Source organism: Cannabis sativa, chromosome 4 (assembly GCF_029168945.1).
Source record: "Cannabis sativa cultivar Pink pepper isolate KNU-18-1 chromosome 4, ASM2916894v1, whole genome shotgun sequence".
NCBI lineage: Eukaryota > Viridiplantae > Streptophyta > Magnoliopsida > Rosales > Cannabaceae > Cannabis > Cannabis sativa.
The window spans coordinates 15,314,109-15,386,197 of NC_083604.1; the positions used below are offsets into that span (position 1 = coordinate 15,314,109).

At 32.8% G+C, this 72,089-nt stretch overlaps 2 protein-coding genes across 4 annotated transcripts; both read right to left on the bottom strand.

The window, feature by feature from the left end:
• Positions 1–34,240: 34,240 nt before the first annotated feature.
• Positions 34,241–39,696, bottom strand: LOC115714366 (uncharacterized). Of its 3 annotated transcripts, none has more exons than XM_030643042.2 (6): positions 38,920–39,696; positions 38,677–38,761; positions 37,911–38,550; positions 36,679–37,083; positions 36,328–36,533; positions 34,241–34,858 (listed from the first exon to the last, which is right to left on the bottom strand). In XM_030643042.2, exons 3-6 carry the CDS (start codon positions 38,362–38,364, stop codon positions 34,613–34,615), a joined length of 1,311 nt encoding a protein of 436 aa, XP_030498902.1. In that variant the 5' UTR covers positions 38,365–38,550; positions 38,677–38,761; positions 38,920–39,696; the 3' UTR covers positions 34,241–34,612. The 3 variants fall into 3 exon arrangements, with proteins under 3 accessions (XP_030498902.1, XP_060969305.1, XP_030498901.1); XM_061113322.1 differs by having other exon boundaries at positions 39,275–39,693; XM_030643041.2 differs by having other exon boundaries at positions 37,911–38,761; positions 38,920–39,693.
• Positions 39,697–64,665: 24,969 nt separating this feature from the next.
• On the bottom strand, positions 64,666–65,958 carry LOC133036807 (uncharacterized). The gene is made up of 2 exons (XM_061113553.1): positions 65,750–65,958; positions 64,666–65,545 (listed from the first exon to the last, which is right to left on the bottom strand). The coding sequence occupies exons 1-2, from the start codon at positions 65,956–65,958 to the stop codon at positions 64,666–64,668; spliced, it is 1,089 nt and encodes a 362-aa protein (XP_060969536.1).
• Between the last annotated feature and the right edge of the window lie 6,131 nt (positions 65,959–72,089).

The window sequence follows — 72,089 nt, forward strand, 5'->3', positions numbered from 1 at the left end:
TAACCCAAGATCTATTTGTATATAACATAGAACACAATAGTAGTATATGATAATTGAGTATGTGTACCTGATTGATCCATAGCAATTATCTCTGATTGATCCACAGCAGTTACTCCAATTTGATAGTGCAATACTATCAACTAAGTCTTCCTCCCTAGATCTCTAAATCAGAAGCAGTTTATTTTCTCTTATTATCAAAAGGTATACAATTGTGATGAGACAATATGTATTTATAGAGTTAGGGAGGGGACTTAGCTACAAAACCCTAGTTGGGCTGGGCCTGCTCATCAAAGGCTTCAGTCAACTAGAAAAGCCCACACTTCTGCTTCACCTAGACTTTACTCACAGATGCTAAGCCCATTAACAATTGATCACCAACAACATGGGCTAACACAGCAAAGAACTATCCAATCAACCCAAGTTTTAATAAAACCAATAAAATTTAATGTAAGCCCAAATAAAAGTCTAACATTCTCCCACTTGGGCTACATTGATTTTAATACATATATATTATATATCAAAATAATTTTGTTTGAAAACGACTCATGGGTTGAACAACAGGAAAACATTTGTGGCCACTTTAAAAAATGATAGTTCTCTGATAGCATCTCAACATACCGGTCCAATTTAACCTTTGATAATGAACTATGACAGTCATATTGTTTTTAGCTCAACAAAAGACATTCATAATCACAAATACCAAAGTATTAAATCGACATGGTCAATAAGTCTAGTAGTGTGGTAAGGAATTATGTTCAACATGTGATCAATTTAAAATAACATAATATCCTTATCAGTCCTCAATTTCACTGATACCGTGATGCTTAATAAATAAGCCAGTGAAATTAAACATACACCACTTAAAATAAGTAAGTGTCACTAAACTTGCTTAAAGAATTAAGCCAACAACATATCATTGTCATTAAGCAAATAAATTTAAAAGACAATGATCACAACAATATGAACCACATGCTTTCAATTCAATCATTCTCGAGAATATAACAAAACATAATTGAAAACATATCCATTCAATAATAAAAAATATTGAAACATAAAATGTAGTTCATAACTTTATTCAGAAAATTATAAATAATAATTTCTAAAAACAAACAGAAAACAAAACTCCCACTAACCCAAAAGATCAAAAGATTATAAAATGCCCATATTAACAACATGTTTATTAAACAGCACGGCACTTAACCCTTTGGTTAGAGGATCAGCTAACATCGACTCGGTCTTGCAATTTTCAATGACAATGTCTCATTTCTTGACCAAGTCTCTGACAGTGAGATACTTTATTTCCATATATTTAGAAGCACTACTAATCTTGTTATTCTTTGAAAAGAAAACAAAGAAAGATTATTATCACAATAGATTAGCATAGGTGTGGAAATAGAATCAACCACTCGTATCTCCGAAATAAAATTCTTCAGCCACAAAGCTTGCAAAGATGCCCCATAACATGCAACAAACTCAGCATACATAGTAGATGACGTGATCAAAGTCTGTTTGACACTCTTCCAAGAAATAGCAGCACCTGCCAAGGTGAAAATATAGCCAGAAGTTGACTTTAAATCATCTACACAACCACCAAAATCTGAATCTGAATAACCAACAACTCGAAGATTGTCAACATGCTTATACACAAGCATAAAACTCTTCGTTCTTTGCAAATATCTCAAAACTTTCTTGGCCGCAACCCAATGATCAAGGCCGGGATCGGATAAATATCTCCCAAGAACATTGACTACGAAAGCTATGTCGGGTCGAGTGCAAACACGAGCATACATCAAACTCCCTACTACACTTGCATAAGGGATGTTCTTCATTGCTCCTCTTTCCAAGTCGTTCTTAGGACATTGCTGCTTAGTGAACTTGTCCCCTTTCAGAATAGGAACAGAACCAGCTTTACATAAATCCATGTTGAACCTTTTGAGCACACGATTAATGTAAGCTTCTTGAGATAAGCCAAGAACTTTTCGATTCTGTCACGATGGATCTCAATCCCCAAAACATAGGATGCCTCTCCAAGATCTTTCATATCAAAATTGGAAGACGAGAAAATTTTTGGTCTCATTTAGTAGTGACAAATCACCGCAGGCAAGTAAAATGTCATCTACATAAAGAACAAGAAAAATATAACGACTCCCACCGATCTTCATATAAATACACTGATCAAACTTGTTCTCTACGAAACCAAACGATGTCACAACCTTGTCAAACTTCAAGTACCACTGGCGAGATGCCTGTTTGAGACCATAAATGGATCGTTTCAACTTGCAAACCAAGTGTTCTTTTCCTTTCTCCTTGTAGCCTTCAGGTTGAGACATATAGACTTCCTCATTCAATTCTCCATTCAGAAAAGCAGTTTTAACATCCATTTGATGCAACTCTAAATCAAAATGCGCAACTAAGGCCATAATAATTCTGAATGAATCTTTAGTGGAAACAGGTGAGAAAGTTTCAGTGTAATCAATACCTTCTCTTTGAGTAAAGCCTTTAGCCACTAAACGCGCTTTAAACCTTTCAATCTGTCCCTTTTTATCCCTTTTAGCCTTTAAAATCCACTTACAACCTATTGGTTTAAAACCATCAGGTAATAAAACTAGCTCCCATACACCATTTTTCTTCATGGAGTCGATCTCATCATCCATAGGCGCTAACCATTTTGAAGATTGTGGACTATTAAGTGCTTCACTAAAAGTGACGGGATCCACAAAATGATCAATATCGCATTCTCCTTCTCCAAGATAAACAAAATTATCATGACACTTTGTTGACTTCTTTTGTCTCTGAGATCTTCTTAGAGGAGGTACTTCTGGAATAACTTCTCTTTGTTGATCATTGTTTTGAATAACATCTTCCACAACTGGAATTTCTTCAATAACCGGATTCTCATTAACAATAGGAGCTTCATCATTAATAGGCCCTTCATCAATAATAGGACCTTCATCATCTTCGATATCGGGAGCAATATATTCATCAACAATGGGAGCATTACCAACTGGAGTAGGATGGAGACTACTATTATCATCTCTTGAAAATGACATAGGAATACAAATTCCTTTAGATGACTCCCCCATTTCAAGAGATGTTGAAGGAATTTTTTCAGCAACATCAAATTCCGAAATTTAGCGATCGAGATTCAACAATTCGCGTACCACGAGTAGGACAGTAAAAGCGATAGCCTTTTGAGCGCATTGGATAACCAATGAAATAACAGCGATTTGTTCTCGGATCTAACTTTTTCAAATTAGGATCATAAATCTTTACTTCGATTTGGACAACCCCATACTCGAAGATGATTCAGACTAGGCTTCCGCCCAGTCCACAACTCAAAAGGGGTCTTGGGAACAGATTTACTGGGAACACGATTTAAAATATAAGTTGCAGTCATAAGTGCTTCACCCCATAAAAACTCTGGAAGATTTGTTCTACTCATCATACTTCTAACCATATCCATGAGAGTGCGATTTCTCCTTTCAGCAACGCCATTTTGCTCTGGTGAACCAGGCATAGTGTATTGAGCAACTATACCATTTTCTTGTAAGTACTTCCGCAAAAACCCCATGTGTTGTCCAGATTCTGTATAACGACCATAATATTCTCCTCCACGATCAGAATGAACTACTTTGATGACTCTTCCTAATTGTTTCTCAACCTCATTTCGAAAAATTTTGAGTTTATCAAGGGCGTCAGATTTTTCTTTAATTAAATAGGTGAATCCATAACGAGAAAAATCATCGATAAAAGTGATAAAATACTTATTTCTGCACAACGTGGTGGAATAAGGACCACTGATGTCTGTGTGGATAATTTCCAATAAAGATTGATTGCGGTTTGCGAGTCTTCTTTCTTGTTTTAGTCGATTTTCCACGAGTACAATCAACACAAGTATCCCAATCGAAGCATCAAGAGGAGGAAGTATTTGATTTAATTAAACGGTCAACCCTTTCTCTGGAAATATGACCCAATCTTTTGTGCCATAACAATAAGGATGTTTCCTTAATATAAGCTCTTTTACCCACAAAATTCACAACATTAAAAGAGGAATCTAAAGGAGCCAATGACAACTTGTAAAGACCATCAGAATAAAAGCAATTTCCAATAATTCGAGAGTCAAGCATAATGTCAACATTATCATTTGCAAAATGAAAAGAATATCCTTGTTTAACCAAAAGCGGAAGCGAAACTAAATTCCTTTTAAAAGTAGGAACATAAAAAGTATTGTTCAGAATAATCTTATCACGAGATTGTAATTCAAGAATAAATGTTCCAACATAGATAACGTCAACTCCAACATCATTGCCCACTTTAAGCTTGGACTCCCTCTCACTTGGCTTCCCGAGATCCCTTAGCCCCCGTAAGGAAGCGAAACATGAACGGTAGCACCACTGTCTAACCACCAAGAATCAATAGGAACATCAACTAGATTAGATTCAAAACAAACACATGCCAATGGATTACCTGATTGTGCTTGCTTCTTTTCTAACCAAGTCTTAAATTTGTGACAGTCTGTTCTCCGATGCCCCAATTTTTCACAAAAGTAACACTTCACATTAGAGTATTTGGACTTTCCATTGTTATTCTTACATTTATTCTTATGCTCCTTACCATTACCATTCTGTTTTGTAGTACCATCATTTTTATTCTTGAATTTTCCTTTTCCTTTGTTGGGCTTGAGGTGAGAAACATAGTTAGCGATTCATTCTTCTCCCTTTTAAGCTTGCTTTCTTCGGCTACACACCGAGAAATTAGGTCGGCGATAGTCCATGTTTGATTGTAAGTGTTGTAGTCGTCTTGATTAGGTGAAAGAGGCAGGAAGAGCATGAAGAGCTCGATGAATAATGAAAGAGTCAGGAAGAGGAATATTATGATCTCTTAACTTGGACTGAACATTCACCAATTTCAGAATAAAATCTCGCACTCCTTTTAATTCATCATACTTAATGGTTGTCATTTCATCCATAAGATGTCCAGCTTCAGCGTTTTCACCAGTGTCGTATAATTTTTCTACAGCATTGAAAAACTCTTTGGCATTTGTAGTGTCTGGCAAACCACTCAATAGATGTTCAGGAATGGATCTTTTCATAGTAAGAAGACTGAGACGACTTGACTTTTCCCATTGTGCATGATGAGTTCTCTCGGCGAGCTCGTATCCGGAGTCGATAAGTTCAGCAGGTTTTTCTTCTCGTAGGCACAAGTCCATATCCATTATGCCTAAAGTAAATTCCACATCTCGTTTCCATGTCTTGTAGTTGGAAGCATTCAAAATATGAATGGAAGCATTATTGTTGTTCACAGAAAAGGAGACTGAAAAAATTCAAAAATTAAAACTTGAATAAGCAATATGAGCAATGTATTAGAAAATATTGTAGAATCAACTGGTCATTATAAACTCCCCTTTGGGGTGAGAATATAACACACACATGATTTACCTTCATGAAGTTAACAACAAAGAAAAAATACATATTATTTAAGAATTTTATTACCTTTGGGCAAATAAATTTCTTAAAAATATGTATTAATTCAAGCAAAAAATAATAATAAATTTATATATTTAAATTATTACCTTTGGGCAAATAATTAAAATATATACATTTAATATTAACTCACTTCATGGAATGTGAACTAATATATGTAAATACTACCTTTGGGCAAGTAATTACACATATAGTCAACCAAAAATATAATATTTTCTTCAACATGTGAAATTTGGTGATAAAACAATCATTGAAAATTAATAATTTTCAACCAAATTTCCAAAAGAGATATATAATTGCTTTTATTATATTGATAATAAAAAAAATAAAGTGTCCACCATAACACATTATTTTTATATCAAATAATCAAGTTTTATAATTTTAGAACAACAATTAATGGAAAAATGTGAAATAAAGAATATTGGTGGAGATTACATAGTCAAGATAAATTAAACAAGAGAGTGACTATGTCATATGGGACGAGAAGAAACTCAAAAAATTTTCTATGATTTACGGATTTTGAAAAATCATCAAAAATTATTTTTAATAATTTTTTAACTGCATAATTATCATTAAAATAATAATAATTATTAAACGGAGTCAAAAAATTAATTAAAAATCACCAAAAAATCAGAAATCAAATTCTAATAATGCTGGAAAAAAAAATCGTCGAAAACGGACATCGGACGAGGCCCCACGCGCCCCACGCGCCACCTGCCGCGAGTGGGCTTCGCTGGCTGGAACCTCCTTCTTCCTCCAGCCGGTTCCTGCAAACGGGTCACGCGACCCGGTTCGGCCCAGTCGGGTCTGTGGTGTTTTCCGGCCAAAAAACACCACGAAAACTCGCGATTCTTGATGGGTTTTGTTCGGGACACGATTTCTCATCAATCTATGGTATTAATTTCGGGTATTAATGATGATAAGGGTCTCGATCGGATTGTGTTCAATCCGAAAACTAAGAACAAAAAAAAATGCCCGATTTTGATTTTTTTGTTGCAGCCGAATTCTAATTAAACTATGTAGAAACATTGTAAATTGGTTGGTAATGAGATTTGCACCATTAATTTTAATGTATAAACAATAGAATCAAAAAACCTAAATTTAATTTCATAAGAAAAAAAAAATATATATATATATATAAACCCTAAAACTTTAAATTTAAAATTCTCATAATATACATAATTGATTTCATGCATATAATATATCAATTGAAAGAGAATTTAACGATAAACAAAACCCCTAAAGTTTTAAGATTTAAAAACAAAAAATTCAACATAAAATAATAACGAAATTAATATGAAATTATGGATAATTAACATAGACAAATTAATTATACTAATTATAGGTTCTAAATCATATACAATAGGCAATCTGATACCACATGTTAGATAAATTAACAATTAACCCAAGATCTATTTGTATATAACATAGAACACAATAGTAGTATATGATAATTGAGTATGTGTACCTGATTGATCCATAGCAATTATCTCTGATTGATCCACAGCAGTTACTCCAATTTGATAGTGCAATACTATCAACTAAGTCTTCCTCCCTAGATCTCTAAATCAGAAGCAGTTTATTTTCTCTTATTATCAAAAGGTATACAATTGTGATGAGACAATATGTATTTATAGAGTTAGGGAGGGGACTTAGCTACAAAACCCTAGTTGGGCTGGGTCTGCTCATCAAAGGCTTCAGTCAACTAGAAAAGCCCACACTTCTGCTTCACCTAGACTTTACTCACAGATGCTAAGCCCATTAACAATTGATTACCAACAACATGGGCTAACACAGCAAAGAACTATCCAATCAACCCAAGTTTTAATAAAACCAATAAAATTTAATGTAAGCCCAAATAAAAGTCTAACAACAAAATCATCCCAATTAAACATGTTAAAACTGATCAAACTAACACAAATTAGAAATCATAACACAGCAAAAATAATGATCTTATAACAATGTAGTATCCATAATAAATTAAAAAATAATAATAAAAAAAAATAGAGTTAGATAATAAGCTTTGACTTTCATAATAAATGAAAAGGAAGCTTTAGCAAATTATTTGTTTTAAGTGCAAAGAAAAAATATTGAGCATATGATTCTTTAATTATATATATAAGTGCAAATATATTATTACATAATAATTTTGAGCCTCAATGGTTAGAAATTGATGTACTAATTACCCTCTATTCGTGTAAAGCCTGTCATTGAGAGACTACGCACTTTGGGTGGAACGGCAAGGTTGGTCTTTGATGTTGAGTAACTATAGTGTTTGATGCGTCTGCTGTAATTCCATGAGATTATTGTACTATAACTGTCTAGTATTGATATACTGTTACGGTGCCTTCGGTTCCTTGTATATTTACATTACTATGTTACTTTGGAAGTTGATCAACATTTATGGCTTTAATCATTAGCCGATCACTTTTTTCAAAGTTATAAACTTTTGCAGAATTTTGAATCAAAACAAATCAAGTAAAAAAAAATTAAAAATATGTAGATATATATATATAAATCTTAAATTTTTTTTTAAAAAAAAAAAAGGAAGAAGAAGTCGTGACAGCAAAAACAAATAAAAAAACAAAGCAAAAAATTGGTGACAAATTTAGAGATAAATAAATTAAAAAAAAATGAGAGAATTAAGGAGAAAATAAATAAAAGGTATATATTTTAGGGTAGTTCTACAATAGACACCCTAATATTGGTCACATTCATGCACTCTTAAAATTTTGAATAGTGATTGGTTATAATATTGAGACACATGCTATTTTAGTGGATTGTTACATATTGAATATTTATTCATTTATTTTTTTTTAAAATTATTTGTTTATTTATTTACAAAATATATGAATATAGACATTTTCGTTTATCCCGATCTCAATTTCAAAAAGTTTCAATTGATTCTAAGCCAGAAGATCGGAATCTCGCCACACCATTTTTCGGTGTTCATCTCGTCGTCGGAATCTCACAAGAAATTCTCAATGAACGGTAAAGTAAATTTCTAGACTACCATAATCTCAAGGAGAATTCAGAGATGGGGAAAAGAAAATGCAATTTCTCAAATTCTAGTCTACTAGATCTGAGGATTCAGACTAGGAATCAATGGAGGATTCTCTCAAGTTCCTCGTTCTTGCGCTTCTAATCTCTTCTTGTGCCATCCACGTTAATTCTGATGGAAAGGGAATCTCCAACTGGACTGGGATTGAGGGAGAGGGAGTGGCCGGTAGTGCTGGAGTTGAAGGAGAAGAGAGGGAACTGTGAACTTTGAGTTACGTGGGCCAATCAAATATAATAGTTTAGAAGTTCTATGGGTGCACCCCAATTTCACTAAGTTTTGATCCCCTAGAGTTAGCCCTACCACAAAAATCCTTCATTTAATACCTGTCACTAATCATATTTCTTAATATCGAACACAGTAATGTACCTCTAAAAGAGGTGTCTATTAAAGAATTTTCCTATATTTTATATTAATTATTATTTAAGAAGCTAATAAAAAATTAAAAAATAAGAGAATTAAGGAGAGAATAGAAAAAGCTATTTAGATTGATTTGAGAGTGTCACATCACCGCCTCATACTTCTCATTTATATATATACTAGTTAACAACCCGCGCTTTACAGCGGGTGTATGAAAAATTTTAACATTACTATAATTTTTATATATTTTTTTTTTTTTGAACAATATGAGAAGTTAGGTGTATAAACAGGTCAGCTTAAGATGTAATTACAATTTTTTTTAAATAATAGAAGTTCGACAATATGGTTCATATAATATCGAAGAGGATCAATGCTGATTTTATTTTAAGTTAGTATAAAAAGATAATGGATGAACAGATATATTTTGGTTTTTTTCCAATCGGAGAAGAAGACGAAGCAGAGTGAAATATGAATAAAATTAGTTTTTATTTTATTAATTTTAATGGATAAATAATTTATATTTAGTTTTTATAATGTTTAAATAATTAAATTTATTTGGACCAATTAATATATGTCACATTTAAATAAGTATACACAGTGGCAATTTTATGTGGCATTTAACAGTTAAAATTAACTTATATTTTAAATTTGCCAAGAGAAATAAATATATAATAGTATTACCACCAAAAAATAACATAAGGGGTTAAGCGTCTACAAATATAAACATAAAGGGTTTAGCTGTAAATTTTTCTATTTATAACTAATAAATTAAAAAAATGTGATAGATTTGGAGTTATTATTTTTTTAAAAATAAAATAAAATGTGGTAGTAGATATTATAATAATAATAATAATAATAATAATAATAATAATAATAATAATAATAATAATAATAATAATATAGATATTTTTATAGAAAATTTATTAAAATAATAGTAAAATATGAATTTGTAGATTTATGCTCTAATAAAATATTAAAAATGAGATAATTAAAGAGAGAAAAAAAAAAATCGTAAAGTTTTGAATTAATTTTTTTACTTTGATTCAAACTCTTTTCCATATTTTTTTTACATATTTATATTGCTATGATGTTTTATTGCTTGATCTCAATGATAATAACAAAAATTTATTAGTAGAATAAATACCAAAACTTACTTTTCATCAATTGTTTAAATATATGTATTAATTAATCTACTAAGGGCTTGTTTGGAACGTCGTATTAGGTCGTATTGTATTGTATTGTATTATATTGAATTGGATTATATATCATATTTTTATATAATACTATGTTAAACTTTAATTTATACTAAAATATTATATATTTAGGTGTCCATAAAAGTTATTACCACACATAGTTTTACATAAAAATATTGCATAAAATACAATTCAATATAATACAATACAATACAATACAATACGACCTAATACGACGTTCCAAACGAGACCTAAATCAAATACAATACAAAATATAGAGTATTAATGAATACCTTAAACTTTGTTTTCTTTGGATGACTTCTTTGGTATTTGCTAAGAATACCTTCTTCAATGGTGCTGATTATAACTTACAATAAGTACATAATTATTTATATCTTTCATTGATATTTGACAAACACGATACAAAATAACTTTTTATAGTATTAGGGTTATGTTTAGAAAGTTGAAAGGCTTTTTTTTTTTTTTTTTTTTTTTTTTGAGAAAAGGGTAAAGTTTTATTCAACTTAAGATAAGATCATCCCTTACAATTGAAATCAAGTTTGATGGAGCAGAGAGCTCATCAAACATACAATCTGACATAAAACAGGATTGCCTTGCAAGACAATGAGCAGCCCTATTTGCAGATCGTTTAACAAAAGAAATAAACACATTTTGTAATTCAGATAATAACAGACGACAGTCCTGAACAATCAAACCAAACTGAGATGGCATTTGAACTGATCCATTTATAGCCTGAACAGTGACCAATGAATCAGTTTCAATTTCCACATCAGCTATATTCATTCTCTTGATCCAACTCAAGACCTCTTTCATACCCACCGCCTCAGCAATCTCAGGAGAAACCGCACCCAATTTACTCCCACAACCCGCGTGAATGAGTCTCCCAGCCGAGTCTCTAGCTAAGAAGCCAAAGCCAAACCGAGTCTCACGTTCAAAGATTGCCCCATCGACGTTGATCTTGAACTTAGTTAAAAAAGGTTTTGTCCAATGCTCCTTACCATTCCCAATATTAACATTGAGTAATGGAAATAATCCATTTGATTGAGCATTTTGCCAATTGCCAAGATTAGTTCTAGCCGATCGAAGAACCTCCAACACCGTGGTTGTCTTATTACTCCAAAGCTGATCGTTACGGGCTGTCCAAATACGCCACAGGAGCATTGCAGCTTCCTCAGCCACGCCTCTGCTGCCGTGCACCAGCAGACTACAAAACCAGTCCAAAAAGCCATCCTCCCCGATACCAGCAGCTGAAGCCGATGACAGGTTCCAACACGAGTGAGCGAAAGAGCAGCTGAAGAGTATATGGGAGATCGTTTCTGGTTCAAGGTTGCACATGGGACAAGTTAAATCAACATGGACATGCTTGGATGAAAGCTGAATTTTTGTTGGGAGGCAACCCGAGATGACACGCCAAAGCATATGTTGAACTTTGGGCGGAACATTCAGTTGCCAAATTTTTTTCCAGCAATTTTCTTCCCCAGTAGGCGGCCAATCCCCATTAGAACATTGCAACAGCTTATACGCACTCCGAACCGTGTAAATACCAGATGTTTCTTTTGACCAAGACCAACAATCCTCTTCACTAGAATCACTCAATTGAATAGAGAGAATTAATGCACTGTCGTGAGGAGTGAAAATATCATTGATCACCTCAACATCCCAAGCTCGTTGATCCATTTGCAGCAAGCTATCCACCATACGCCCAACAAGACTCGGGTGGAAAGTAGTGACAAATTTGTTATCCGAAGTAGGGAGCCAAGGATCTTCCAGAATAGAAGTTGATCTACCATTTCCAATGGACCTTATAACACCTTGCTGAAGCAAATCCTTAGCCTCCAAAATACTACGCCAAATGAAACTAGGATTCGATCCCAACTCAGCTGTTAGAAAGTTACCTTTAGGAAAGTATCTTGCTTTGTACACCCTTGCCACAAGCGAGTTACTATCAGTAAGCAAACGCCACCCTTGCTTTCCCAAGAAAGCCAAATTATAATCTCTGAGATTCCTGAAACCCAACCCGCCAGCATCCTTATGGCAACAAAGCTTCCGCCAACTCACCCAATTAACACCTTTAGATGAATTCTTAGACTGAGACTTCCACCAAAACTTAGCCATTAACCCTTCAAGGTTAGAACATATTTCCTTAGTGAGAAGAAACACGCTCATTGCATAACTAGGAAGGGATTGGGCCACAGATTTTATCAACACTTCTTTCCCAGCTTTTGAAAGAAATCTAGTCTCCCAACTTTGCATCTTCTTAATCATTTTCTCTTTCAGATACCCCAAGATCGCATTCTTACTGCGCCCCATTGTACAAGGCAAGCCCAGATAAGTGCTATTTTCAGAAGCAGGTGCCATCCCAAGAAGCCCACAAAGCTGAGCCCGAGCGTGCTCATCAACATTTTTGCTAAAAAAGACTGATGACTTAGCAAAGTTAATTTTTTGTCCCGAAGCTTTCTCATAAATATCCAAGAGGCGAAGAACACCAGCCCCTTCCATATCAGTTGCTTTGCAGAAAATGTAACTATCATCAGCGAACAACATGTGAGAAACAATAGGGGCATTCCTAGCCACACGACACCCCGTAAGCCATTGCCGATGCACAAATAAGTTGACAAGTGAAGAGAAGCCTTCGGCACAGATTAAGAACAGATAAGGCGACAACGGGTCTCCCTGACGAATACCTCTGCTTGGAACAATCGGCCCTAGAACATGGCCCCCATGAGTGATCTTGTAAGATACAGATGACACACAATACATTACCAAAGAAACCCATCGGCTAGAAAAGCCCATTCGAAGCATCATCTTTTCAAGGAAAATCCATTCCACTCTATCATAGGCTTTACTCATGTCCAACTTTAGTGCCATAGTACCCGACTTACCCAATGTTTTCCTCTTCAGGTAGTGCATTATCTCAAAGGATATCATCACATTATCAGAGATCAAACGCCCCTTCACAAAAGCACTTTGATTTTCGGAAATCACACACGGTAAAACTACCTTCAATCTGTTGGCTAAGACCTTCGAGATAATTTTATAGGCAACATTACAAAGGGAAATGGGTCGCAAGTCCATCATAGTCACAGGTTGTTTCTTCTTTGGAATAAGAACAATATTAGTTTCATTAAGCAAAGGAGAGAAATAACCTGTATCAAATTAAGAGTTAGTGTGAGATAGTTATTTTATTTATTTTTTAATTAATATATATTAAATTTTGTTTGAAGTTAGTGAGATAAAAATATATTGATATTAGTTGCAAGATATTTATAAAATTACTGTGTATAAATAATTCTTTTTTGATTAATATTAGATATTTAATATTGACTTTGATTTTTTTTTTTTTGCAGTAGGTTAGATAGTTAAAATCTTTTTACAGATGTACATATAATTATAATAATAATAATTTTACAAAAAAAAAAAAGAGAGAGGAAAATTGATGGTTGAAATTAGAGTATAATTAACTATATATTTGGTAAATTAAAGAAAAGAAAAATCGAACCCAAAATACATCTCTTTCCTTGTATATATATAGTCAACTTATTCTTCTTATTCGATTGCTACACACAAATTATGATCTCTTCAAGTTTTTTGTTAGAAAGTACTGCAATAACAATAAATTATAATTTATTAAAATGACAATAGAAAAAATTAAAATATAAGGAAAATAATAACATAATACAAACCTTTTCATGATCAGATTATCAATCAAAATTAGCAGTATGGATATTTTTCAAAAAAAAAAAAAGAAAAGAAAACAAATTAGCAATGGCTAGCAATAAATAAACATATCAAACTAAGAGGATAACTAAAAAAAAATTAGCAAAAAAATATAAAATTAGGAAGAAAGGTGGCTGAAAATTTTGAGGAAATATGATAATTATATAGAAAGATTATTAATGAACATGTATTGTTATAGGGTTAGAAGTTTAGGGTTTTGTAGTTTATGAAATTTAGATAGATATTTTATAATTAATAAACAAAAATTTATTTACGAAAATTAAATAAACAAAAATTATATGACGTGTAGAGTTATCAAATCAAATTCTTAGTTAGGGTCACTTCTATTCAGCCCTAAACATAAAATCAATTAGGAAAGAAATTCAGGAACTGAGTTAAAAAAATAAAATAGAGCAATCGAAATTAAAGTATAGATTAAGCATACATACATATTTGAGAAGGTACACAATCAAAGCATACAAAAGAATAAATTTAATCCAAGTGAATGCTTGGAATCACGATTGAAAACATTAGCCCTAGTTGGACTTACATGAACATTGTTGAAAGTTTTTCCTCTGCTCCCCTTCTCCAAAAGATCATAGTTGAAAACAAACTCTCTTCCAATATGTCAATCGTAAGGAAGGATAAATAAAGAAAAAGCTTGATGTAAATATTTTATTTTTACGATATGCTAACGTCAATAGTTAGGGTCAGGTAGTTTTTATATAGAATGGATATATATATAGATATTATGTAATTTTTTTAAAAAAAAAAAAAAATTATTAATAATAGAATTAAAAAATTAGAAAAAAAAATATGAGATTAATTAACTAATTAAAAAATTGAGAGAATTAAAGAGAGAAAAGAAAGATGAATTTAAAGTATTTCTAGACCGCCACATCACCGCCTCATACTTCTCCTTTATATATATAGACTAGTAAACATCTCGCGTTTCGCGGCGGATATATAAAATATTTTAAATTATATTTAAAAAATAAATCGTGTATTTTAATTAATAATAAGTACTTAATAAAATTATATTTAACTTTTAACTTTACTATTAAAAAATTTGTGACATAAATACTTAAAATATTAAATTTTTTGCTAATAAATATCGAAATTTGAAAAATAGTAATATAAATTCTCATTTATGGTTTAATTTTTATTCTGAAGTGTGTGTTAAGTTCTGGGTTCGAATTTTATTGAGTGTGTTTTTAATGTTTGAGTTTGCGTTTATGAGATTTGTTTTTATTTATTTATTTATTTTTATAGATTTTGAGAACTTGAAATTTAATGTTGTTTATATTGATTATTGGAATTGAAAGTTTAATTTTTCATACAGGAATTAAAGTTTGCCTTTTCATTTCATTGATTGAAAAATATTAGTAGAAAGTTTGTGGAATTAGAATTTTGAATATATGAAAATTGTTATAAAATAATATAATATAATATAAAGTAGATGAGAAGAAAGAAGAAGAAGATGAAGAGAGAAAGAGAAAGTGAATGAGAATTTCTGAGTTGTTTATTCCAATGGGGTGAACCCCTATTTATACAAATACAAGAGTGAGATATTAAGAAACTAAGAAAAAGATGAATGTTGATTACAATTAATGGTAATAAATAAAAGATTTGGACATCCACATAATTATTAATATTTATAACACTCCCCCTTGGATGTCCATAATAACTGCCTTATTAAAAATCTTGCTGAAAACTTGATCAAAGGAAAAAGAGTATAGTGTAAACTAACTCCCTCTCATTTAGGCATTTGTGGAGATCTTCTAAACGACGAATTTCGATCTTATCTGTCGTCTTCTTAAATGTTGATGTTGGTAATAACTTTGTGAATAAGTTTACAAGATTGACACTTGATTAAATATGTTGAACACCAATATGTATTTTCTTGAAGCGTATAAAGAAGAATTTCGTGGAGTGTGTTCTAACTCTATCTCCTTCAATATACCTCCTTTTAGTTAAACGATGCAAGCAGTATTATCCATAGAGAATTGCTTGGGTTGATACTTCTTTATTGAGTGCAATCCATATGTTTCCCGAATATGCTATGTCAATGTTCTCACTCACACACATTCTCTACTTGCTTCATAAAATGCAAGTATGTTAACATGATTTATAGTTGCCTCGTTAAAAACCTTGCCAGAAAAACCCAGTAGGACAAAATCTGAGCTAGGGAAAAAGAGTACAATATATATTTCATATTCATAATTATTTGCAAGTTGCCTCGTTAAAAACCTTGCCAGGAAAACCCATTGGGACAAAACCTGAACTAAGGGAAAAAGAGTGCAACATGAATATGTCTCTCCCTCATGCACATATGATCCATAATTCTTTTGGTGATAATATATCTCATAAGATTATTGTTATCACTTTTAAAATATCACCATATATAATCTTTGATCATATATTTTCTATAACTCTTCCAGAGTATGTATGGACTTCTAAATTATAGATGAGGAGTTCGTGGAACATTAATATTTATCCAACTAATTGTATCATTCATGTGTATATACAATCTTGTTCATACTAAAATTTAACATTTCAAGTAGATATGAACATAACACATTAATGATACTCCAAGACCATATATTTATTCCATCTTGTTTTATGATCTTAATTTCCATATCAAATGATCATATATCTATAATTCTTGATACATATGAAGTACTTCAGGACTTCAATACTAATGAACAAACTTTATACATTTAATATTTCTCGATATACAAAAGAAATAAAAGTTTGTTCTTCAATTAATCAAAAACTCTTCAAGAGTCTATCACAACGTATAATTTACGTATTTATACTGCATAGACAACCATACGTATTTTTCAAACAATAATTTACTTACATGTCTTTATTTCATACAAAGATCTTTGTCATGTAGTGCGCGCGACTTTGAATTTATATCACTTAAGACATGTATTAAATTCTTTTAGAATTTTTAGATAAGGCTTATTTCAAATTCTCACTATATTAGGAGCTCCAAATAAATAACTTTTTGTTGCAACATTTATGTGACGCTTATAAATCCTCATAAAATATATTCCAGGCTATAATCAAATCATGATTATATTTTCTCAATATTTAAGCCTTACTTCAATCAATCTCATGTCTATGCAAACTTTGTACAACAATTCATTATGTACAAATACATATATGCAAATTTCTCATTAGAAATATTTATTTGCACACCCTACAGGTCTTACTTCACTTTATGTGAGTAAATTTGCCTGGATTGCGTCATAATATTTTGGCCAAAAATCAAAATGTATGTCGATGATTCTCGACAAATCTAATACCATGATCCTTGCTATCTCATGTTAGTTTATTGCATATGCAAACATTCAATATTTATTGTCGACAAAAATTTTAATAAATGATAATTTCCTCCCATATTGACATAACTTATAGAGATCTCTTTAAATTACATATTTTTCAAATATGTTTATCATTTATAGGTACCTATATAGAATCACTTCAGGGATTCAATTATGATCAAATGTGTTATGTCTAACTTCTCTTGGGAGTCTTTTCGAGTACCGTTTTCATCACGGTTATCATTTTAATACTTTATAACATTAAGGTATCTCCATGAGTACCTCTAGATTTAACAACTTCAGGGCAAATCAAATGAACATTTATTAATAATTTCTACATTGTTCATTTACGCTTCAGGCGTTTTCAACTCATTCTATCTCAACTTTGAATAATATTGATTTGCAGTTGGTATATATCATTTTGAACTATATTGTTCTTATATACTTTGTGCAAGGATCATTTTTCAAAAATTATCATCGATCCCAACTGCTTCTCTCCCCCTGATCGAGAGAATTTTTAAAAATTGTGATATCTAATAATATTAATATACCTGTAGGGATTTCAGTATATCACAATGAATCAATATTTGTTTAAACTCATATATACTATATGACATTGAACTTCAGGTTCAATAAACTTCAGTTTTAAGTTCAATCCTTATGAACTTAATTCATTTCTAAGAATGAGTCATACGTGTATAATTAGAAATACATAAATTTACACATTTTGTAAACGCATGATCATATAATCTTATCACATCGATAAGAAACTATGCAATAAAAATCTAACAATGGCTCAAGATTGTTAAAGAAATATAATTTAAATATTTTCTATGTGCAAATATATGCACATTCTTCTTTTGAGCCTTATAAATTAACAATGAGAAGAATCTTCTGGTTCTTCAACAAATTTTAGTCAAATTCTTTGACAATTTATTGCATATGATTGATCATGTCAAAAAATTCAATTCATGAACTTCAAGTTCACTATAATTTGTATTTCAATGAAACTTTCAAAAGGTAATGTAAATTCATTACAACATAATCATTACAAGTTTCATTTTTATATACACGAATAATATAATTATATTATTCTCCAAAACATATACACTCTTCAGGAGTCACTATTATGTTTATCAAACTTTATATTTCTTCAGGAATCACTATCATCAATTCAATGATGTGTATAATTTAAAGATACATGACAACTTCATCATGTTATTGTAATGGTTAAATAGATATAACCATAATATATCATTCATTTTTCCTGGTATCTTTTTAACAAGTCGTCTAATTTATTAATAGACTATTCATCAGTCTAATTATCATGACTTGGTATATTATATATTTAAATGTACAACCAGTACATACAATAAGCTATTTCTTATTACTTTCATAACTAGATAAAAGTTATACATCAGGTACATACAAATATATTTTACTACTCCAAGTAGCAATTGTATGTAAGACTTCTTCAGGAAGCTTTTCAAATAATCATTTTGTGATTCTTTATCACTTTGATTATATTAAATCACTAACGAATATTAGTAAATTATATATCCACTTTTGGGAATATGCAAACTGAATTAAATAGTAACTATATATACATATTCTGTACCAACAATAGTTTGAAACTATTGATTTTAAGAAATAATAAAATATGTATATATTAATTTGCTTCTGGCATTACCAATATATGTGAAATTTATATATATTCTTTGAAATAGAATTTCATGCCTATGCATTCTCTTTAGGTAATGATATTTAAATATTCTAAATGTACAATAAGTTTGTACAATTCACATTCTATTAAATAATCAAGTATACTTTTATCTTGATTATAAGTGTGTCCGTACTACAGGTACGCGACTACTATTATTCAATTCCACACATGATATATAGATTTTATGCACTTTGATTGTGTGTGGTAGTTCATCTTTTGGTTGTTTCCAATTTCTTCTGGAAATATTTGAGTAGCAAACAATGCCATTGATTATTTAAAATCATTACATTCACTTCGGGGAATGACGTTGAACAAGTAGAACATTATTATAAATTTCTTAAAAATTTATTACTTGTTCATATATAAAAAGAAATTACTCAGCAATTTCTTTAACAATATTTCAAAGAATATATGAATGCAATTTTTTGCATAGTCTCCAAGATGTATGCAAAATTTAATCTTTAATATATGTCAGATTCAATAATTTCCAACATTGCAAGTAATAACAATGTATAATAACATGACTAATACGAGTAACCTTTAAAAGTAATTGACTTCAATTCGTATCATTCTCTGCAGGGAATGATGAACAATAAATACATGTCTCATGTATTTAAATAACATTAGTCATGCTCATTGTTATTCTTATACTTTGATATTTCAATGCAATTTTCTTAACATTCTTTTTAGGTATTCAAAACCCACTATAAAATTGCATCAATAATAATCATTTTTAATGATTCTTTAGTTGTATTTACATAAATACAATCATTTTTTTTTTGACAAATATAAAACATTTACTTCAGGAAATGTTTGTCAAAATCTATATCGATATTAGATTACTTTTCATTGTCCTCAAAGAATACAAGAACATATATATAAATATGTATTCATCTCTTTCATTATATATCCATCAACTATATAATGAATATTACGTTTGCATAATCTTCAGAATATATGCAAGATTTTATTGAGGACGCATAATCATCAAGATATATGCAATATTTTATCGAGGATGGATAATCTTGAGGATATATACAATTTTTTATCGATGATGCATAATCTTCAGGATATATGCAATATTTTATCGATGAAGCATAATCTTCAGGATATATGCAATATTTTATCGATGATGCATAATCTTTAGGATATATGCAATATTTTATCGATAATACATAATCTTTTGGATATATGTATAATTTATATAGATTTTCTCTATCATATCATAGGCACACATATATTGTAAATATTATGAATGATAAGAACATAATATATATATATGAAATTAATAATAAATATATAAAAACATATACATACATATATAATATATAGATAAAAAAGAAAAAGGAAACCAAATGATTCTTGAAATTGTTTCAGTCAGATGAGTATATATATAAATATATATTTAGTGTATCGTGACTTTGAAACAATTCAAGAACTTTAACAAAATACTTACATTGGGTCTTAGGCAGAGATTCATGCTTGAAGCTTGGGCAGAGACTCGTGCTGATAACGTGTTATAAAATAATATAATATAATATAAAGTAGATGAGAAGAAAGAAGAAGAAGATGAAGAGAGAAAGAGAAAGTGAATGAGAATTTCTGAGTTGTTTATTCCAATGGGGTGAACCCCTATTTATACAAATACAAGAGTGAGATATTAAGAAACTAAGAAAAAGGGAAACTAAGAAAAAGATGAATGTTGATTACAATTAATGGTAATAAATAAAAGATTTGGACATCCACATAATTATTAATATTTATAACAAAAATAGAATTAAAAATTAGCATTTGAATCGATAATCAAAATTTATTGTTAATCTCCTTACAAAAGAAAGTTTATTGTTAATATGTAAAGATAATATATAGCTGGAAGAAGATGAAAAAATTAATTTTTATTTCATTTAATATGTATATAATGTTTTTTTTTAATAATATGAATTTATTTTAATTAATTTTTATTTTTTAAAATTATTTTTTCTAAAATAATTATTAGTTTGACCAATACTATATTTACATGTGGTACTTTATTGATCAACTAACAGAACGATAAATTGAGTGTTAAGTTTAGAAATATGAGGATATCAATAGGAACTATAATGATGACATCAACTTTATAATCTTACACACACCTGTTTCTTCTTTAAATAATTTCACACATGTTTTTTTTTTTTTTTGTCCAATTCATAATAAATTTTTTCTATAAAAAAAATATTTTTCTTATATTCTGCAAAGTAAAAAAAACTTCATACATATATATAGTTATGAATATATATATAAATAATTGAATAATTATTTAATTTAATTTATGTTTATTATGATGTATTTTTTAAAAAATAATTAATTTAAGATAGATATTTTTATAGAAAATTTATTAAAATAATAGTAAAATTTTAATTTGTAAATTTATGCTTTGATAAAATATTAAAAAATTGAGAAAATTAAGGAGAAAAAAGAAAAATAGCTTTGGAGAGATTTTAGACGCCACGTCACTGCCTCATACTTCTCCTTTATATATATATATAGAAGATTATTAAAATAATAGTAAAATTTTAATTTGTAAATTTATGTTTTGATAAAATATTAAAAAATTGAGAAAATTAAGGAGAAAAAAGAAAATTAGCTCTGGAGAGATTTTAGACCATCACGTCACTGCTTCATACTTCTCCTTTATATATATACTTTTTATATATATATATATCTATTCTATATAAAGTGTGCCTATATAACTGAATTCTTAGTTTATGAGAAATTTATGGGTGACTTTTTATTTATATTTAATAAAATAATAAAATATTATTTATATATAATAAAATAATAAAATAAAAATAAAACAAATGTCATTAATATTTGAACTGATATTTGATGCTAATCATTTATCTGTTTTTATTTTTTAAAAAATACTTGAGCTTAACAAAATCTATAAGAACAAAACCAATGAAGAAAATTTTAACAAAAAAAATGAACGAAGAAAAAAGGTGTCATAAACATTATTGAATAATGGCAATTGCCAACACAAGAATTTTAGCACAAAAAATTATACTTGATCCCTAGACAAAATTATCATCTTCCAATCCTAATAATATAAATAATGAACAACACCTCATTAGTTATTCTAGGAGAATGATGCATGGTAATGTCGAAAAAATCATTATACGATAATAATATTTCTCTAACAATAACACCCTAAGTAAGAACTAAGAAGTATTGTAGCGTTTTATTTTTAAGAGCATGAATAATATTAAGACAATTAGATTCCACAATCAAGCTCTTATTCTCCTATTAAAAAAAAATACATTAATATACATGCAAATGATTCTTAGTTTTACAATAATAAATTATTAATAAACTCACAATTTCATAAAATTATAAAGTAGTAATTTCAATTAATTTTTAAAAATAATTTATAATTTTTTTCAAAGTATTGGTTATAATTATTATTTCTAATTTTATAAAAAATAAATATAATTTTTTTTTAAAAAAATAATTATTAGAAACTTGCCATAAAAGGTTATTAGATTGTTACCTTATTAATTTTTTTAGTGCTCATCAATGGGTATTACCCATTTAGAAGTGTTCCATATATATAAAGTATTTTAACTAAAACATTTCACATTATAATTTGTGAAAAATAGATTTTTTATCTACAACTTTTAGATCGATGTTATCTTCAATTATCAATAATTTAGAGATTGATTTTTAATTTTCTTTTTTATTTCACACACATTTAAGTTGTGTTTTCTTTAGTATTTGAACATGAATTTTTAGTTTATTTTTGGATTATCTTAAGAACATATTACACTTAAATTATCAAGTTTTCTTAAACACTATAATATATTACATCCAGTATTTACTTTTAATTGTCAAAATTATAAATTACATTATCTAGATATACATAATAATAATCTCACCTAATAAGTAATAATATTTTTTCTTTAATTGTTAATTACATCTTTTAAATAAAGTAAAAAATACCTAACATAAAATTAGTATACGTGCCTCGCACGTAACTTTTTACTAGTAGATATATAGATATATAGATTAATGATTTAGGTTAGGTCGTAGTCTTATTGGTTGCAATTTTAGATTAAAGAAGTTGAGTGAAGATTGAGATTTCTTCAGTCTTTAAAGTTTAGTGATTTGAATTTTTACATCTATATCATATCTTTTGTTCGATTGTATGATTTGGTTTGTTTTGTGAATTTTTTAATGATTAGAATGGTTCTTTATGTCATTGTATTTAGTGGACTTCTAAACAATGTATGTTATGAATATGTTTGGTTTTTAGATCTTATTATTTTTTGGTTTATTTTTATGATAAAAAATAAAATAAAATAATAATAATAATAATAATAATAAAAGTTGACTATTTTGTGAATAGATTAAATTTTTTTAATTTTAGCTTTTGTATTTTACTGAAGTCATTATAAATTATTTATTTTAGATTGTATTGTTATTAGTTTTTTTTTTTTAAGAAAACGAAAAATATATTTGAAAATATTAAGTGTATATCTTGAATATTAAGTGTGCAATTATATTATCATAATTTCTTCAAGCGTGAGTTATATTAAATTATTAGAACTAACATATTGTATTCGGTATTATTTTTAAGTTGCAACACCATCATTTAAATTATTTAAATATATATAAAAATTACTGCACATAAATTTAAAAAAAAAAAAAATCTTAAATAAATCACTTTATTGAAAAAATTAAATTAAACTATAATAATAAATTAAATTATATGATTATTTATTGAATCATTTTTAATTATATTATAAATACCTAATATAAAACTAAGTATACGTGTCTTGCACTTAGCTTTCTCCTAGTACAATAGATATATTTCAAAATATCTGTATATTAACTAATTAATTAATTTTATTAGTTCTTTCTTATTTTTTTATAAAATATATATGGTATATAATTTTATTTTATTTAAAAAAGAGCTAATTAATAATAATATATTATTAGATAATCTAATTTCAAAAATTTTATAAATTTAAATTATCATTATTAAATTAATTTGTATTAATAATTTTCTTTTATTATACTAAAGTTTTTTTTCTCAAAATAATATAATAAAAATAATAATAAAAGGGAATATATATTTAAAATTGCCGGAGGGAAGCTAAGTCGTCTATTTATGAACAAAGAAGAGGTGTTATTGTTGGGTTTTATGCCCTAAATAAAACTCATTTCAATATAATCAGATTTACTTATTAATATAGATCAGAAATAACATTTAATGTTGCATGGTTCACATGATTTATTTCATGATTATATCTACATAATGTATGAATTCATCTGAAACCCTTTTCACATACTTGATCCTGTTTATTGTGCCGTCAACACATTGGAAAGTAAACATGACTATGTGAATAAAGTTTCCTAGATTTATCGGACACAGGGTTTTACTAATATGATAATCTACAACAGAGTTTACTTGCATTTGGAGAAGCGCTATGTTCTTTCCAGAGCATTGGTTAAAGTAAAGCTCAGGTTGGATGCATGGAGTATGCATCGGAAGGGACCGATATTGAACTTTGACTTAGATTTATTAAACTTACCGTAATATCTATTCAAGTCAATATCGCCTAGTTGATCCTAGATCAAATGATCTTAATCCTGTTATGATTAGGCTCAATCTCAAGAGGCTATTCGTGTTCTTTGATTTGTTAGTTAAGCCTACTTTTGGGTCAGGGTGATACGTACATTTTGGGAACACGGTAGTGCAATTGAGTGGGAGCGCTAACATAAACATGAATCTATAGCTTCTATCTGGCGAATAGTAAGTAAAGGATGATCTCCTTTGAGCTTGACCAAACGAAAATAAATGGTGGAGATCTCATTTCACATAAGCTGAAATATCATTTATACGGGGTTAAGTGTTTTAAGGATTAAATACATTGTAGGGTGTAACGGTAATCTAATCCCTTTACAGTGTAGATCATTGATATAGAAGATCATTGATCAAATTAGGATTATAACAATGGATAACTAATGATGTGTCTATATGGTGGAACATATAGAGCATTCTATATAGTGCAATTCTAAGTTATATGCGTGGATTCAACGAAGAATTAATAAGTCAGTGAATTTAGGTTATAAATTCTTGATCTGCTTATTGGAAGCTCGGTTATATAGACCCATGGTCCCCCCACTAGTTGAGATAATATTGCTTGTAAGACTCATATAATTGGTTTTGATTAATCAATTATAATTCTCAAATTAGACTATGTCTATTTGTGAATTTTTCACTAAGTAAGGGCGAAATTGTAAAGAAAGAGTTTTAGGGGCATATTTGTTAATTATGATACTTTGTATGGTTCAATTTGTTGGAAGTTATTTTACTAGGAACTTAGATCTACTCACAAGTATGTTGATTTAACAACCTAAATATGAACTTATAAAACGATGGAAAAATAAACACATAAAAGTGTCAGATATCTTACATTGGGTGCAGCGGAATATATGTCTCCTCCCACTCAGATCTCTAACCCTTGATTCCTTTCTGTCGCAGAGTATAATCAAGATCTGAGCCCGATAGTCCTTCTTTGTTGTTTCTGAATTCTACACAGCCTTCCTCACTATGATTGAGGTATTACTTGATGTGTGTGGGCACTACTCTAACACTTATAGATTTCAAAACAGTGAAGGAATAGAGAGAGAGAGGGTGGCGGCTCAGAGAGAGTTTTGAGTGAGAAAATTCTGTCAGAATAATGTGTTATCAAAACTGAAGCCTTTGTCTTCTATTTATAGAAGACCACCCAGGGATATGGTTGAATTAATTGACATTTAAAATTGAAAAATCAATGAGAAAAGGGAAGCTTAAGTGGCCGGCCTAGGCATTGTGGAAACAAGGCTTGCCACTTTTCCAACTTTACTTTTCCTACATTGATAGTTTCCTGTTTTGTCAAAAACTGCCAATTCCTTTGTTCAACCACATAAATGTCAAATCTAATTATTTAATAATTAAAATTAATTATCAAATAATTTATTGTCATTTATTTTATTAATAATAAAACTAATTAAAGTTTCCTAATTAATAAATATGCCCTTCAAAATTTCTATTTACTGTTTTGCCCTTAATAAGTGATAAATTCTCAAATAGACACAGTCTATCTTGAGAATTATAATTGATTAATTAAAATCAATTAAATGAGTCTTACAAGTAATATTATCTCAACTAGTGGGGGGACCATGGGTCTATATATCCGAGCTTCCAATAAGCAGATCTAGAATTTACTACTTAAATTCACTGACTTATTAATTCTTCGTTGAATCCACGCATAGAACTTAGAATTGCACTCTCAGTATATAGAATGCTCTATATGTTCCACCATATAGACACATCATTAGTTATCCATTTTTATAATCCTAATGTGATCAATGATCCTCTATATGGATGATTTACACTGTAAAGGGACTTAATTACCGTAACACCCTACAATGTATTTTATCCTTAAAACACTTAACCCTGTATAAATGATATTTCAACTAAGTGAAATGAGTACTCCATCATTTATCTCGTTTGGTTAAGCTCGAAGGAAATCACCCTTTGCTTACTATTCGCCAGATAGAAGCTATAGATTCCATATTTATGTTAGCGCTCCCACTCAATCGCACTACTGTGTTCCCAAGATGTACGTATCACCCTGACCCAAAAGTAGGCTTAACTAACAAATCAAAGAACACGAATAACACTCTTGAGATTGAGCATAACCATATCAGGATTTCGATCATGTGATCTAGGATCAACTTAGTGATATTGAATTGAATAGATATTTACGATAAGTTTTATAAATCTATTTCAAAGTTCAATATCGGTCCATTCCAATGCATACTCCATGCATCCAACCTGAGCTTTACTTTAACCAATGTTCTGGAAAGAACATAGCATTTCTCCAAATGCAAGTAAACTCTGTTGTAGATTGTCATATCAGTAAAACCCAGTGTTTTGATAAATCTAGGAATCCTTTATTCACATAGTCATGTTTACTTTCCACTGTGTTGACAACACAATAAACATGATCAAGTATGTGAAAGGGGTTTGGATGAATTTATAAATCAAATAGACAAACAATTGATTAAGTGAACCAAAACATACACAAATGAATGAAAAATACTTCTGTTACTTTATTGATATTGAATAATCTGGATTACATTGAAATAGAGTTTTATTTAGGGCATAAAACCCAACACAATTAATAAATATGATAAATGATAATATTATTTAATAATTATTTATAGTTATTAAATAGTTAAAATTGGCATTTAAATGGTTGAATTTGAAAATTTGCTTTTTTGAGAAAATCAGATGCAGAAAAGATAAAACTGCAAAATTGCAAAAAGTGAGGCCCAAATCCACATTGTATGGCCGGCCACTTTTATAAGGATTATCCTATGATATTTTCATTATTTTAATGCCAAATAATTCAAACCTAACCCTAGTGGAATGCTATAAATAGATAGTGAAGGCTTCAGGAAAATTACACTTTCTTTTGCTTTTTCCTTCAGAGAAAAACCTGAGCCTTCTCTCTCCCTATCTTTGGCCGACCACTCCCTCTCTCTCTTCTTCCTAAAGATTTCGAAATTCTTAGTGTTAGAGTAGTGCCCACACACATCAAGTGATACCTCAATCATAGTGAGGAAGATCGTGAAGAAAGACTTTCAACAAGAAGGAGTTTCAGCACTAAAGAATCAAAGAAAGAGATCCAGGTTCAGATATTGATAATGCTCTGCTACAGAAAGGAATCAAGGGCTAAATATCTGAACAGAAGGAGTCATTATATTCCGCTGCACCCAATGTAAGGTTTACTAAACTTTATATGTGTTTATTTCATCGTTTTAGAAAGTTCATATTTAGGGTGTTAATCAACATATTTGTGAGTAGATCTAAGATCCTAGTAAAATAATTTCCAACATTTATTAGTATCTTACTACCTAGGGGTGGGCATCCGATCCAATCCAAGATTTTTTTCCTCATCCGATCCAATCCAATTAGTAATTGGATTTGGAAAATTATCATCCGATCCAATCCAATCCATTAGACCTTAAAATCCAATCCAATTACTAATTGAATTGGATCGATTTTTTAATTGGATACCCAATTACACACCTAAATTTCAATATTAACTTAAAAATATAAGGGTGCGTTTGGAAAGCCATGTAATTAGAGATAATTACACAATTTGGCATGTTTGTGTGACCATGTAATTGCACTGTAACTATGTAACTGGAAGTAATTGAGGAGTTCCAATTACACTCTCCAATTCTCATGGCCCCCCATGAGAATTGAATGTAATTACACTGTGTAATTACTAAAAACTTTCCATATTAAACATTAGCTACTAAAAAAATATTATTTTCCCATATAATTACTAACTATTTTGCCAAACAAGATATTAGGAATTCATATGTAATTATCATCCGATCCAATCCAATCCATTAGACCTCAAAATCCAATCCAATCCAATCCAATTACTAATTGAATTGGATCGATTTTTTAATTGGATACCCAATTACACACCTAAATTTCAATATTAACTTAAAAATATAAGGGTGCGTTTGGAAAGCCATGTAATTAGAGATAATTACACAATTTGGCATGTTTGTGTGACCATGTAATTGCACTGTAACTATGTAACTGGAAGTAATTGAGGAGTTCCAATTACACTCTCCAATTCTCATGGCCCCCCATGAGAATTGAATGTAATTACACTGTGTAATTACTAAAAACTTTCCATATTAAACATTAGCTACTAAAAAAATATTATTTTCCCATATAATTACTAACTATTTTGCCAAACAAGATATTAGGAATTCATATGTAATTACCACCCCATATCCAAACACACCTTGCATTTTAAAATATAGTGTAATTACTAGACTGTGTAATTACCACCCTAGTAATTACCCTACCTAGTAATTACACAGTTACTTCCAAACACACCCTAAAGAAAAATACGTAAAAAAATTAAGTATAACTTTTTATTTTAAGTTTAATACTTCATTAATATACTATTCTTACAAGTGTATTGTAGCTAAAAGTTTTAAATAATTAAAACAACAACATTTCTAAGTAATGAAATAGAACAAAATATCATGAAAATAAATACACTAAACAATTAAGTGTTACAAATTCAACATACAAAAAAAATCTAATAAAAATATAATAAATATTTATTATACTATTCAATATTTTTTATTATATAAATAATTTTTTAATATATATAAATGTAATTAGATTGGATCGGTTTTTAATTGGATTTTGAAATTGACATCCAATAACCGATCTAATCCAATTAGAATCTAACTTTTAGCATCCAATCTAATTGTAATTGGATATCCAACTTTTTGTAATTGGATTGGATTGGATCGGTTCGGTTCAATTGAATTGGATTGGATGATGTCCACCCCTAATATTACTCATTAAGATAAGTGGCCAGTGGCCACCTGGGCGTGGTTTGTTTTCCTTAAGAATGTCATTTTTACTTTTTTGTGCTTAAAAAGGTTGGAGCCCACCAAAGAAAGGACGACCAAATTCAAAAACTGGTAAAACGACATGCTTCCAAACTCGAAGGAGACCCAACCCCAAAACCCCTCTAATTCTTTGGGACACGTCAAAGTCAGTTTGACTTGACCCATGGACTCATCTAATGACATGATATCCCATTCAATTATGCCATTTGACTCATAATAACTCATGCTTCATCAAATAATTATAAAGTAGTTAAATGCACAAATATATGTCAAAATATATTCTTCTTCTTCTTCTTTAATTATGGTGGGTCATTTTAATAAAGTGATTACAAAACCATACACATCACATATTCTTTTTTTCTTTTTTTTTTTGAAATTACACATCACATATTCTTGTATATGAATATTTAATGTAATTTTAGTAATCATCTCATAATGAAGATGTTTGTGCAGAAGCTGTAGCCGAGGGAGACCATTCTTGTTTAATTAATTGGCACTGTTTGAGAATTATTCCAAATTTTAATATGCACACAAAAAATATGAATAAAAAAGAGATAATAATAAAAACAAAAAAAGATTACAAAAATACGTTTCGTACTGAATTTTCAATATTTTTATGGTTTTCTAAATTTTATTTACATAAAATACGATCTTTTATGTTGTGCTATTGTTATTTTGTTGTTGATGTTTTGTTATTTGTACATTGTCTTTTTATGTTGTTTTGTTGTTGTTTTTGTGTTACATTCATGTGTTTTTTTTATATATTTTTATAAAATATTGTAAAAATGTTAAAAAAAAAAGTTTGAACGTACAAATGTAAAAATTTTACAAAATTTTATATTTTATGTAATTAAGTATTATCTTTTTCTTTTTATTTATCTACCTTAAAAAATTATTATATTATTCCAATATTTTATATCCAATTAAATGAAATAATAGAATAAAAATATATTATAATATATTGATGTATAATACCCATTTTTTTTTAAGTTAGCTAATAACAAATATAATTTCTTTTGTACATTTAAACATCTAATTTTTCAATAGAGTAAAAAATTATTTTATCGCCCAAACTTTGTCACTTAAATGGTTGTGCTCCCTGTAATATTAGCGTTGTCAAAAATAGTCAGTTAGTAAAATTTAAAAAATTTGTCCAAAAAATAAAACTATTTTGTTCCCTGAACTTTGTCACTTATACGATTGTGCTCCTTGTAATATTAGTATTATTAAAAATAGTCCCTTAACTTTTATCAATTAGTAAAAATTAAAATTTTTGTTACTTTTATAATTGCTTATGCAGCTAAAAAATTTTTTTTAAAAAAAAAGTAATTAAATTTTAAAAGGAAAACGTAATGAAGAATGCAATGAAATAATTCAAATTAATTTATAATGAAAACTCATTTTAACATAAAAATTATATTTGTAATCTAAATTTTAAAGAAAAAAAACTTGAACTTAAAATTGATTTGATTATAGAATATACTAAAGATTAAATAAAAATAAAATTTTGTAAAGTTTATTTTGAATTTAATTTCTTAGGTAGGAAATTAAATTAGACAATATTATGCCACATCAGCAAAGAAAATTGACAGAATATAATATAATACTATTTTTTTTATAGCCGTATAAAGTCTAAGGGGTATATTTAAAGGGAAATTTGAATTTCTATGCGTTCATTGGTTCAAAATTGGTACACTAAACTTAAGTATTGTATCAATACTGGCAAAATAGGTTAATTTTTCTTAAAACTCCATACTACTCCTCCCATTTAAACCAACCGTCTCTCTCTCTCTCTCTCTCTCTCTCTCTCTCTCTCTCTCTCTCTCTCTCTCTCTCTCTCTCTCTCTCTCTCTCTCTCTCTCTCTCTCTCTCTCTCTCTCTCTCTCTCTCTCTCTCAAACCCATCCTTCTGAGCACGAAGACCCACTCGACCCACCACCCGCGTGCCCCTCGCTCTCAGACCACGAAGATGACCACACCAACTCGACCCAACAACATCGACTTTCAGCCAAGGTAAGATTTCATCTCTATCGTATTTTGATTTTGTATTCATTTTTTATTGATGATTTAGGATTAAGGGGATTTTAAGCCATTATTTTATCTTTTTCAATTCCATATAATTTAAATACTAACCCTAGATGAAATTCTATATAAAGAATAAGATGGCTCTCATTATAAAACCTACATCAGACTATTCTGTTAAATAACTGAGAAACAAAGAGCCTCTCTAGAATTTCAAATTCTTCATATCTTCTTCCCTCTTGAAATCGTGCCCCATAGTGATAGAGTACATGCCCACTCATATCAAGTCAATACTCAATCATAGTGTGGAAGATTGTGAAGAATTCTATCACTAAAGGAGATCCAAGTTCAAATATTGGCTATACTCTAAGACAGAAAGGAACGAGGGTTACAAATCTGAACGAAGGAAACCATTATATTCTACTGCCACCAATGTAAAGTTTTCTACAACTTTATATGTATTTATTTTATTGTTTTAGGAAATTCATATTTAGGATGTTAGATTATAGAATATAATCAAACATACATGTTAGTAAATCTACATCCTGGTAAAATAAGTTCCAGCAGACTCTTACGTCATCATTGCCTTCAAATTACCATTCAGGGTCTAAACCATCACCAAAATCATCATGAAAGGAAATTCGTGCTACAATGTCAGTTATCGACATCATATTATTTAACTCAAGTAACACATCGGTCACCAATACCTCCGAATTCATTTATAGAACGAAACTCCCAATCTCACTACGAGTTTCCTTAATAGTACTTAGAGTGGGACTAGGATCGGTACAGACATTCTTCTTCACCAAAGTCACAAAAAAGAGAATAAATTCATCTGACTTCTTCATAAGCATAGACAAAAATAATCTTACACGCTTATCGTTTCTAATAACTTCAAGGCGATACATTAAGTCTTTCATGTACTTGTTATTCACTTCTAATTTCAAGTCATACTACACTTTATCAACATCGATTTCTTTGTACAAAAGATCAACCAAATGTGAGTAGGTTACATTCGTATCAATCTCGAATGCCAAATTTTTGGCTCGGTTACAAACTCAATTTCTACCCTCAAGCTCTCAAACAACATTATACATAACAATGCAAAAACAGTTGAACTTGTCACAGACCTTAAAAAAACACAACTAAAAATTTAGAACAAAAATCTAAAAAAAAAAGTGATAAAAAGCCCTCAAAAAGCCATAAATCTATCAAGCATCGGACCCCATCGAGCTTACTATCAGGCCCATCATCCATGTCCCTAGGTCCACGATGACAATCGGACTAGCATCGAGCCCTGCCTTTAGGTCCAAGTTGACCATTGGACTAGCATTGGGCCAATCGGGCCGTCATCCCTGTCCTTAGATCTAAGAACCCCATCGAACTAGCATCGGGTCCCATTGGACTAGACGAAAAAAATGCAAAAACCAGACAATAACCAATTCAACACAAAATATGAAAAAACAGCAACAACCCACAGATCAATCATGAAACAACATTCTAAACTAATTATAAGAAGCAATAACAAACAAAAAAAAATTACTTACCCATTGATTGTTGCCCAAGTTTGTTCGGTGCTGCAAGAATGGAGTCTCACACCAAAACTCCGTAACTTTTAGTACTTTGTAGTAGCTTGAAGAGATTAATTGTATAGTAAAAATAAAATTTAAGTGTAAATTGGTTAGAGAGAATGGGAGAAAATAAGGTTTTGATAGAAGAGAGTGAATAGAGGAAGAGAAGGGACGGCTAAAAGGGTAAGGAGTGTATACAGGGGCATTTTGAATACTCAACATAATGTATACCCATCAATATGTATTAACATTGGCCTAATTTTTCATTTTTCAATTAATATATGCATAAAAATTAAAATTCCAGAAGTAAAATAATTTTTTTATTCTTTATAATGATACTTTGAGAGTTCAAATAATTTAAAATGAACAGGTTTTATTTCCAGTTACTTCACCAAAAACAACCAGATTAAACAAACACTTCCACTCCACTCTTGACAATCTTTTAATAATTTGATTCTTAGCTCGAAGACTTTGGTACGTAACAAGCTTTTAACCTTAAAATATTTGAAAAATATGTAATAGCATGTAGTTTGACATATCCTTTAATCTTAATTTTGGTAGAATATAATTTTTTTGTACACCTACCTAAGAATTCCTAGGTGCATTGTTGATATTGACCACGTACCCCTCTACCAAAATTTCTAGAGCTTTAACGACTTTTACTTTAATTATAAAATTTTCAACCCATTTCTTGTACTACTTGGTATGTTACTAGACTAATTTTTTTAAAAAAAATATTATTATTATTATTCTTAAGAGTTCATGTTCATCCAAAGTTCTCACTTAATTTTAAAATTTTCCCATCCATAATGTAAAAGGTAGTTACTTTAAAAGCTTTAAATCAACCACCAAAGTGAAAAAGAGTATTCTTCAACAAACAAACAAAAGGTCAAAAAAGTAAAAGTTCTGCATCTACTCCGGCCCTAAAACACCTTGCACCCAAATTTTGGTTGTAACATGCAACATGGCATCATGATATTCACCTAAAATTACTGACTTAGAATGCCACTAAAAATAGACAAATGAAAAGTTAAAAAGTAAAAGCTACAATAATGTCAGTGCTTTTGTTTGGCTTTGGACTTTAATGGATATTATGAGATTGGTTCAATCAAACAGAAAATACAATGTTTGACATTATTGCTTTTTAGTAAAGAATATATGTATTAAAAATAAAAGCAGCAGTTTGAAACACATAGCAGTGAGATCACTAAAAAATTGAACCACCATTTTAAATTTCCTTAAGATTAATATGATCTTCAAAGAGAAAAAGATAGTACATGCAATAACTACATAAATATCCACAGCAACTGTATGTTACACCAATGATAATAGCATGACATACAATATAGTTTTCAATACAAATTGCTTTTAAAAGGAAGTGCAGCATCAGATGGGAAAACCAAAGTTAAGCCCTTCTTCTCCCCTACAATCTTGGGTAATTGGTAGCCAGTAATAATCTCCTGTTTAACATAGCAAAATGATGGCCTCTAACTAAAGTTACCTAGTTTAATTGGTGGGTATGGGTACTAGAGGAGTATAGACAAAACTATCATGCAATGCAAGGGATTGACATTCCCAAGCATCGAAAATGGCATCCCAAAAAGGGAAAATCTGGCAGGGGAGGGTTCTTAGAAAGCAGGTATCCGTATTAACAGGGGAAAAGTATTGGGGAAGGGTCTCTTCGCAACTTACCGTCCACCAGATCAAGTTTCTTCATCTTCTCCTCACACCAAACTAGCTGCTCATTCGTAATCTTCACCATTCTAAGGACCCTCGACACGACTTTGACATCGATTAAGCCAAACAACAACGGAACATCTTCTTGTATCAATGGCCATGACCTCTTTTTCCAACCTCTCCTTTTCTTGCGCAGTTCCTTGAGCTTCATCTCTTTCTGCATTACAGAAAGACAAATAGCAGGGTCCCATTATGAGACTTTCGCTTAACAAAACTAATGCAATAAACATTTGCTTTACATCTACACTTGTTCTGAGTACATAAACTCCCATCTATGTTTTAGTGACGTATTAGCAAGTGGATACAATATCTTAATGCCACTAGCTTAAACCCTGACCTCAGATATATACTTTACTAACTATGTCAATGATGCCACTTACTTTCTATATGTTTATGGAGAATAATGAATGTCCATTAGAGAATAAAGTAACCCATAAGTTGCAAGATTCAAAACTAATTCAGATAGCTCAGTTTTTTCCATTTAAAATATTAGAATCCATCTTATATTGCTGCTTAAGCCAAGAGGATATTACAGCATTAAACAATCTGAATAATCACCATTCAACCCCAAAATGCCTACGCTAAAACGCATGGCATACCAGGACTAATGAAATTGAATAGATGGTATACCAGGATTTACTGGTTATTCCTTTTAAAACCTTGATAAATTAGAGGAACGAAAAATCTTGTAGTACAAAAAGCTTAGGTGGCGTTTAGTTGGAGGTAATGAAATAGAATGGAATGAAAAGGAAACACTTTTCATTCTATTCTTTTATTTGGTTGCATATTAAAGTATCCGAATGTTATTCCATTTTTTCACTATTTTCATGAAATGACTATTCTATTTTTCAAATAGAAGGAAAGACCGTTCCAATGCATGATGACAAAAAATTTAATAATTTTTTTATTAATTTTTTTATGCATTTAAAATTTTATTCCATTCAATTCCATTCCTATTCCCATTCCACTCTTATTCCTATATTTTCATTCCTCCTAACCAAACGCCACCATAGTGAATGTACTTGTTCCTACAGTAATTACCAAGCATGATGTTGTGGTGATTCAATCAACTCGGCCAGCTCATTGACATGTAACAATTACTTTAGTTAGCTAATTTCCTAATATATATTAGTAAGTAGTTAGTTATCTATTCTTTGTTTGAGCCAATAAATAAGAGTCCTAGCATCTTTTTTCATTTTACTGAATTTTAAGACAACTTGAAAGAGAGTTTTGGGGGATGTTAAAGAGAGCATTGTGTGTTTGATCAATGCCTCTCAATGTGAGCTGAATTGTAGTCGTGTAGTGCTAGGCTCTTTGTTCATTGGAGATTCAATAAAGAATTCATTAGCAATTGTTATTGACTGTTTCTCCTTCAGAATAGTTCTTTCATCTCTTTCTCAGTTTTGATTCATTTTGATTTATTGTTAATGTTTGGTTCTCATTGTTTTGTAGCATATATTGAATTCTATTCTTGAATTGGTGTAGGAACTCACACCACACATGATATACCCATTTTACATTAAGAGAAAGTTTTTAATAAACTAGCCCAACTACCTTATCATATATCTTTATTGGTCATACTATCTAATTTTCTTTAAGGGCATTTGTCTTTAAACTTTTACATACCTTCTCGAGAGATGATTGAATCTGGTGAAGTGGGGTTGCATTATGGTTCTGGTTTCCAAAGAGATTAAGAGACCCGCTTGATTTTTTCTTATCCATCTTGAGGAAAAGGTGGAAAGTTAGAATTGAAGACTCCATAATCTTGATAAGATCAGCGGCAAGAACAGTTAACGGTGACTCTTCTCCCTCTATCTCTTTTTGATCCGAAGCTGAACAGACTCATCAACAAAATACTAAATAAAGAAAAAAGCTCAACAAACAAATAAACTATGCATGCTCCCATTAGTAATAGGTAAGATATTATAACAAAACACTCCATAAACTATGTAGCAAATTTAAGTAGGTGTATCTTACCTTTCACATTAGGGACCTGTACCAATTTAGGAAGAGACTTCCTTGCACGAGCATAAATTTCTGCCCTCAGACCTTGCTCAAATGGCTCATTCTCTATATACCTTTGTAACAAAACCTGGAATTGTTGAAACTGTTGAGCACTGTGGTTGTAGCAGGTGGAATTTTCAGGTTGGCACACAATTTTCTGACACATCTGGGTGTATTGGCAGTGAAGTGCCTCCCAAGTCAAGCAAATCTGAGCTACATATGCTGTTTCAATATCCTGATAAGGGTCATGCTGCAATTGCTGAAGATGCTCAGTTTCATCATCAGGTTCTTCAAACTTTTTCAAAGAGAGACAGCGGAGAGGCGATGTCAGCTTTTTAGATGCAGATCTTGGTGATGGGGTGGTGGGAGTTTGGGAGCCTGCATGACAATCTTACAATGAGAATTCCAAAGAGTTCTTACGAAATTTTAATGTTGAAAATGCTAGAGAAACTAAACAAGAAACAATGAGTCTGAATATTGATTAATTTCGTCCAAGATTTAACTTCATAAACATTGGAATAAGTCAGATAAATCCCTTTAGATATGCTTCTCCACTTGGGAGATTAGAATTGTATAAAAAGCATACCAGGGAACAACCCTGCCCAAAATGATAACACATCCAATAGTATGGCTGGCATAATGCACTTCTAAAGATTTGTATCAAGTCCAATAGTACAATGCTCATCTACCAATGAATGGTGAGAGAGAAAATACACCTATCTCGTTACAACTGGCAGTTCATATTATGTTTGGGAAAAGACAAGTTTCTACTTTTAAGCAGAGGATGAAGCTTAATGTTTTATCTTATTACTGAAATAAAAGCATTATTAGCTTAACAAAATTGAGCATATTGAAGAATCCAAAAGATTAATAATGAAAACCAGACAATGGCAAAACCACTTTAAACCACACATGTTCAAACAAATAGCAAACCTATATCAGGCTGTCAGCTAAGCTCCCTTAAAATATAGAAACAAGCACAACTTCGTTCTCACTGTATTCCCACACTAATACTTGGAATGAATCTCAAATGCCTACATTAGCATACTCATTTTAAACAAAGTGAATAGCATCATGATTTGAGCTCAAGTTACAAAAAGGTGATTTCTAAATATATATATATATATATATATATATGAATCTTCAGATTTGAAATGAGAGTGGGAACCTAGAAAAAATAATGAAATAACATAATAATCTTTTACCATTTTCTTTGAGCTGTTGAGTGCTCATACGATCAAAGAACAACATCCTCTCACAGTATTTGTCATACAAAGCATCAAATCCACCCCACCATTGTCGACCTTCTGCCTCAACATCTCTCCACTCACAAGAGCTTCTCTCACCTTCCTCATCTTCCTCTTCTCCTTCATCTTCTTCAGCACATGACTCTTCTTCAGGAATTAAAACCATAAAACTATTCCTTCTAAGTTCTTTTAATCTTCTTTTTACCTCATTTGTGATGAAATCATCATCATCATCATCCTCAGCTTCGGCTTCAGCACTGGGATCAGCATCATTTGTCTTAGTTGAAAGTTCATCACCTCCTCCATTCTCCTTCTTTAGCTCTTCTGGCTGAGGCACAGGCTTGTCCTCTATTTCACTTTCCACAACTGGTTTGTGGGCTTTCCTGAATTTCTTAACTTTGAAGAAATCCATATTCAGTTATTTATCTGTGAAGTAAGACTGGTTGGACTTATTAAGTTCCAGTTCACACTCCCTGGATCACGACAGACCCAAAAAGCTAACTTTGTGGACAATAAACAATATTCAATCAGAAAAGGCACCACCTTTTTCGTCCAGATCGGATAATAAAGCCAATAAGAACTTGTCGGTGCAAATGTTCTGCACCACAAATGTAAGCAAAAATGACCCCAGAAATTTTCTCGAGAAGATGTGTGAAATGCTCTCAAGTTCCTTGAACACGTTTTGAGCAAAAAACTGATAAGTAAAAATCCATGCAGATCTTACCAGAAGCGTCCAAATGCCATTAAAGAAAATCAGTGATCTGAAGACTGAACAGAACGACACCCAAATAAACTTCAGCCAAAATCCACTGAAGACAAAAACAGAAAAGGTTGCAACTTTGATGTGAAAAAAAAAAAAAAAAAAACCCAGAATTTCAACAAGTTTCAGAGAAGAAATAGCAGAGGCACTAAGAAACTTTAGCTGAACATGCTCATTCTACTCACGCAAACGCTTGATAAAACTTACAATGCGGTAGAAAGCATGAACAGATTCGCTTTAAAGCTCAAAAAAATCTACACCAAGCAATTCAAGTTTTGTTGATCACAGCTAATAAGCACTCTTCAACTGATAGAAACTCTAGAAAACTTTCAAACCCCAAAACCAAGACCAAACAATGTGCTCCAGAATACTCTGAGATCACAAAATGAAAAAATCCCACAAACCCACAAACCAAAACTTGTAGAGAAGAAAGATAAAGAAAAGGAGAAGAGGGTGGTAGCAACAAAAGACACAGTAGACTAGAGAGAGAGAGAAACCCTAAGGAGTCACTGTTAAAAACGTCCCAAGAAACAAGAGTGGAAGAAAGTTAAAAGAGAAAAACCTGTGAATTGTTTGGGCAAAACGAAAACGCCATAAATGTGACAACCCAATTAAGAAAAACAATTATTTTTCACTATCTTTTGAGTTCGCAACTTTTTCAATTATTTTTTAAAAAAACAAAAAAGAAAAAAATAACCAATCACTTTTAGTTATGGTATTCTCCATTGAAGGTAAGCTTGAGATTAACACTGATTAGTTTAATACACTTTAATAAAGTTAATAGATTTGAAATGAGAGAGTTAAAAATGGTGTTGGGTTTTGGAGTTTTCTCGTAAAAGGAAGAAGCGCGCGGGTCAATGTGTGTGTGTGACAGTGAGAGAGAGAGAGAGAGAACAGTCATTGCTTTGCATTGCACTGCAATTTGCAGCACAGCGGTATCAGTGAGGAGAGAGAGAGAGAGAAGGGCAAAGCAAAGTCTGTCGTACAACAGAGAATATTGTCAGAGGAAAACACGCATAAATATAAGACCGCGAAAAAGTGGGTTTGATTTCATTTTGTTCGTTTAACATATCAAATTACATATTTATCCTTCTTGTATTTCCTTAATCTCTGATTTTTTTATTTCTTGTCTTCTTATTAGTACTAGGTGAGGTGTACTTACCTTACCTATGTCATGTAGTTCATCGTACCTGTGTAACATAATAATTATTGGACTATGCCCTAATTTAACATAATTTTTTTAAAACAAATTGAGTTTCATGCTCTTTACACTATGTTTGAGTAAAAGGGGGAGAGATTGGATTTATGAATTTTATTGTTTGGCAAGAGAAGTTGAGTAAGCGGAAGGAAGAAAAGAGATGCATGGAATACAAGAAAAAGATTAAAAAAAAAACATATAAAAAGATATTACTACATGTTATAAAAAGAGTGCAATCTCATGATAAGTGGACACGCAGATTTAGTTTTGGATGAAAAAAGATAACGTGCCAATATAGTGGCCCTCATAGAGCCAACTTCGCACGACTTAAACTTGCGAGAAGATGATCGAGATAAGAATCTAGTCGCATACTATGCTTGGTGTTACATGCGTGCTAAAATGGCACGTTACATGCTAAGTGATGCCCACAAGTTGGCCAAGTGGTGGTCTAGTGGTGGTGCATGTTGTGGCGCATGCTGGTGGTAGGGGTGTTCACAAAGTATCCGATCCAATCCAATCCGCACGATCCAATCCAATCCAATCCGCAAAATGCGGATATCCGCACTTGTGCGGATTGGATTGGATTGAAAAATCTAAAATCCGCACTTGTGCGGATTGGATGTTGTTTGACCTCAAAAAGTAACCGATCCAATCCAATCCGCACTTAATTATACATATTTTTAAAAAAATTATAATATATAATATATATTAATTAAAAAAAAACACAAACTTCTTTTAGTAACATATTGAGTTGGTGTATTTTATTTATTTTATAATAAAAAACACAAGAAAAATAATTCTTATTCACATAAACACATACACATAAATTTAAATATATGTATACTAGCTTAGTCATTTTAGTAAGAGATACATATATATTTTAGTGTAAATCTAAAAATAAGTACATATATATTGATATATATATGTATATTGGTTTGATTTGTATATAAATAGAGATGAAAATAAATTATTATTGGAGATTAAGAAACAATAGTATTTTTTTAATTTTTTTCTATGAAATATTAAATAATTTATTATTAAAAAAATAACCGATCCAAAATAACCGATCCAATCCGCACTATTGCGGATTGGATTGGATTGGATTTAAACTCTTATGCGGATCGGATTGGATCCAAAATATGAAATCCGCACTTAGTGCGGATTGGATGTTGTTTGACCAAAAAAGTGCGGATTGGATCGGATGAACACCCCTAGCTGGTGGCATGCTGATGCTTAGTTTGTATGTAGTGGCATTTTCGTAAATATCTTCAATATTGTCCGGATCGGGATGGGACTTGGTTTTCGCCATTTATTTGGGTCTACAAATAGAATGGTGCAATCGGTTTGGCAAAGCTATGTGATTCGGTATGCGGTTTGGCCGTATGTCTACAGAGCCAAAATCATGTATGTTCCTAGTAGGCTAAAAGCTCAAAATGCTCTTTAAGGGGGTACCCTAGTGTCATCTCTCCACCACCCCTTGCAGCTTGGTCCTAAGTGAGCTACTACTAGTCAGTGGGACTAGTAGGGCGGGCATATGAGGAACACGAGGGGATTCATATGTCTCCATGAGTTGGAGTACTCATGGACATTATCGGGCCGACCCGGTAGTGCGCGAAAAATGCTGCTGGAGGTTCACTGGTACGTTTCCCTTGGCTTGCCCGTATGCCGCTTGCATGGGACATGGCCTAGATCCTCCAAGAGACATTGTGGTGCGCCTAGGCCACAAGTCTCAACATGAGATGACACGGGAAGTCATTCGTGGGCTAGTTTGCATGCACGTATGGGACGGATGCACCATGTTGGAAAGAGACAGAGGTCTAGTGTATGTAACTAGTTTGGTGACTTGTCTTGAGGGCCTGCCAACATCCGTGGAGGCATGGCGCCTTGAGGATTGGGCCATGGACGTATGGGAGTCCTTGGGCAACGAGGGAGACTGTTCAGACAGTATCGAATGGGGCATGATAGAAGCGTTGGCACGTTGACTTGGTATTGGCATCTTGCCACACATGTTACCTTGGTCACGAGTGACAAGGTGAGCGTCGGTGTTGGGATTTGTCTTACCATAGTGGGAACCTATAGACAGTGCGAGTATCTTGGCTAAAGAGCCTCGATGCGTGGATGCACTCATGGATGCTTGCAAGCATGACTCGCGCGAAAAATGAGCCCATTGTTACTCGGATGGTTGGAAGGTTGACCTTGGCTTATAGAAGTCAAGGTGCCGCACGGGCGTTCTACTGCCTGAAAAGGTGAGCCTGTGACAGTTGGTATCAGAGCCAGGTTTATCTCAGTGGGAGGTGAACTTAGTTGGCCTATCCTAGAGACGATGTAGGCGGGTGGACGGATCGAGATGGTCCGAATGTTGGAACAAGACGTCGTTGAGCCAGTTACTCTTTTAAAGAGGATCAGTAGGCTGAGATGGAGTTAAGACTGGGTTGCTTTTCTTCATGGGAATACTGGACATCCTAGAGAGGAGACATTGATGGTTGCTTCGAGTCAAGTTCAGAGATGCTAGAAAGACAACTACCACGTGCAATTACAGGGAGGCGCAACAGAATGTTTGAAACTCGTTGGCATAATACAAGGTTGAGTGGGTAGTCCATACTGTATGCTTGGTACACTAGGCCAAGTTTGCCTGAGTGACATCGTAAGCTGCATGAGGCGCTTTTGTTGAAAAGGAAGCTTGTTGGCATGGGTATGGAAGTAGTGCAGGGGCCGTCTGATTCTTGTTAGTCACGATAGAGGTCGAGAGTCGATGACTGAGATGGTTCAAATTGGGACAGATATGGAATGCTTCAGTTGTTACATTGTGTGTCAAGAGGGACACACATGGAGACCAAGGGGCAGAGGCTGCAATCGTCAGAGGATGGTTGTACTTGGAGGGGTTCGCATGTGACTTTTATTTGATCCATATGGAAGCACCGAGGCAGTTGAGTGGAATGTGTTGGCTTGTCAAACCGCCAGAGGGAGTAAGTCACACAAAGGCATCGATAGAGATGTGGAGTTGTGGAATGAATGCATCAAAGAAGCCAGTAGGGCTAAGATGACCGAGCGCAAGCGTTGAGATGGCGCTAGAGTTTGTGTGGAAGCCAGAGGGCTGTGCTAGCGAGACTTAGTTAGTCATGTTTGCCTGCGAAGGTCAAGAAGGGTGCTAGAGTTTGCATGAAGGCCAGAGGGCTGCATCATTGGAACTTAGTACATTGTGGGAGCCAGAAGGGCGCGATGCAAGTGTGAATCAGTTGGATGGTTAAGCGAACATTGCATGCATATGGAAATCGACAGGGGTGCTATTGTTGGAAATTATTTTACCAGGATCTTAGATCTACTCACAAGTATGTTGTTTAAACACCCTAAATATGAACTTTCTAAAACGATAAATTAAACACATATAAAGTTAAGAAAACCTTACATTGATGCAGCGGAATTAATGTCTCCTTCCACTCAGATCTCTAACCCTTGAATCCTTTACGTAGCGAGTATAATCAAGATCTGAGCCCGAATGTCCTTCTTCTTCAAGTTTGATCCTTCACAGTCTTCCAATCTATGATTGAGTTACTGCTTGCTGTGTGTGGGCACTTACTCTTTCACTAGGGTCGAAATTGATGAAGGAGAAAAGAGGAGAGAGGGTTTCGGCCAGGTATAGAAAGTGGGGAAGGCTCAGTTTTCTTGAAGAGAGAAATTTCTGTCAGAAAAGGTTATTGAAAACTTGTGAAAGCATGTTATGTGACTGAGCCATCACTTTCTATTTATAGGCAACTACTAGGTTTAGGTTAGGAATTATTTGGCATTAAAATAATGAAAATATTAATTTGAAATCCCACATTAAGTGGCCGGCCATGGTGTGTTATTGGGCCTCACTTGATTTTGCAGTTTTATCAAATTTTATCTCTATTTTCTCAAAAACGCCAATTTTCCAATTCTAACCTTTTAAATGCCAAAACTAATTATTTAATAACTAAAATACATTATTAAATAATATTGTCATTTAATTTAATTATTAATTAGACATATAAAGTCTATTAATAAATAAATAAACCTAGAAACTCTTTTCTTTACAATTTCACCCCTGCTTAGTGAAAATTCATAAAATTAGACATAGTCTAACTTTAGAATTATAATTGATCAATCACGAATCAATTAATGAGTCTTACAAGCAGAATGTTCTCAACTAGAATGGGGACCATGGATCTATATGCTGAGCTTCCAATAAGTGAACCAAATTTACCAAGTAAATTCCTACTTATTAATTCTTCGTTGAATCCACTCTTAGAACTTAGAATTGCACTCTCAGACTTATATAGAGCATATTGTATGTTCCACGATATCAATATACTATCTCATTTAACCATTGTTATAATCTTATTGTGATTTAAAGATCCTCTATATAGATGATCTACATCGAGATGGGATTTCTTTACCGTTCTCACCCCTCAATGTATTTTGCCCCTTAAAACACTTAGCTACCTGTAAATGGTGTTTAGTGATCTAATAATTAGTCAGTTAAACAAGAGCTCATCCATTTACTTCTATTTGCTAAGCTCGAAGGGAATCATCACTTGACTTCTATACACCAGTAGAAGCTATAGATTCCATATTTATGTTCAGCACTCCCACTCAATCATACTATCATGTTCCCAAAATATACGTATCACCCTGACCCAAAAGTAGGCTTAACTAATAAATCTAAGAACATGAATAGCACTCCTGAGTTGAGCCTAAGCATATCAGGATTTAGATTCTTTTAATCTTAAGATCAACTACTGATATTGACTTGGAAAGATATGTATAACGGTAAGTTTGTAATATCTTAACTTAGTTGCAATATCGGTCCAGTCCAATGTATACTCCATACATTCGAAACTAGTATACTTTACTAATATCCTGGAAAGAACATAACACTTACTCCAAGTGTAAGTATACATCATCGCTGATTATCACATTAGTGTAAATCCAATAACACTGATGAAACAGGGACCAAAACTTTTGATACATATGATCACAATCACATTCCACTGTGTTGACGATACTGTAATTGTGAATAAACATATGATCTGGATTTAACTGATTTTGTGTGTGTGAATGTAATAAACATATTAAACCATTAGCATGTAAAATTCATGCAAACATCAATCACTTCAAATTTCTTATATTGATAACTAATCAGATTGTAAAGAGTTTTATTTAGGGCATAAAACCCAACAGCTATATGAGATAGTTGACTCGTGAGTCACATCCTGCGGGATGCACTTTTAGATGGTGTGCATGAAGAGTTGGGGCGGTTAGGCATTCGCGTGTGGGCATGTTGTCGAGGACGCCAACAGATGAAGTGGGGGAGAGACCTTCACGGTTCACTCAACGGACTAGAGATTCCGTACAAGCATCGAGATGAGTATCATGGAGATTGATTGTTGTTAAGAATGTAAAGTTAAGAAGACTCGGGACACAGGCAGTGCCAGTTATCTAGGGTGAAAGTCTGCGGGACTCAGGTACTAAGATAACACCATGGCAATGTTGGCCTAAGGTGAAAGTCAGCAAGACTAAGGTACTAAGGCAACATTGAAATGTCGAGGGGCGAAGAGTCAGGATGACCGAGGCATTAGTTCAACATCTTCATCAAAGTGACAAGTAGTATGGAGCAATCGTATGCGAGTATGCGATTAGCTTGCGAGCTGTACCTTGAGGGATATTCTTCTAAGAGAGAAGTTTTTCCCAAGTTGAAGTGGGGGAGCCCACTAATTCATATATTTGAAGAATCAGGGTACTTGTTCAGTTTTGGTGTGTGGATCCAGAGGGAAACACTACAACAGATGGGTTGTTCAGTGCGAAGATTTGCATGATTGCTGCAAGCTGCAGATAGACAATATGCAAGGGCGTAGACTAAGATCAAAACTGAGCTAGTTTGCGGCATGTTATGGGCATGTTTTGTGTTTATGGGGACACTGGTGTTGTATGAGACACTGTAAGCCAAATGGTTCAGAAAGAATATGTCGATGGGAGATAGTAGATTGGGACGACTTCAAGTCTTAAGAGTAAGACTGGGTGTTATCAAGTTTGTCAAAAATTAGCGAGTCATCAGAGGATGCAGGGTTGATTTTGGGAGATGGACTTGTGACACAGTTTTGGGAGCCGACACAAGTAGGAGCTCAAAGGAGCAAGTATGCAGTGGGTTTGGGGGGCCTTTTGCATGAAGCCGTGGGTGTGCGGTAGGGCCAGAGGGCCAATGTTGTGAACTTCGCAAAGAGTATTATGTCCAAGAGTGCACTTGGTGCTGCATTGGGTGCAGTTGGCTTGCGAACCTCGTCCAGGTGGGACGCACCTAATTTTATCCTGCGATGAGAGTGTCTTGCTTGGTTGCCATCGTGATGATGGTGCGCCATGGAGTTGGCGTGTGAAGTTTCTAGAGGGACTTGGCTTCAGTGGAAGCGTGTTTTGTAGGTGTTGTTGGGAACAGTTGGTTTGCGAACCTCACCCCGAGGGGTGCACCATACTTAGTCATTGTCGAAAGGAGTATGCATTGGACGATTGGCGAGTGAGCTACTATCAGAGGATGTGGTAGCTTTAGGGTCAGTGTTGCAAGCGCTACTTGGTTGATTAGAGGGACGTTGTGATGGACTCAGAAGAGTTCATGTTGGAGGGAGTATTCTAGTGCGAAGGCACTACTCCATGGGTGGTTCTGAATAGCGACAGTGGCACAAGGTCTTTGATCGAGTCCAAGAGTGGGCGAGCGAGATTGCCACCAAGAGGGTATTGGAATTTATTTTACCAGGATCTTAGATCTACTCACAAGTATGTTTATTAACATCCTAAATAAGAACTTTCTAAAACGATAAATTAAACACATATAAAGTTTAAGAAACCTTACATTGGGTGCAGCGGAATATAATGACTCCTTCCGTTCAGATATCTAGCCCTTGATTCCTTTCTGTAGCAGAGCATTATCAATATCTGAACCTGGATCTCTTTCTCTGAATCTTTGATGCTGAAACTCCTTTGCTGATGATCTTTCTTCACGATCTTCCTCACTATGATTGAGGTATCACTTGATGTGTGTGGGCACTACTGTAATCACTAAGGATTTCGAAATTCTCAAGAGGGAAGAGAAGAAGTGACAGCTAAAGATAGGGAGAGAGAAGGCTCGTGTTTTCTCTGAAGGAAAAATAGAAAATTTAAGTGTAAATTTCCTGAAGCCTTCACTATCTATTTATAGCATTCCACTAGGGTTAGGTTTGAATTATTTGGCATTAAAATAATGAAAAAATCAGTTTAAATTTCCTACAAAAGTGGCTGGCCCTACACTTAGTGGATTGGGCCTTGCTTTTTGCAATTTTGCAATTTTAACACCTTTTGTATCTGATTTTCTCAAAAATACCAATTTCCTAATTCAACCATTTAAATGCCAATTCTAACTATTTAATAACTATAAATAATTATTAAATAATATTGTCATTTATCATATTTATTAATTGAACCATACAAAGTATCATAATTAACAAATATGCCCCTATAAACTCTTTCTTTACAATTTCGCCCTTACTTAGTGAAAAATTCACAAATAGACATAGTCTAATTTGAGAATTATAATTGATTAATCAAAACCAATTACATGAGTCTTACAAGCAATATTATCTCAACTAGTGGGGGGACCATGGGTCTATATAACCGAGCTTCCAATAAGTAGATCAAGAATTTAGCCCTACAATTCACTAACTTATTAATTCTTCGTTGAATCCACGCATAGAACTTAGAATTGCACTCTCGGTATATAGAATGATCTATATGTTCCACCATATAGACACATCATTAGTTATCCATTGTTATAATCCTAATATGATCAATGATCCTCTATATGAATGATCTACACTGTAAAGGGATTAAAATACCGTTACACCCTACAATGTATTTATTCCTTAAAACACTTGACCCCGTATAAATGATATTTCAGCTTATGTGAAATGAGTACTCCACCATTTATGTTCGTTTGGTCAAGCTCGAAGGAGATCATCCTTTGCTTACTATTCGCCAGATAGAAGCTATAGATTCCATGTTTATGCTAGCGCTCCCACTCAATTGCACTACCGTGTTCCCAAAATGTACGTATCACCCTGACCTAAAAGTAGGCTTAACTAACAAATCAAAGAACACGAATAGCCTCTCGAGATTGAGCCTAATCATATCGGGATTAAGATCATTTGATCTAGGATCAACTAGGCGATATTGACTTGAATAGATTTTACGGTAAGTTTAATTAAATCTAAGTCAAAGTTCAATATCGGTCCCTTCCGATGCATACTCCATGCATCCAACCCGAGCTTTACTTTAACCAATGCTCTGGAAAGAACATAGCACTTCTCCAAATGCAAGTAAACTCGTTGTAGATTATCATATCGTAAAACCCTGTGTCTGATAAATCTAGGAAACTTTATTCACATAGTCATGTTTACTTTCCAATGTGTTGACGGCACAATAAACAGGATCAAGTATGTGAAAAGGGTTTCAGATGAATTTATACATTATGTAAATATAATCATGAAATAAGTCATGTGAACCATGCAACATTAAATGTTATTTCCGATCTATATTAATAAGTAAATCTGATTATATTGAAATGAGTTTTATTTAGGGCATAAAACCCAACAAACTCCCACTTGCACTAATATAAAACAAAAAGTGCGTTTCAAATAATCTCAACACCTTGATATACAAATCAAGTGTAGTAGTAGTAAACTCCTCGTAATAGGATCTGAAAGGTTGAATTAACCACAACCTTTTCTCCACCATTACTCTTCCTTTAATCACAAAATCATTGATAATGTGAAATTCCTCTCTATATGTCTACTCTCTTGGGATACTGGATTCTATACCTTTGGCAACTACTTTTGGTTAATCAGGAAATTAACACTAGTAGTTTAAGGCAATTTGGAATGGTGCCAAAGATGTATAGAACTTTCCTTAGACTGAATAAGTACCTTTCCTGCAGCTTTAACATTCAGTCTCTCTCTGGTAGACCTAGAGACTTCAGATAGGTTTTTAAACTTCTCCAAAATCACTATTCCACCCCCAGAGTAACCACCATCTTATCAGAAAGATTTTCTAGCACTAAGGCAAATTTCGAAATCTGATATGGTGTAGTCTAAGAGTTTTTAAACACACGCTTATAGACTAACATATAGTTCCTCTTCTTTATCTTAAGATTTACTTGATTGTCTTCCAATGTTCTTCTCCTGGATTAATCTGATACCTACTCATTACTCCCACTCAACAACAGGTGTCTGGTCTAAGGCATACAAAAGCATATCTAAGACCTCTCACTGTTGATGTAAGAAATTCTTTCATGGCTTTATCTTTTCTGGAATAGTTAAGACTTTTCCTTAGATAAATAAAATCTATGCCTAAGAAGTTGTGAAGCTTCTATAGATTGCCATTAGAAAGAAAATGCTTCAACATCTTACTTAAGTTGCTTGCATTAGAGTAAGTAATTACCAGGTATACCACAAGCCATAGGTTTAGATAAACTCAAACCTATAATACTAGGAACAGGAAGTTTTGTTCAGTCCATTGAATGGACTTATAAACGAAAATTTCCATTTATGTCCTTGTAATAGAAAACTTTAGGTTATTCCATGTGAATGGATTAAACCATAGTTCTATTCGCTTTCTTATTAGTTTCTTATCTTGACAATCCATTACTTGTTTAAACTCACAATGGATTTTAATCACTTGTGTCTCCCAAGTCATAAGAAGGTGAGTTCCTAGAAACTCTCCCACTACGACAAGGTACCGTGAATTATGTCGAAGAAAACTAAATGGTATTGATCTCTTCGGTTGTGACAAGACAACAGAGGCAGTGGGATCATCATATGTTATATAAGATGATAGAACACTTTTGGAATCAAGAATTAAATATCTCCTTTATTTGCTACTTGTTTTTCAGACTTAGTCATTTTCTTAGAAAAGTAGTATTTGTTTGAACAAACACTTTCTTATCTATTGACAATGGGATGGTCCACCCCTAATCTCTTAGAATAGCTAAGAAACCATGGTTAACAGTTCTAGCTTTTCTTAAGATTTTGATTAGGTCATCCATGAATCTAGTAATGATTTACATTAAGTATACAACCATTACATCATTCCCGAAATTGTATTACCATAGAAGGATTTAGGCAACGACTAGTAACTAATCATCAACATGCAACTCGAAATTTCTGGGGAGGTAAGTTTGGATATAATTCAAAAATCAAATTAATGATCTTTGAACTGCATATCTACTAACTATTTCTCCACCCCTATCAGTTCGCAAGATCTTTAACCACTTACCTTAATGGTTTTAACCATTGCTAGAAATTTATGAAATTTTTCAAACATTTCAAATTTCTTTGCATAAGGTATAATCTAGAGTTATCGTTTTAAGAATACAACGAAAAACTCATATCCACCCCTGAATGTACATTCATCTGCGAATGAGATGAACTACTTTCAGTGGATATAGGCATATTAACTCTTTGCAGAGATTGATCTTGTCAAATCCACTATGAACAAGATACAAATGCCATAGATTAAGAAAATGTGGTAGTGTCTATGATGACATAGGTTTAGTTACATCAAAGAGTTCTTAGAATACTTCAAGTGGATCCCGGTCACGTATCACCTAACTCACATTCCATACAGTTTTAATCCATTAATAAAAGATGGATATTAAACACTTGAGAAAGTGTAACTGTATTGTATTCTGGAATTAGAAATTTAAGAAAATTTCTATTTGGAATCTAAAATTAAAGTCAAAGACTTAAATTTATACCAAATATAATGAGTAATTCTATCTTGGACCAGCACTACTAATACAAACTCTAAGTAGATTTGCCCATACAAGTAGGAAATTTCTAAGATTGAGGATTTATATCAATTGGGAATAGAATTTCGGGATTATAATCATATGCGTCATATAAAATGACATGAAATGATTTATAGACCATTCGTCCAATGATATGTTTTTAAAGCTAATTCGAAATGAATAAGCTAAGAGGAATTAGGATAATTTCGTTTAAAATAAGAATCCAACGATGCTTCGATTAGCGAAAGTCAAAGTAATCTTATTTATATAATCTTCTTGTTTCATATCGTAAAAATACTAGTCTAAGGTGTCATCAATTGATGAACAGCTAGATGTCGCATATACAATATTTATCTTTCGAGATCTAACACTATTATGTATGTCTAATGGTGAAAATCCACTAGGGATTTATCTCATTAGATAAACAAGCCAAGTTAGACCAACAATGAAGATTCGAAATTAAACTACAACTTAATAACAGAAAATAACATGGTTCAATATAAATTCATACACTAATTCAGAAATTATAAGCATATAGCAAGTAGGAATGACAAGTGAAAATACTAAAACTTACAATCCTAAATAATTTCCAAGGTTTTTCAACAAACTGATACAGTGTCCCGTTTAGGCGAGAGTCAAAGCATCATCCATTGAATAGAGTTGTCAGCTCGTCTAAAATGTTAAACATTCTAGCAACCTTTTATTCGATCAAGATTGGAATTCAGCGTTGTCCCGTTTAGGCGAGAGTCAAGGCAATTCTATCTTATGAGCTTCCACCATTGTTTCATAATTTGCAAGTCAAGTATGGTCGCCACCATTAGGGTGATCCATACCATACAAAACACTTACAAACTACTTATCATGCGAGGTTAAACGGTGCGAAATTGCTAATGAACGTTCCTCCATTAGGGAGGATTACTCACTAAAACAAACGCGGTGTAAAACCCACAATGGAGATCGAATGTCTCTATAATAAAGCTCATTATTTGAAAAGAGTTGTATTTTCTATTGATTCTCCTTATTTATTCTATTTATTTTAAATATATATTTATTTAATTAAAATTTCCAATTTAGAATGAAAAATTCTAAATATAAATTTTAATTTAATATTTATAAATTTTACTTAGATGGATATGAAAATAATATGAATTATTTCCATCTTAGTAATAATTTCCAATAAATATTTAGAAAAAATATTTAAGTTGTTACAAAATTAATTTAAATTAATTTACAACTCAAATTTAATTTTCTATAAATATATATTGCATTTCGAAAAATTAAAGTATATAAGAATACAATTTTCGAAAAATGCATATTAAAATAAAAAATAAATCCTGGAAAAATTATTCTAATTTAATGTTGGCCCAAAATTAATTAATAAAATTAATTTACAACAAAAAATATAATTTTCCTATTTAATTAAATATATAAGAAAAATTTCAAATATTTAAGTATGATGATGAAAATCAACTTAAATATTAATTTTTCTATTTAATTAAATACACTAAAAAAATACTTTAAGCAAAAATATCACCTATCTAGATTTTCCTTTGACTAATTAATTCAATTTCTAATAATATACTTTAATTCAATTTATTTTAAATTAATCAATAAATGAAAAAATCATTGATTTAAGTTGATCCAAGAATTAATTAAAATAATTAATTTACAACTTAATCTATTTTTCAAGATAAAATTCGAAATTCTAGCATTTAAGAAATGCAATTTCGAAAAAAATTGATTAATAAAATAAAGAAAAAATATATTTTGAAAATTATTTAAATTTAGTTGAAAAAAATTAAATTTCAACTAAAAATAATTTTCTATTTAATTAAATGTCATGAAAAAGAAATATTTAAGTATGATGATAAAAATCAACTTAGATATTTAATTTTCAAATTAATTAAATGTATTAAATTCAAGAAATAAATAATTAAGTGTAGAGAAGACTTAAATTATTAATCTCTAGTTTAATACTAGGAAAAATATACTTAAAGTAAATTGTACCAAAATTAATTAATAAATAATTAATTTCACAATGTATAATATTTCCTATTTAATATTAGAAATAATAAGTAGTCTAGAAATAACTATCTAGAAAATATCTTATTTGACTAAGTATCTTTTCCACAAAATTTGAAAAAATATCTAATTTAAGTTGACTAGAAAAAATCTAGAACTTAAATATTTTTCAAATTTAAATTTAATTAAATATCAAAAATTAAGTTGTAACCACTTAATTTGAAAATATTCCATTTTAAGTTAATATTCGAAAAGATATTAACTTAAAAAATATCTAAAGAATCTTAATAACCAATGCCTAAAATTCCTCAACTTAATTTTGAAATTTTGAATTCAAAAGATATTCAGATTTAAGTTGGTTAGTTGAAGATAACTAAATATCAACTTAAATAAGAATATTTAATGAAAAATTTAAATTAAGTTCCAGAAAGAATCTAGATGGTTATAATTCTATATTTAATTAAATACAAGAAAATACATATAGTTTAGCTTAGAATAAAAAATTCTTTAAACTATAATTTTCTTAAATTAATTTCAAAAATAAATGAAATTAATTATGTTGCTAATCAATTTTATTAGGTTAAACTAGTTTAATTAACCTAGTACAGTCATTCAAATCAGGCAAATGGGCCTTCACAATTGGGGTGGTTTGTGTGAGGGGGTGCTGGGTTCAGTATGTCGTACCCACTTCTATGGCTCCCAACTCTCACACAAGGCCCAAAAGAGAGGAATTTAACCTTAATAAGAACAACTGTTATTAATTGAATAAGCCCAAAACTAAATGGGCCTAAATAAAATCTATCAATGACTATGACATTTTATTTAGCAACATTAACCTATATGCATCTATAATAAAATTAAACACATAGGCTCACACAGGCACACTTTGGATGGGTCCTATCATGTTGCTAGGTCATACACAGATGAAAGAAGATTGTAAATATACCTGTTACAAATTATTATCTTGACCAAGGGAGCCATCAGATCATTAGATCTGGCAAAAAGTAACCATGGCTATTTGCAATCAAGTAATAATAGGTTTTAAAAAACTTACAAACAAGCTAAAACACATACTCCTGCAACAGGGTTAGCTGGATAGTTGGATGTAGGATTTATTTAATTTTAAATAAATATTTAATTTCGAAATTAATTAATTAAATAAATAAAAAAAAATTAAAAAAATTTCGAAAATTTTTAAAAAAAATTTAAAAAAAAATTCGAAATTTAAAAAAAAATTAAAATTAAACCTACAATTTTTGAAAAATTAGGTTTCAACCAACCTAAATATCATTTCAAAAATTTGCTAACTACTTTTAAATTTTAAATGTTATTTTATAAATAAAAATTAAATAAAAAATTAGAAAAGATAAATAAATATCTTTTTCAAATTTTAAATGTAATTTAAATAAATAAAATAACAAAATTTAAAAAATTAGCAAAATATCTTATATCATTTAAAAATTACATGATTATAAATATCTTATTTTTAAATTTAAAATAAGATAAGATATAATCAAATTTTAAAATAAGATAGATTTTTAAGCAAGAAGATAGATACTAATTCTATTCAAATTCAAATTACACTAATATCTTGAATTAAATTAAAAAAAATTTAAATTAATTCAAAATGATAATTAGAATTGAATTAGGAATAGTAATAGTATATATACAAAACCATACAAAAAATTGGAAGTTAATTCCATGAAAAAGTATGAAAAATTGAAGAAAATTGAAAAAATTCGAAACTGTACGGACAGTTCTGCGATCGCAGGAAACTATCAGCACAGCCCCGATTTTGTCAAATCTTCAAAAAATCATAACTAATTCAAATAAAATCCAAATTGAGTTCTGTAAAAGGCTAACTTGCTTAATTTTTTCCATACTATCCAATAAAAATAATGCCAGAACCGAAATAACAATTATTTTTCACGAAAATTTCACAATCATCAATCAATCATCAAATAACACTCAATACAACATGATACCATCCAAAGAACATACAAACAATCGTTTTAAAGTCCAAATTACATGTAAGTAAATCAATTACCATGGCTCTGAGGCCAGTTATTGGAATTTATTTTACCAGGATCTTAGATCTACTCACAAGTATGTTTATTAACATCCTAAATAAGAACTTTCTAAAACGATAAATTAAACACATATAAAGTTTAAGAAACCTTACATTGGGTGCAGCGGAATATAATGACTCCTTCCGTTCAGATATCTAGCCCTTGATTCCTTTCTGTAGCAGAGCATTATCAATATCTGAACCTGGATCTCTTTCTCTGAATCTTTGATGCTGAAACTCCTTTGCTGATGATCTTTCTTCACGATCTTCCTCACTATGATTGAGGTATCACTTGATGTGTGTGGGCACTACTGTAATCACTAAGGATTTCGAAATTCTCAAGAGGGAAGAGAAGAAGTGACAGCTAAAGATAGGGAGAGAGAAGGCTCAGGTTTTTCTCTGAAGGAAAAATAGAAAATTTAAGTGTAAATTTCCTGAAGCCTTCACTATCTATTTATAGCATTCCACTAGGGTTAGGTTTGAATTATTTGGCATTAAAATAATGAAAAAATCAGTTTAAATTTCCTACAAAAGTGGCTGGCCCTACACTTAGTGGATTGGGCCTTGCTTTTTGCAATTTTGCAATTTTAACACCTTTTGTATCTGATTTTCTCAAAAATACCAATTTCCTAATTCAACCATTTAAATGCCAATTCTAACTATTTAATAACTATAAATAATTATTAAATAATATTGTCATTTATCATATTTATTAATTGAACCATACAAAGTATCATAATTAACAAATATGCCCCTATAAACTCTTTCTTTACAATTTCGCCCTTACTTAGTGAAAAATTCACAAATAGACATAGTCTAATTTGAGAATTATAATTGATTAATCAAAACCAATTACATGAGTCTTACAAGCAATATTATCTCAACTAGTGGGGGGACCATGGGTCTATATAACCGAGCTTCCAATAAGTAGATCAAGAATTTAGCACTAAAATTCACTAACTTATTAATTCTTCGTTGAATCCACGCATAGAACTTAGAATTGCACTCTCAGTATATAGAATGCTCTATATGTTCCACCATATAGACACATCATTAGTTATCCATTGTTATAATCCTAATGTGATCAATGATCCTCTATATGAATGATCTACACTGTAAAGGGATTAAAATACCGTTACACCCTACAATGTATTTATTCCTTAAAACACTTGACCCCGTATAAATGATATTTCAGCTTATGTGAAATGAGTACTCCACCATTTATGTTCGTTTGGTCAAGCTCGAAGGAGATCATCCTTTGCTTACTATTTGCCAGATAGAAGCTATAGATTCCATGTTTATGCTAGCGCTCCCACTCAATTGCACTACCGTGTTCCCAAAATGTACGTATCACCCTGACCTAAAAGTAGGCTTAACTAACAAATCAAAGAACACGAATAGCCTCTCGAGATTGAGCCTAATCATATCAGGATTAAGATCATTTGATCTAGGATCAACTAGGCGATATTGACTTGAATAGATTTTACGGTAAGTTTAATTAAATCTAAGTCAAAGTTCAATATCGGTCCCTTCCGATGCATACTCCATGCATCCAACCTGAGCTTTACTTTAACCAATGCTCTGGAAAGAACATAGCACTTCTCCAAATGCAAGTAAACTCTGTTGTAGATTATCATATCAGTAAAACCCTATGTCTGATAAATCTAGGAAACTTTATTCACATAGTCATGTTTACTTTCCAATGTGTTGACGGCACAATAAACAGGATCAAGTATGTGAAAAGGGTTTCAGATGAATTTATACATTATGTAAATATAATCATGAAATAAATCATGTGAACCATGCAACATTAAATGTTATTTCTGATCTATATTAATAAGTAAATCTGATTATATTGAAATGAGTTTTATTTAGGGCATAAAACCCAACAGAGGGTGGTTCTACGGAGGTAGAGGAACAAGTGCAGACTTAGTCGAGATCAGGAAGATTTGCCTGCGGTCTGTCGATGAGGACATGACATGTTGAAGTGGGGGAGAGTGTTACGTGCGTGCTAAGATGGTACGTTACAAGCTAAGTGATGCCCACAAGTTGGCCAAGTGGTGGTGCATGTTGTGGCGCATGCTGGTGGCATGCTGATGCTTAGTTTGTATGCAATGACATTTTTGTAAATATCTTCAATATTGTCCAGATCAGGATGGGACTTTGTCTTCGCCATTTATTTGGGTCTACAAATAGAATGGTGCAATCGGTTTGGCGAAACTATGTGATTTGGTATGCGGTTTGGTCGTATGTCTACAGAGCCAAAATCATGTATGTTCCTGGTGAAGCCTAAAAGCTCAAAATGTTCTTTAAGGGGGTACCCTGGTGTCAGCACTCTACCACCCCTTGCACCTTGGTGCTAAGTGAGCTAATACTAGTCAGTGGGACTAGTAGGGTGGGCATATGAGGACTACGAGGGGACTCATATGTCTCCATGAGTTGGAGTACTCATGGACATTATCAAGCCGACCCGGTAGTGCGTCGAAGAATGCTGCTGGAGGTTCACTGGTACGTTTTCCTTGGCTTGCCCGTATGCCGCTTGCATGGGACGTGGCCTAGATCCTCCAAGAGACGTTGTGGTGCGCCTAGGCCACGAGTCTCAACACGAGATGACACTGGTAGTCATTTGTGGGCTAGTTTGTATGCACGTATGGGACGGATGCACCATGTTGGAAAGAGACAGAGGTCTAGTGTATGTAACTAGTTTGGTGACTTGTCTCGAGGGCCTGCCAACATGTGTGGAGGCATGACGCCTTGAGGATTTGGGCCATGGACGTATGGGAGTCCTTGGGCGACGAGGGAGACTGTTCAGACAGTATCGAATGGGGCATGATAGAAGCGTTGGCACGTTGACTTGGTATTGGCATCTTGCCACACATGTTACCTTGGTCACGAGTGACAAGGTGAGCGTCGGTGTTGGGATTTGTCTTACCATAGTGGGAACCTATGGACAGTGCGAGTATCTTGGCTAGAGAGCCTCGATGCGTGGATGCACTCATGGATGCTTGCGAGCATGACTCGGCAGGAGTTATTCGAGAGACAGAAGTGTGCACGAGGCACACGGTCGCGCGAAAAATGAGCCTATTGTTACTCGGATGGTTGGAAGGCTAAACTTGGCTTATAGAAGTCAAGGTGCCGCACGGGTGTTCCGCTGCCTGAAAAGGTGAGCCCGTGACACTTGGCATGGTCCAAAGATAAGTGAACCCTAAAAAAAGTGGGCCAAAGAAAGTTTTAATAAATTAAAAAAAAATGGTCCTTTTGTATATGTAATTTTTTTATGTGATTTTAAATATAATTTAAACTAATATTTAGTAATATAAATACATTCCAAACTAATAAATCATTACATAACTTATAAATTTCAATATATTATTGTTATAGTACAAATTTTTTGCCTAAAAATACGAGTACACGCTCGTATAAAAATGACACGTGGACCCAGTTACCGATAGAAAGGATGATGTGTTAATAAAATAGCTCCAGTAGAGCTAACCTCGCTTGATGTGAACTTGGAAGAAGATGCGAGCGAGACAAGGTCTAGTCGCATACTATGCATCGCATAGCTGAAAGAATAAGCAGGACTGGGAGGAGTTAATACTAGTCGCGCATATATCGATTATATGCGATGACCAAGTAAACCTCTCTTACGACTAGTAAAGATTATTTCTTTACATAAGTTTGGTTTGAATGTCTAATGTGTTCAACGACTCGTTAGGGACTCGCGTGTTCCACGTTGTCAATGCATGGAATGTCCGATTATGCGATCATGATGAGCGTAGACATTCAAACGATAGGTTCAAACGCCATTTTTCGAGTACAGCACCGTAGAGCATGCAAGCTCTTATGTTGGAATATGAACGGACAACTTGCGAAGTATAAAGTCGCATACGTTGTTGCACTTAATTCAAGAATGGATGAAATTGTTCTTTATTTATCCCTTAAATGTTTATTTTGATTTAATATTATCATTTATTGTAAAAACAGTTCTAAATCGATCAGCTATATAATCTTAAGGGCTTAAGGGACACTTGCTCTCTATATAAAAGAGTGATCCAAATCAAATAAACTAAGTAGAAATCATTACCAAAAGTGAACTAAGCAGACCAAACTTTGACTGAACCACTATAATTCTCTTGTCTTCTTTATTTCTGTTTTTATTTTTGTCTATTTAGTATCATGTATCTTGAGTGCTCGCTATTCTAGGTGAGTACTCGCACATCTGCATTTAAGTGTTCTAATTTTATTTGAATAGTCGCATATTTTGTTGTTGTCCAATTTCCTCTGATAACATTTGGCGCTATCTGTGGAAAGAAGTATTTCTAAAGATTTTTAGAGGAGAATTGAGATGGCTATAGATCAGACAAACATGAACAACAATAATGGATCTTTCAACGTTGGGACTCTTAATGTTCTTATTTCTAGTAGAGGAACAGCCCCTATTGAGGTCGTTATATGAGGAGTAGGGCGTACCAATGTCACTCCTCTCAATCTATTTCTTGAAATAGCAGGACATGCTGGAGAAACCTCTACATCTGCGGCTACTGTAGCACATTTTCCACCAATTACACTTGTCATTGCATCCAAGGGTATCATTCAACTCACAACCTCACAGTATATGACTATGCAGGAACAAATGCAGACATTACAGGTAGAAATAGCAAGAAGAGACCAAATTTAAGCCTAACGTCCACCATGAATCCCAAATCGACGTCGCAATGATAATCAAGTAACTGATGATACTAAATGTCATAATGAATGTCCTAACAATACTCGTAATTGCAAGGAACATTTAGATGAGAATGGGCAGGAAGGACTCAACCTGAACTAACCCATTTGTGACTCTACACATGGTAGAGGTCCCGTTGCACCTGATGCAAGTCGACAGCCTGGTCAAAGGGAGGAAAGATTACAAGAAGAGGAAGACCCTGAACGACACAACCCACGTAGTCGTGCACAACCACGAACTAAGGTAAATGATGATCAATCTCACTCTTTTTCCTCAAGAAGTGATAGTCATACCCCCAGTATTTATACCATGTTAGGAACAGTCTTTACAAGGATAGGAGGAAGGTATCATGTAACACCCTAACTAGCCTAGGCGTGTTATGTGATTTTAAAACGTATTGTGCAGCTCGTTGCTAATCAACGAGGTTTATGGAAATTGTGATTAATTAAAATTTTGCTTTTTAATTAAAACTTATAATATTTTATACAAAATACTCGGGATCCCGATTACAAAATACTTTACAAAAGTTAATTAATTCTTTACAAATTATTTGTCGCCCAGCGACTAACTACAAAAGCGCTGCTGTCTCGAGGATCGTACGCTCCAGGCCTAACTGCCCCGACATGTACAATCTTCATCGGCTCATCCTCACGGTTCCTCAACCTTTGCCTTGCCCTTACCTACACATAAATATAGCACTGTGAGTCGACAGACTCAGTAAGAAAAGCATAAATCATAAAACATACATAAATCCCGGGTTGTGATCAGACGCCCATATCCCTGACCACAACCCTAATCCCCGTGTCCCATACGGTACTGAGTCTCGAACGTTCGTACGACGGTACTTTTGACAGAGTAACAGCCTATACTCGGTACACTGGTCATACTCCAGCCGCTAGTCATACTCTAGCCTTACCGATGTGTTACAGTATCAGCCTATACTCGGTACACTAGTCATACTCTAGCTGCTAGTCATACTCTAGCCTTACCAATGTGATACAGTCAAATAGTACAGTACCATCGACCATAATATCAGCCTATACTCGGTACACTAGTCATACTCCAGCCGCTAGTCATACTCTAGCCTGACCGATGTGATACTGTCGGATGGTACGAAGCCAACATACATATCTAATGTAATCTAACAGGCTTCCTAACATGCACGCTAAACATGTAAATACATATGCATACTGTTATACTAATCTTACCTCAATTCTGAATTCAGGTGTGCCGGTCAACCTGAGTGGAACGATTTGCTCGGCGATTTACAGGCTCCTAAACGATAATAATCACAACACTGATAAGTGACACGCTAAATCACTTCCCGGGGACTTAAACTAGAAACTAAAAGTTCCCTATCGATAAAAAGCATGGCAATACCCTAAACAATGCAAAAATGGGAAGAACTAGGGTTCCCAATTTTTCCCCAACCGATAGACCGGTTCTACAACCGGAATTTCGGTTCTGGGAGGAACCCAGAACACCAACCGGAATTCCAGTTCCTACCAGCCATACTGAACCGGAATTCCGGTTCAGTGCAGGAAACCTAAAAATTTTCATATCTCATGAAAATCAACCCCAAATCATACAAAACTCTCCAGACCTGCTATATACATCCCAAAGAACAAAACCAAAGCAACAAAACCGAGCTTCATGCATAAATACACAAACTACCATTAAAGCTCCAAGCTTTGAGTTCAAAACTCAAACTTGGTTGAATCCCATTAACATGCACTAAAACCTGCTCAATTCACCATGTATCACCATAATGTAACCCCAGAAAACAAACCCAAACATAATCAACAACCACAGCAACTAATACCTCAATTAACCATAAAAAATCATAGTTTTTGAGTTAAAAAGATTCAAACTCGATTAATCCATCTAGCATGCATCAAACCTACTTTAATCTAATCAATTTAAACATATAAAAACCACAGCAAACATCCCATAGACCCAGCAGCAACAACAACAAAAACCAAGCATGCAACTATCCATTTTTCCTCAAAATTTCAAGAAAACATCAAGACAAGTTACCAAAAATCTTACCAAGAGTTTGAGCTTACTACAATCTTGAAAATTAGCTTGAAACACAAAGAAAAATCCTAAGATTCCTTGCTGCTCAAGGAGGCCGAAAGAGGGAGAGAGTTTGAGAGAAAATTGTGGTTTTGAAAATTTCCTTTTTCTTTAAACTTTGATAAAATGAACAACATAGTATTTAATTAATTATCTCAGCCACAAATTAATAATAAATGCTGAATAAAATATTTCTAAGTCCACTAAAGGACAAAAATACAAATGGAGCAAAATGACAATTTCGCCCCTCCACACAAAATAACATAAAAGGGTACTAAGGGGTATTTTGGGAAATTCTAAATTCCCGACTAATCCCGACATTCCCAATGTCTAAATAACCGTCCCACTATTCTAACTTACTAAGCTGTGATTCTACTGAGCCAAACACCATGTTCCATGTTGCCGGGCACCGATAATGCAAAATTAAGAAATTTCACTATATGACATAAAAATGCATTCAGAATTCAAATATAACAACATAAATAATTATTTAAATATCTATAAATAATTTTCATAATTAAGTCTTATTTAACTGCTAATTTCCAAATTAAACTAAGCGGACTTTACATATCATGTACAGAGAGGCAACTTAAGAGATCGTCTCAACGAAGTGTTTCGAGCCTGATCACAAACTCCAAGGAATCGTAATAATGAGGAAGAACCACGTGATCCCTATTTGGCCGATCAAGGTATTGTTGGATATATTTTACCAGGATCTAGATTTACTAACAAGTATGTTTCATTAACATCCTAATATGAATTCTAAAACAATGAAATAAACACATAAGAGTTTAAGAAAACCTTACATTGGGTGCAGCGGAATATAATGACTCCTTCCGTTCAGATCTCTAGCCCTTGATTCCTTTCTGTAGCAGAGCATCACCAAGATCTGAACCTGGATCTCTTTCTCTCCTTCCTTTGATGCTGAATCTCCTTCTTGTTGGTTGATTTTCCATAGTCTTACACACTATGATTGAGATACCACTTGATGCAGGGGCAGAGCTGGGACTTGAATGCTAGGGAGGCCAAATTTTAATTTAGTATCAAATAAAATTTTTGTAGTATATATTTATATTCAATACTAAAATTTATAACGGTTTTTTCTTATGTCGAAAATTATCTATAATAAAATGTTAAAATAAAACAAAAAGTACTCTATTATTTAAATTTCTACTCTATATTATCCAAATTAGAAATATTACTACACTTCTACTTAAGGCACACATTAAATTTTAAATGTAGAATTTTTTTTATAAATAAAAAATTTATATGAATAAAATAACTTTAACATAATCTAACACTTAACTAGAGGAGATTCTAAATCCCAACTTCTACTTTAGGGATCAAAATTATCAACTTCTATATATATATATATATATTGTATATGTTATTTATTATTAATTTTTTTTATTTATATATACTTTATTTTATAAATATTTATATATATAGAATGAGATTTTTGAAATATTTGAGGGAGCCATGGCCACCCTTCTCTTGGCTGTGGCTCCGCCCTTGACTTGATGTGTGTGGGCACTCATTCATTCACTCAAGGATTTCGAAATTTAGAGAAGAAAAGAAGAGAGAAGGTGGCGGCTAGAAATTTTTCTCTGAAGGAATGAGATGTATCATCTTTTTCTGAAGCCATCACTACCTATTTATAGGTAACCACCTAGGTTTAAGTTAGAATTATTTGGCATTAAAATAATGAAAAAATAAATGATAAAAGCCTACAATAGTGGCCGACCTGGGCTTTGGATAATGGGCCTCACTTATGCAATTTTGCTGTTTTATCATTTCTGCATCTCATTTTCTGAAAAACGCCAATTTTCAAATTCAACCATTTAAATGTCAATTCTAATTATTTAATAACTAAAAATTAATTATTAAATAATATTGTCATTTAATATATTTATTAATTAGACATATAAAGTGTCTTAATTAATAAATAAACCTAGAATTCTCTTTTCTTTACAATTTCGCCCTTGCTTACTGAAAATTCATAAACTAGACATAGTCTAACTTTAGAATTATAATTGATTAATTAAAATCAATTAACTGAGTCTTACAAGCAGTATGGTCTCAACTAGTATGGGGACCATAGGTCTATATATCCGAGCTTCCAATAAGCAGATCAAGAATTTATATCTTAAATTCACTGATTTTTATATCTTAAATTCACTGACTTATTAATTTTTCGTTGAATCCACACATAGAACTTAGAATTGCACTCTCAGTATATAGAACGCTCAATATGTTCCACGATATAGACACGTCATTAGTTATCCATTGTTATAATTCTAATGTGATCAATGATCCTCTATATAGATGATTTACACTGTAAAGGGATTAAATTACTGTAACACCCTACAATGTATTTTATCCTTAAAACACTTAACCCTGTATAAATGATATTTCAGCTAAGTGGAATGAGATCTCCACCATTTATTTTCGTTTGGTTAAGCTCGAAGGAAATCATCATTTACTTTCTATTCGCCAGATAGAAGCTATAGATTCCATATTTATGTTAGCGCTCCCACTCAATTGCACTACCGTGTTCCCAAAATGTACGTATCACCCTGACCCAAAAGTAGGCTTAACTAACAAATCAAAGAACACGAATAACACTCTTGAGATTGAACCTAATCATATCAGGATTAAGATCATTTGATCTAGGATCAACAGGTGATATTGAATTGAATAGATATTACGGTAAATTCTAATATATCTAATCAAAGTTCAATATCGATCCCTTCCGATGTATACTCCATACATCCGATGCTGGTAAACTTTGCAAATGTCCTGAAAAGGACATAACACTTATCCAAGGTGTAAGAATACCTATCGCTGATTATACCATGTCAGTCTAAATCCAGTGTTCTGACAAATCAGGGAATAAACCTTCGAACATATAATTAAGATTATATTCCACTGTGTTGACAACACTATAATCATTAACAAATTGATATGTTCTGGACTTAAATAGAATTCATACATTATGTACATATAATCATGAAATAAATCATGTGAACCATGCAACATTAAATGTTATTTCTGACAAGAGCGTCATCGTGGGGGTGTTCTAATTCAGAGGCTTCCCCTTGGTTAAATGATAAGAGCACGTCAGGGCCATCGCTGTCAATTAACGTCATAGCCCTTACCGATTGGACCCGTCGGGCGTGTGCCATCGAAGCTCGCACTGAATTCCTGCTCAGGTCTGACCCTCCCGAGATTACATTTACGGTTTTCTTAATGTACGGTGGAGGGGACTGATCCTGGCTTTTGTTACTTCCCCGTTGGATGTGAAGTGCGGCGTTCGAAACGAGGCAGTCCCGGAAGAATCCTTCTTTCACCAGACGGTTGACCTCTATCTTCAACTGCCTGCACTCGTAGGTTGCGTGACCGTGCTCTCCGTGAAAGGCGCAATATCGCCCCTTATCCCTCTTGCCGGGGTCAGTGGCCATTCTTGGGGGCCACTTGGTTTCCTTCAATCCCCGCAGTCGTCTTATCAACTCAGTTGAGGTAATGGTCATCCGTGGTAGCTCCTCTTCTCCCCGTTGGGCGTGTGGCTGCCCCGCCTCACCCATACTTACCATTACTGTCCCTCGGGTGTTCCTTTCATTGGCCGAGCGGTTGTCAGTTCTATTATGAGGCGGTACAGCTGGTGTCCGGTTCTTAGATTCGAAGAGGAAAGTATCTCCTGATGACAAGGTTTCACGCGACACTTCCTCATTGTGTCGTTTCTCTTCTACTTCCAAGGCCACATATCCTCTTGCCATGGTTAGAGCCCTTGTGAGGGACAGGCCAGGTTCCACTATTATCGCCTTCTTTAATTCTGAACCGTGTATCAATCCTTGCATTAATGCTTTTGTTGCCACTGAATCGGTGCATTTCGGGATACTGACGTATTCTTCGCTAAATCTGTTGATAAAATGTTCCAGAGGTTCATCGAGCCGCTAGTGTATTAACATTAGGTCCGTATCCACCTTGGCGGTCCGCACACTTATCACGAAATTGGCCTGGAATCTCAGGATAAGATCCTGGTATGAATTTACTGTGCAAAATGGTAGGTTGTGGAACCAACGTAGAGCGGGTCCTCTCAATCCTTGCGTGAAGGTCTTGCACTTGATTGCCTCCAAGTCCTCTAGCGGGACGGAGACGGTTAACATTTTTTGCTCAAACTGACATACGTATTCCGAGGGGTCTCCTGTCCCGTTATACTCTGGTAATCTAGGGGCCACATAACGCTGAGGGGCCTCCACGCGCAGGATGTGGTTCCCGAAGGGTGAAAGGGTTGACCCCTCCATTCGAGCCCATTCGCTGTGTACTCCCATCTGGCTTTTCGCTTCCAATGCTATTTGTTGGAAATTATTTTACCAAGATCTTAGATCTACTCACAAGTATGTTGATTAACACCCTAAATATGAACTTTCTAAAACGATGAAATAAACACATATAAAGTTTAGTAAACCTTACATTGGGTGCAGCTGAACAATATGACTCCTTCCGTTCAGATATCTAGCCCTTGATTCCTTTCTGTAGCAGAGCATTATCAATATCTGAACCTGGATCTCTTTCTCTGATTCTTTAGTGCTGAAACTCCTTCTTGTTGAAAGTCTTTCTTCACGATCTTTCTCACTATGATTGAGGTATCACTTGCTGTGTGTGGCCACTACTCTAATCACTAAGAATTTCGAAATCTTTAGGAAGAAGAGAGAGAGGGAGTGGTCGGCCAAAGATAGGGAGAGAGAGAGAGAGGCTCAGTTTTTTTTGAATGAAAAAGTAGAAAATTTAGTGTAAATTTCCTGAAGCCTTCACTATCTATTTATTGCATTCCACTAGGGTTAGGTTTGAATTATTTGGCATTAAAATAATAAAAATATCAGAGGTAAAACCCTACAAAAGTGGCCGGCCCTATACATGTGGATTTGGGCCTGACTTTTTGCAATTTTACAGTTTTATCTTTTCTGCATCTGATTTTCTCAAAAACGCCAATTTTCTAATTCAACCATTTAAATGCCAATTCTAATTATTTAATAATTATTAAATAATATTGTCATTTATCATATTTATTAATTGAACCATACAAAGTATCATAATTAACAAATATGCCCCTAAAACTCTTTCTTTACAATTTCACCCTAACTTATTGAAAAATTCACAAATAGACATAGTCTAAATTGAGAATTATAATTGATTAATCAAAACCAATTATATGAGTCTTACAAGAAATATTATCTCAACTAGTGGGGGGACCATGGGTCTATATAACCGCGCTTCCAATAAGCAGATCAAGAATTTATAACCTAAATTCACTGACTTATTAATTCTTCGTTGAATCCACGCATAGAACTTAGAATTGCACTCTCAGTATATAGAATGCTCTATATGTTCCACCATATAGACACATCATTAGTTATCCATTGTTATAATCCTAATTTGATCAATGATCCTCTATATGAATGACCTACACTGTAAAAGGATTAGATTACCGTTACACCCTACAATGTATTTAATCCTTAAAACACTTAACCCCGTATAAATGATATTTCAGCTTATGTGAAATGAGATCTCCACCATTTATTTTCGTTTGGTCAAGCTCGAAGGAGATCATCCTTTACTTACTATTCGCCAGATAGAAGCTATAGATTCCATGTTTATGTTAGCGCTCCCACTCAATTACACTACTGTGTTCCCAAAATGTACGTATCACCCTGACCCAAAAGTAGGCTTAACTAACAAATCAAAGAACACGAATAACATCTTGAGATTGAGCCTAATCATAACAGGATTAAGATCATTTGATCTAGGATCAACTAGGCGATATTGACTTGAATAGATATTACGGTAAGTTTAATAAATCTAAGTCAAAGTTCAATATCGGTCCCTTCCGATGCATACTCCATGCATCCAACCTGAGCTTTACTTTAACCAATGCTCTGGAAAGAATATAGCATTTCTCCAAATGCAAGTAAACTCTGTTGTAGATTATCATATCAGTAAAACCCTATGTCTGATAAATCTAGGAAACTTTATTCACATAGTCATGTTTACTTTCCAATGTGTTCACAGCACAATAAACATGATCAAGTATGTGAAAAGGGTTTCAGATGAATTTATACATTATGTACATATAATCATGAAATAAATCATGTGAACCATGCAACATTAAATGTTATTTCTGATCTATATTAATAAGTAAATCTGATTATATTGAAATGAGTTTTATTTAGAGCATAAAACCCAACACTATTAATTTGTTCCACATCATTTCCTGTAGCCTCTCCGTCTCTTTATTCGCCGTTAATGGATTTCCAGCAACTGTTGGATCCATGGTTCGCTTTCGGGGTGTTGTGCAGAGCACCTCTGCTTCAGTTATCTCTTCTACCTCGTCCCTGGTCCTTCTGGGCTGATCTCGATGGTAAACTGGGGCCTCTTGAATTGCCAAGTTTCCTTTTTCTCCCATTTCTTCATTCATGCATCGGGTATGGTTGCCTGAGAGGTCGTTATTATCAGTGTGATTTTCCTTGACAATCCCTCCTCCCACCTGGCGATTACCGGTTTCTTCCGCATGCGGTGGTTGTTGGTACCCTTCGAGGACAACTTTCATCTGTCCATTTTCGCTCTCAAGCCTTTGGATATGTTCCTTTTGAAGGGCAATTTCCACTCCTTGGGTTGCCATTTTCCCTTCTTGTTGTTTTAGCCTTTCCAAGATCTCTCGCCATGGCGGGGTTGGGTTTAATACGTCCTCTCCTGCGTCGCCAGTGTTGGCCGGTGTTCCAAGGATGTTATTTGGGTTATTTTGAGGGGTGAGATCCTCCTGTTCATTTGCCATATTTTTTGTTGACTATCTTACGAAAAGGTTCTTTCACTGAGAAAAAGAAAATTTCCCACAGACGGTGCCAAACTGTTTTGGTCGGAAAACAGTCAAGATTTTTCTTTTTGGGGGGGCCTTTCTTTTTCCAGTTCCTAATCCCCTTTTCTTTTACGTGATCCTTCTCTATATATCCCCTACGTCTTTTTTTGCTTGCATGGGTTATCTATCATCTACTCATTGTTTTGTTGACACGTGTTCCCATTCTTTCATTCTTTTTGCCCTCTGCCACGTGTTTGTATTTTAGTAGATAACTCTCTTGTTACACGTGTTTATGCCTTTAGCGGGTTTTAAAGTTATTAGTCTCCCTAGTTTCAACGGTGTTGTGTCCGTCGGCATCACATTCTTGAATTAATAAATTTCTTACTTTATGCTTTAGTCCCCTCCCTGCTTCCGACGGGGTTCTCGTCTGCGGGGATCCGAGTTCTCCTCCGCCGGGGGCTTTTATTTCGTAAGTAGTGTTACCTCGGTCCCCTTTTGTTGTGTTTTAGGTACTTCCTCCGTCGGCAAGGTATCCGGGTGCCTCTTCGGGTCCTGGTATACTATTTTACTTGTAGTTAATCTTTGATTCGTCGATTACCCGTTCCTTCCTGTTTTTTCTTCTGTTTCCGTCGGCACTCCCTTTATTCGTTTCTTGTCATTTATCGTTTTCCTCCTTTTTGTCCGTAGTGCCCCCCTTATAGAATGACAACCCGGATCGATAGTTTGGTCATACCGAGTTGGGCCCACCTTTATACTCTAAGGCCTGGATGTATTTATTTTGATGGGCCTTTTAATGTGGGCCTTTTGGTAGTCCTTTATTTTGTTGGGCCGTTTATTTCCAAGTTCGATTTTTTTCCCCAAACATATATGGTTTTAGTTTAATTAATTAGTTAATTTATTATTATTATTACCATTATTAAAATTAATTAATTTCAAAATAATTTTTCTCATACTTACATGTTTTTTTTTTTGAAACTTCACACTTACCTTTTAAAATAATTACTAATTAGTTAAGTTATTATTTTTTTTTGAATAAAATTAGTTAAGTTATTATTAGGAACTTTTTTATTTTTACACTTCAAAATAATATTTTTTGTATTTTTACGAAATTATACATAGAAACCGCTATTGTAACTAGCGTTGCAACCACTTTAGAAATCCAAACCGTAAATTTGAATAAAAAGTTAAAAAAAAATAGTATATAAAATAATTCTTCTTATTATTATTAGTAATTTAAATTAATAAGCTAATTTATTATTATTGATAACAAAAAATTTTAGACTTAGTTAGAGTTTTTTCTTAAAAAAAAAATTAAATAAAGACAAAACCGTTAAGTCATATATTTATATATTTAGACTTATAATTTTTTTTCCTAAAAAATAATGAAGATATTTAAAGTTTAGAATATTTTAAGTTAGTTGGAGATATATATATATATATTTAAAAATAAATAAATTAATTGTTTAAATTTTATTAAGTACATGTTTTTTTCGAAATCGAGTTAGACTGTTTAGTTGACCAGGCATGTTAATATAGGAAAAAGTGTTTATATTAATTTTACTAAAAATAAACAACAAATTAATTGATAAAATTCTACTAAATTCACATGTATAAACTCATAAAAGAGTTTTAAACAATAATGTTTTCTACAATCAAAATTATGAAACAGTAAAAAAATAAAATATAAAAATGATCAGAGTACTATATTATTCATATCTCATATAAAAATTTAATCACCATCATTAATTATTAATTGCATTAACTTTAATTATTTTTATTATTTTGGACAATTAAAAAGTAATAATTATTCATATATATTATATGTATGATTGTTTTTTTTTTTTTTTTTTTGAATAAAGGATTTTCATTAAGATTAACAGGCATCAGCCTTAACAATGTCACACAAAGAAAGCGGTGCATTTAGCTCATTATAAGTACAACCATTATAAGTACAACCTGACGATAAATAAGACGCCCTAGCAACACAATGGGCAGCCCTATTTGCAGATCGATTAACATAAGAAATAAGGACATTATTCAAACTAGCTAAAATAGTACGACAGTCCTCAACCAACAAACCAAACTGTGATGGCATATGCACTGAGCTATTAATTGCTTGAACAACAACTAAAGCGTCAGACTCAACAACCACCTTATCCCAACCTTTGCGCTTTATCCAACTTAGCGCCTCCTTAATACCAATGACCTCAGCTATTTCTGCAGATACACAGCCCCATCGACTCTCAGAAATAGCCTCAATAAGCTTACCATGGTTATCGCGGGCAACACAACCGAAACCAAATTTTTGGTGAGCTTCAAAAGTCGCACCATCGACATTCACCTTGACCGTAAAAACATCAAGTTTACGCCAACAATTACTTTTTGAGATATCGCCCGTGGCAAATAAAGCAGTAGGAGATTCAAATTTAGTAATTTTCCATTGGCCAAGGATATTCTTTGCCGACTTTACCACCTCCAAAGCGGACCGAGACTTGTGATTCCATTGCACTTCGTTGCGAGCATTCCAAATACTCCAACACACCATCGTAGCTTCAGCAATCAACACCTCACGGCCATCAGCTAGCAGCTCGAAAAACCAGCTGCTGAAGTCGGCAATTGCACCAGTAGCTGACTGGTTTACAGCCGTAAGAGCCCAGCAGGAACAGGAAAAAGGACAGTCCAACAAAACATGTACAATAGTCTCCATATGTATATTACATAAAGGACACAAGAGATCGACATTTACATGTTTGGATTGAAGTTGTACCTTAGTTGGGAGACAACCGGAACAAGCTCGCCAAAGAAAATGGTGAACTTTGGGAGGAATGGGCAGCTGCCATAAGTGCTTCCAACAATTCCCATCTTGCAAAAACAACCAGTTCCCTCTTGATGATTGAAGGAACTTGTAGGCACTTTTAACCGAGTAGAAACCCAAGGACTCCATATTCCAATACCACCCATCTACATCCCGAGAATGAGAAAGTTGAATGCTTCTAATCAAGTGAATATCTCTCTCTTCAAACATATCATTAAGGAGATCAATATCCCAAGATCTTTCCCCAACTACCATCAAGCTCGAGACATTTTGATCAACCAGTCCAGGATTATTAGTCAAAACAAAAGGATTAGATTCATTTGGAAGCCAAGGGTCAAGTAAAATACTAATCGAAGAGCCACTAGCAATAGCCCTTCTTGCACCGGTTTTTACAAGCTCTTGAGCAGCCCAAATGCTTCTCTAAATAAAGCTCGGATTTGGTCCCAACTCGGCATTAAGAAACGAACCATGCGGGTAATATCGTGCCTTATAAATTCTCGCCACTAGAGTGTCCTCCATAGTAAGCAATCGCCAACCTTGTTTTCCCAAAAAAGAGAGATTATAGTCCCGAAGGTCACAAAAGCCAAGACCACCAAAATGTTTATGTTGACAAAGCTTCTTCCAACTAACCCAACTTACACCTTTGCTAGATGAATTTGATTGGGATTTCCACTAAAACTTCGCCATCATCCCTTCAAGGCTTGAGCAAATTTCTTGAGTTAAAAGAAAAACACTCATTGCATAATTAGGAAGCGCTTGAGCCACAGACTTTATCAACACTTCTTTTCCAGCTT

Bases quoted from the DNA above. Each gene is read 5' to 3' on its own strand.
- LOC115714366 (XM_030643042.2), bottom strand. From the start codon at position 38,364: ATGGATTTCTTCAAAGTTAAGAAATTCAGGAAAGCCCACAAACCAGTT. The intron at 36,534-36,678 runs GTAAGATACACC...GAGTCTGTTCAG, and splicing joins ACAGGTCCCTAATGTGAAAG to CTTCGGATCAAAAAGAGATA. The intron at 34,859-36,327 runs GTATGTAAAAGT...TCTGTAATGCAG, and splicing joins TTCAATCATCTCTCGAGAAG to AAAGAGATGAAGCTCAAGGA.
- LOC133036807 (XM_061113553.1), bottom strand. From the start codon at position 65,958: ATGGGAGTACACAGCGAATGGGCTCGAATGGAGGGGTCAACCCTTTCA. The intron at 65,546-65,749 runs GTGCAAGACCTT...TTTTATCAACAG, and splicing joins GAGGACTTGGAGGCAATCAA to ATTTAGCGAAGAATACGTCA.